The 72,089-nt window shown below is 42.2% G+C and overlaps 3 protein-coding genes and 3 long non-coding RNA genes across 6 annotated transcripts; 3 read left to right on the top strand and 3 right to left on the bottom strand.

Annotated features, from left to right (window-relative positions):
- Positions 1 to 17,807: 17,807 nt before the first annotated feature.
- LOC103720117 (L-type lectin-domain containing receptor kinase SIT2-like) lies at positions 17,808 to 21,369 on the bottom strand. The gene has a single exon (XM_008809683.4). It carries the CDS (start codon positions 20,836 to 20,838, stop codon positions 18,922 to 18,924), a length of 1,917 nt encoding a protein of 638 aa, XP_008807905.2. The 5' UTR covers positions 20,839 to 21,369; the 3' UTR covers positions 17,808 to 18,921.
- Positions 21,370 to 22,308: 939 nt separating this feature from the next.
- LOC103705678 (L-type lectin-domain containing receptor kinase SIT2-like) lies at positions 22,309 to 24,971 on the bottom strand. Its single transcript, XM_008789484.4, has one exon. The coding sequence runs from the start codon at positions 24,623 to 24,625 to the stop codon at positions 22,616 to 22,618; it is 2,010 nt and encodes a 669-aa protein (XP_008787706.2). The 5' UTR covers positions 24,626 to 24,971; the 3' UTR covers positions 22,309 to 22,615.
- A 3,313-nt stretch (positions 24,972 to 28,284) lies between these two features.
- LOC120109967 lies at positions 28,285 to 28,942 on the top strand. Its single transcript, XR_005510785.1, has 2 exons — positions 28,285 to 28,334; positions 28,422 to 28,942. It is a non-coding gene; the product is annotated as an uncharacterized LOC120109967 (long non-coding RNA).
- An 8,179-nt stretch (positions 28,943 to 37,121) lies between these two features.
- Positions 37,122 to 57,765, bottom strand: LOC103697364 (L-type lectin-domain containing receptor kinase IV.2-like). The gene is made up of 2 exons (XM_039123885.1): positions 57,710 to 57,765; positions 37,122 to 40,635 (listed from the first exon to the last, which is right to left on the bottom strand). The coding sequence occupies exon 2, from the start codon at positions 39,247 to 39,249 to the stop codon at positions 37,321 to 37,323; it is 1,929 nt and encodes a 642-aa protein (XP_038979813.1). The 5' UTR covers positions 39,250 to 40,635; positions 57,710 to 57,765; the 3' UTR covers positions 37,122 to 37,320.
- On the top strand, positions 42,665 to 52,248 carry LOC120109965. The gene is made up of 3 exons (XR_005510783.1): positions 42,665 to 42,745; positions 43,320 to 43,422; positions 52,209 to 52,248. It is a non-coding gene; the product is annotated as an uncharacterized LOC120109965 (long non-coding RNA).
- Positions 57,452 to 59,483, top strand: LOC120109966. Its single transcript, XR_005510784.1, has 3 exons — positions 57,452 to 57,774; positions 58,342 to 58,444; positions 59,425 to 59,483. It is a non-coding gene; the product is annotated as an uncharacterized LOC120109966 (long non-coding RNA).
- Positions 59,484 to 72,089: the final 12,606 nt, after the last annotated feature.

Here is a 72,089-nt window from a genome sequence, read left to right as displayed (position 1 = left end):
TACTTGCAGTAAGATACAGTAAAGAACCTATCATACCTCTATAAAGTTTTTGATTTACAGATTTACCTGATTCATCTTGGTCTAACTTACATGATGAGCTCATGGGGGTGCTGATTGACTTGTTTTCCTCCATATCAAACTTCTTGAGCATCTCCTTGATATATTTTGCTTGATTGATGAAGATGCCTCCTTCAGATTGTTTGATTTGAAGCCCGAGGAAGTAGTTCAGCTCTCCCATCATGCTCATCTCAAACTCACTCTGCATCAAATCAGCAAATTCCTCGCAGAGGCGATTGTTAGTAGCACCGAAAATGATATCATCAACATAAATCTGTACTAATAACATATCCTTATTTTTCTTTTTCAGAAATAATGTTGTATCTACATTTCTCCTAGAGAATTCATGTTCTAATAGGAATTTACTAAGTCTCTCATACCATGCTCTAGGTGCTTGTTTTAGTCCATAAAGTGCTTTGTTCAGTTTATACACATGATTAGGGTATTGATGATTTTCAAAACCAGGAGGTTGTTCTACATACACCTCCTCATTAATAAACCCATTTAGAAAGGCACTCTTTACATCCATTTGATATAGTTTGAAGTCCTTAGAGCATGCATATGCTAATAGAAGTCTAATTGCCTCAAGTCTAGCTACGGGAGCAAAGGTTTCATCAAAATCTATGCCTTCTTCTTGATTATAACCCTTTGCTACTAGTCTAGCACTCTGCGCCCATCCCATCCAAAACTATGCATCCTGCAACTCTGATAAAGAAAAAGAAGAAAAAGGGGGTGAGCTTTACAGCCCAGTAAGAATCCCTACACATCCATACCAACACAATAATAATATGAATTTGAAAGCCACGACAAATCGATGCACATTTCATGAAATCATAAACCGGCTATCAAAAGACTCAAATAATCAATATAAGTATGTACGTCAAATATCAATGAAAGTCCAACCACGCAAGAATGATATAGCATACGATAGCTCATAAATCTTCATTAATATTTTCAATGCTTTTTCTTTCCATTCTATATTAACTTGATCCGGATCAATTATCTTTCCGACTTTGGGCTACATCCCGGTCACGTTTCCGGCCCGTGACGGGGCAATCGATAGTATCACATTTCCAGCCTGTGATGGGGCAATCGATAGTATCACATTTCCAGCCTGTGACGGGGCAATCGATAGTATCACATTTCCAGCCTGTGACGGGGCAATCGATAGTATCACATTTCCAGCCTGTGACGGGGCAACCGATGGTATCACATTTCCAGCCTGTGACGGGGCAATCGATAATATCACATTTCCAGCCTATGATGGGGCAATCAATAATAACGAGATAAGCCCAAAGTCCCTGTTCATTTAATCAATTCACAAACACACATCCATTCCCTTTTCCACTTTATTTCCGGCCTAGACTAACCATGGTCACGTTTCCGGCCCGTGACAGGGCAATCGCTATAACATGGTTAGTCCATACCACCACATCCATAAATTCAATTATGCAGGTATAAGTTATACACATACAAGCATCCATCACACTACCAACCACAAGCCAACACGATCAAAATATAATTAAATATAAAACTATTTTGCTTTGTCTGGATTATAGCATATCAAACATATATAGTGCAAAAATATGTATATCATGTAGGATTGGCGTACAAGGATTCTTACCCTTTGTTGAAAGCTCAGACAACCAGTCACCCGCCCTCATGGCGATCTATAAACCGGAATGCGCAGGACTCTGCTCAGCGTCCTCTCATCCAAAAGATTGTTCCCCTACAGAATCAAGTCATCATTAAAATTTATCAAAGATATATGATGATCTAGGACCCCCTGTTTGATTCCTCTAAAGGGTCCTCTAAGATCTAATATCCCAGGACTTCCTAGAATCCACAAAGCAATGCTCTCCCTAGATCCATGTGTAGAGAGAGAACCCAATAACAAATATTATAATAAGAGGAAAGTAAAATGAGAGAAAGGGAGTGGAAGGACCCTCTCTCTTTCTCTCTTCTTCCTTCTTCCCGACGGAAAGGGGAGAAGGGGGTTCGGCAGCAGGTGGCCCACGGCCGGCGACGCCCCCTGGTCGTCGGCCTGTGGCGGTGCCACGCCTGGCGACGTCCGGCCGGAACAGAAGAGGAGAAGGCCGAACAGAGGCTCGGCTTTTTCCATCAGTCTGGCGGCTTGCCGGCCGGATTCCTAGGCGACGGTGGCCCAAAGACAAAGGAGAAGGAGGAGACGGTGCTTACCTTGACTCCGGCGAGTTCCTCCGGCGAGATCGGCAGCGAATAACCCAATCTCACGGATCCCCTTTTTTTTTTCTTTCCTTTTTCTTTTGAACGGCACTCGGTTGATGCCCTAGGATGAGGAGAAAGGGATCTTTTATAGATGGAGTTTGGTTCAATTTAGGTAAGATTTAATCCCCCTTTTCCCTCTGTTTTTTTTTTTTTTTTTTTTTTTTTTCTCTGGTGGATTCGGGAGGAGGAAGATGGGTTTGAAACAGGGAGGGAGAAGACCCGATCGAGAGTCTCCCTCCACCTTCTCATGGGTCGGATTGTATCCCAAGCCCAATAAAATGTGGGCTTTTACATTCTCCCCCCCTAAAAAAAATTTCGTCCTCGAAATTAGCATACTTGAGGTTTCAAATAGTTGCGGATGCTTGACCTTCATCTCCTCTTCTAGCTCCCAAGTAGCCTCTCTTTCCAAATGATTGTTCCATTGTACCTTCATAAAAGGAATGGTTCGATGCCGTAGTACCTGATCTTTTCAGTCCAGGATTTCGTGTTGGGAACTCTTCATAGGTCAAATCCTCATGAAGATGTAATGGCTCATATGCTACCACATGACTCGGATCTGGAACATATTTCTTCAACATTGACACATGAAAAACATTGTACACACTGGATAAAGTCGGTGGTAAAGCCAGACCATATGCCACCTCCCCAACCTTGTCCAAAATCTCAAACGGACCAACATACTTAGAGCTCAATTTACCATGAACCCTAAATCTCATCACTCCTTTAGTGGGTGACACTCTCAAGAAAACATGATTCCCCAATTTAAAATTTCAATTCTCTCCTTTTATTATCAACATAACTCTTTTGACGACTCTGAGCTGTATGAAGTCGTTCTCTGATCACTTGCACCTTATCTATGGTCTGTTGCACTATCTCTGGGCCTAATAATTTTCTCTTACCCACATCATCCCAACAAATAGGAGATTCGTGTTAAAATATTCCAAGTCTAAGACCAACCACGGAATCATCAACCGTTAACGCTAAATTTAAGATGCCCAAGTTTCTTCCAAAAGTTGTCAACAAAAGAAGAACCCACTGGTGAAAATTACATAGCTACCTCTAGATCATCCATAGAATCAACATAGCTACCTCTAAATCATTCATAGAATTAATAACATTCTCCTCTATTAGAAACTAACTCAAGTGTTCCATCATAATACCTTTTAGATCAAATATTAATGTCCTTAACCAGTTTCAAAATAACTCAAACCACCACACTTCCGTTGCGCACTCTGATTTAATCCATTAAATACTCTAAAGCCTCTAAATGATTTATGACCGAAATATCACTTGCACTAGGAGTAAGAAAATCCAAATTTCGAAACTTTAATTGAGTAGAACCTCCAGATCTCTCTATCCTCAATTTATGTAGAGTATACTTACCATAACTAACTCTTAAGCCATTAGTCATGTTTAAGGTCACTACATGATCTCCATAACTTAGAATCCAAAATATCTAGGCTTAATTTAAAATAAGTTAACCTTGGTTTTCCTCAGTAATTCGATTAGACAATCTACATTGATCTTCTTTCCAAAAAGATTTACTTCAAATTTAATGGGTTAGAAGTCATTGAGCCAATACACTATGATTATAAATTAACTCTATCGATCTCCAGATCTTTCTTCACCAAGATTCTTAACATCCATCAGCAATGCTATATATTATAATTCATATAAGCATCTCATGACCAAAGTCTCTACTCAATATGACATTTATTAGTAGCTTTATCAACAATGACAAAAGATCCTGCTCAAATCTTAAACCTAGGCTTGAGTTTTAAATTTAACACATCAAATAGTCTTCTACAATTATAAGTAAAATCCAGTAGCCCAATCCGAACATGAGGATTCAAATAATTAGAATTCCCCCGTCAATATGCATACTTTATGGCCTCAACATAATCAAATACATCAATAGGAAATAGACCTATTTGCAATATCCAACATGCCAATACCAGATATAATCTACATACATATTCAACTTCGAAGAACATTCCTTTCAATATTATGAAATCTTCTTAGCTCACTCCAATACTATGGAAGATCTACGTACAAACCCTACTCAAATAATTAGCAGCAAAACCAAAAGTACGATCACATCATAACCCATATCAAGTTTGAACTTCCAGGTCATTTAAATAATATCTGAATATGGTATAACCGATATGCCATTGTTGACCTTTCTACACTTATCTTAGGTCAAACCTCTCTTATCATGATCAAAAACAATTTATACTTTCCTTCTACACTCATCGAAAACCAAATCCGATGCATACATTTTATCACAATGCCTAGTGATCTTACACCTTAAGCACTGAATTTAATTGTCATATCCCAAGTGATCATAACCTGAAGCTATGATATATTTCTGTCACAATCCCTAGTGATCTTAAACATATGCTCAAATTCCAACTGGTCACATTTTCCAATAATCTTAAACTTCAAACTTTAATGCTACTAAGGCCACAGTCCCTAGTGGTCTTAAACCCTAGATTATAATATCATTCTTGTTACAATCTCAAGTGATTATAAACCAAATCTCTGATAGTTTTTCTATCATAATTCTCCACTGATACTCACCTGAACATAAACCCTAGGATACCTTAACCTTAAGCTCTGATACCACTCTGTCACGCCCCGAACCCAGCACCCGGGTCCGGTACGCGACCGGCCGCATGAGCCCTAGAGCAGTGCCCTAAAGATCATGCAAGGCCTATGATTAACAAGAATTCTAATAAATCCACAACTAATTTAGAAATTAAAATAGACAAATCCGACATGTCCAAATAAACAAATTAGTTCAATTACGAGCTCTTCAAATGTTCATCGACATCAAAGAAGGATAAACAACTAACTAACTAATGACTCTGGTGCTCGCACTCTGCGCCCATCCCATCCAAAACTATGCAACCTGCAACTCTGGTAAAGAAAAAGAAGAAAAGGGGTGAGCTTTACAGCCCAGTAAGAATCCCTACACATCCATACCAACACAATAATAATATGAATTTGAAAGCCACGACAAATCGATGCACATTTCATGAAATCATAAACCGGCTATCAAAAGACTCAAATAATCAATATAAGTATGTATGTCAAATATCAATGAAAGTCCAACCACGCAAGAATGATATAGCATACGATAGCTCATAAATCTTCATTAATGTTTTCAATGCTTTTTCTTTCCATTCTATATTAACTTGATCCGGATCAATTATCTTTCCGACTTTGGGCTACATCCCGGTCACGTTTCCGGCCCGTGACGGGGCAATCGATAGTATCACATTTCCAGCCTGTGATGGGGCAATCGATAGTATCACATTTCCAGCCTGTGACGGGGCAATCGATAGTATCACATTTCCAGCCTGTGACGGGGCAATCGATAGTATCACATTTCCAGCCTGTGACGGGGCAATCGATAGTATCACATTTCCAGCCTGTGACGGGGCAATCGATGGTATCACATTTCCAGCCTGTGACGGGGCAATCGATAATATCACATTTCCAGCCTGTGATGGGGCAATCAATAATAACGAGATAAGCCCAAAGTCCCTGTTCATTTAATCAATTCACAAACACACATCCATTCCCTTTTCCACTTTATTTCTGGCCTAGACTAACCATGGTCACGTTTCCGGCCCGTGACAGGGCAATCGCTATAACATGGTTAGTCCATACCACCACATCCATAAATTCAATTATGCAGGTATAAGTTATACACATACAAGCATCCATCACACTACCAACCACAAGCCAACACGATCAAAATATAATTAAATATAAAACTATTTTGCTTTGTCTGGATCATAGCATATCAAACATATATAGTGCAAAAATATGTATATCATGTAGGATTGGCGTACAAGGATTCTTACCCTTTGTTGAAAGCTCAGACAACCAGTCACCCGCCCTCATGGCGATCTATAAACCGGAATGCGCAGGACTCTGCTCAGCGTCCTCTCGTCCAAAAGATTGTTCCCCTACAGAATCAAGTCATCATTAAAATTTATCAAAGATATATGATGATCTAGGACCCCCTGTTTGATTCCTCTAAAGGGTCCTCTAAGATCTAATATCCCAGGACTTCCTAGAATCCACAAAGCAATGCTCTCCCTAGATCCATGTGTAGAGAGAGAACCCAATAACAAATATTATAATAAGAGGAAAGTAAAATGAGAGAAAGGGAGTGGAAGGACCCTCTCTCTTTCTCTCTTCTTCCTTCTTCCCGACGGAAAGGGGAGAAGGGGGTTCGGCAGCAGGTGGCCCACGGCCGGCGACGCCCCCTGGTCGTCGGCCTGTGGCGGTGCCACGCCTGGCGACGTCCGGCCGGAACAGAAGAGGAGAAGGCCGAACAGAGGCTCGGCTTTTCCCATCAGTCTGGCGGCTTGCCGGCCGGATTCCTAGGCGACGGTGGCCCAAAGACAAAGGAGAAGGAGGAGACGGTGCTTACCTTGACTCCGGCGAGTTCCTCCGGCGAGATCGGCAGCGAATAACCCAATCTCACGGATCCCCTTTTTTTTTTTCTTTCCTTTTTCTTTTGAACGGCACTCGGTTGATGCCCTAGGATGAGGAGAAAGGGATCTTTTATAGATGGAGTTTGGTTCAATTTAGGTAAGATTTAATCCCCCTTTTCCCTCTGTTTTTTTTTTTTTTTTTTCTCTGGTGGATTCGGGAGGAGGAAGATGGGTTTGAAACAGGGAGGGAGAAGACCCGATCGAGAGTCTCCCTCCACCTTCTCATGGGTCGGATTGTATCCCAAGCCCAATAAAATGTGGGCCTTTACAAGGAGGCCATTGGGAGTGATCTCTGCGATGCCATCTAACCGCAGTTTGGCAGAACCGAATCCATTGTAAGTAAAATCGTCATCTTCTGCTGATGCTGTAGCGAGTGTAAGGATGAGAAAGAAGAACATGTTCTTTGGAAACATGGCTCGGGTCTAACTTTACTCGCCTTCGACAATATGAGAGATTTCTCTTCTGCTTATGATATTAATAACATAGAAGTGCCATTGGTTTCCCTTGCCTACCATTTTATGGATCATAAATGCTTGGAAAGCGAGGAGAGAAACAGGAAGTAGAGCAAAGGGCACATTCACCATTAAGTTCCTCGTCCGACATGGTTCCTCGTAACTTGCACCAATTCCCTCCTGCCATGTTGGATGCAAAATGGAGCAATGGTGCAGCATAGCATTGCCCCCGATTTAGTCATCCTTAATGATGTCCGACCCCCCGTTCATGCATATCAACAAGTGGGTCATTGATTTAAAGATTACGTAACTTCCCTTTTGGTGAGGGAACAAGCAGAGAGCCTAGGCATGCTTTGAATTCTCTCCTCTCGTTCTTCCTTGCAGCTGTCACCTCTACTATGTGTCACGGATATTTCTAGGATGTGTGTCCATGAACATTTGCTTCTCTTGTACGCAGCAGGCAAACAAAGCAAAAACAAAAATCACAAGAAAAAAAAGGAAAAAGTATTTATTCTTTCAATGAGGTAATAATAAGAAGCCAATTAACTTTTTAAGTGCTTGGGTTTTGCCTGCAGAATTATAACCGTCACTGTCACGCCCCGAACCCAGCACCCAGGTTCGGTACGCGGCCGGCCGCATGAGCTCTAGAGCAGTGCCCTAAAGATCATGCAAGGCCTATGATTAACAAAAATTCCAATAAATCCACAAGAAATTGATAATTCAAATAGACAAATCCGACATGTCCAAATAAATAAATTAGTTCAATTACAAGATCTTCAAATGTTCATCAACATCAAAGAAGGATAAACAAACTAACTAACTAATGACTCTGGTACTTGCACTCTGCGCCCATCCCATCCAAATCTATGCATCCTGCAACTCTGGTAAGGAAAAAGAAGAAGAAGGAGGTGAGCTTTACAGCCCAGTAAGAATCCCTACACATCCATACCAACACAATAATAATATGAGTTTGAAACCACGACAAATCGATGCACATTTTATGAAATCATAAACAGTTTCCAAAAGACTCAAATAATCAATATAATTATGTACATCAAGCATCAATGAAAGTCCAGCCACATAAGAATGATATAGTAGATAATAGCTTATAAATCACTATAACTATTTTTCAATGCTTTTTCTTTCCATTCCATGTTAACTTGATCCGGATCAATTATCTTTCCGACTTTGGGCTACATCCCGGTCACGTTTCCGGCCCGTGACGGGGCAATCGATAGTATCACATTTCCGGCCTGTGATGGGGCAATTGATAGTGTCACATTTCCAGCCTGTGACGGGGCAATCGATAGTATCACATTTCCAGCCTGTGATGGGGCAATCGATAATATCACATTTTCAGCCTGTGATGGGGCAATCAATAATAACGAGATAAGCCCAAAGTCCCTGTTCATTCAATCAATTCACAAACACACATCCATTCCCTTTCTACTTTATTTCCAACCTAGACTAACCATGGTCACGTTTCCAGCCCGTGACAGGGCAATCAATATAACATGGTTAGTCCATACCACCACATCCATAAATTCAATTATGCAGATATAGGTTATACACATACATGCATCCATCATAATACCAGTCACAAGCCAACACGATCAAAATATAATTAAATATAAAACTATTTTGCTTTGTTTGGATCATAGCATATCAAACTATATAGTGCAGAAATATGTATATCATGTAGGATTGGCGTACAAGGATTCTTACCTTTGTTAACTCAGACAGACTAATCACCCGTCCTCACGGCGATCTATAAATCCAGATATGCAGAACCCTGCTCAGCGTCCTTCCGTCCAACAGATTGTTCTCCTACAGAACCAAGACAATATTAAAAAATTATCCGGAGTATCTGACAACCCAAAACCCTCCATTGACCTACGACTATCCAGCAATCCTTACAAACAATGGTCTCCTCGTATCAAACTAGAGAGAGAAAACTCCAATCTAGAGAGAGAAAATGGTGAGAGAAATAATCCAAGTAGAGAGAACCTAGGAGAGAGAAGAGAGGAGAGAGAAAACTCTTCCTCCTCAAAATGAGGGAAGCCGATCCATCTCCCTCTCTTCTCGAATTAGGATGGCACAGCCACCAGGGTGCCCATCCTTGGCGACGACGGCTGGCCTGTGACGGCCTCAACTGTGGCACCACTGGAGACGGTGGTCGGCCGGCGGCCAACCAACGAGGGAAAGGAAAGGAGATGGGATCACGAGGAAGGTGATCTCGGTCCACCTCTTCCCATCCCCTCTAAAACCCTAGAAATCCCTCTCGACCAACCCATAGTCCCGATACAACCCTCATATGCCATGGATCTCAGCCAATCCCGGCGGCCGACGGTGGCAGGTTCCGGAGGAGAGGAGCCGAAACAGGGGTACCCTGTTTCGGACTCTTCCCCGACGATCCGTCGGCCAAAATCCCCATCCAACACCGCCCTACCCCTAGCAGAGGAAGTACAAGGGACGAGCTATGCTTACCTCAGCCCGACGGGCTCCGGCGACCTTTCCGGCGAGATGGGTGGAAGAACCCGTGAGCAACTCCCTCGGATCCAAGCTTCTTCACCCGTCGGAATCTTCGACAAAGGGAAGTGGTCTTCCTCCACGGCCGGCCGGATCCCGGTGTTGCCCAGATAGACAACCCAAGAGGGGGGGGGGGGTGAATTGGGTTTTAAAATAATTTGGATATTTAAAACGTTGTGGATGACTAATTAAAACTATTGCAAGTTGTTTAATTAAATGCTATGTGCTGTGAGTGATAAGAGAGGAAGAAGAAGAGAGACAATCAAACACAAACACCAAGTTTTATAGTGGTTCGGAGCTAACCCTTGCTCCTACGTCCACTCCCCAAGTCTCACTTGGGAATTCACTATAACCCCCTTGGATTACAGCCGGTTGTTTTCCAAGCTCACAACCAAACTTGTTGTTTTACGAGCTCACAACGAACTCGGTCGGTTTTCCCAGGCTCACCGACTAGAACCACCCCGATTGTTTTCCCGGGATCACAATCAAACCCTTACACACGTTGGTTTTAATAACTAGGCTCACCAACTAACCTCTATACCCTTGATTCAATCCCCCGATTGAATCAAGCAAATACAAGTTGTAAATAGAATAGACAAATAGAAAAACAAGCTTCTCAAAAGCAGATGAAAGACAATATAATCTAAAAGGAGTTTAGAAGCCCTCAAACGCTTTTAAGTTGGAGAAAAGGAATGGCTTCTTAAACTTCGGTCTCCTCTTGAATGTGTAGTCGACTTGAATGCAGGAGGAGCTTCTTTAATTGCTGGGAAGATGTAGGTGGATGCAGTAAATGCAGATCTTTCCTTTTTCTCGTTGAAGAACAAGTTGCAGAGTTGAATGCTTGAATACTTGGAGTGGAATGGTTGTTCTCTGCCTTGCTACAGTCCTCTGTGGCTATTTAAACCAACCCCCACGGAAACTAGCCGTTAGAGAGCTTTTTCTGCCCGTTCTGCACACTCTGTACAGTCTGACAATGTGTCCGTTGGTGGGTTGGAGTCGACTCGCGCGATCAGGAGTCGACTCGTCTGTAGCGGGAGTCGACTCATACTTTTCCGGAGTCGACTCTGCAACTGTTCCAGATTTGAATTAAAGTTGCCTTCGCAACTGGGAGTCGACTCGTCTTGACCCAGAGTCGACTCGCCAACTTCTGGAGCTGACTTGGCTTTCTCGGAGTCGGCTCATCCCATGAAGTCCGTGGACGTATTTTTGAATTTGGTCCACTCGAGTCGACTCGACTGTCCTGGGAGTCGACTCGGCGCTCAGAGCCCGAACTCCCTATCTTCTGTCTTTTGGCTCGTCCAGTCTTGGAGTCGACTCGAGCTTCCTCGGAGTCGACTCGGCTCTCAGTTTCCGAAACTTGGTCTTCTGCCCTTTTGATGTGAAGCTGCCTTGGAGTCGACTCTAGCTGTCTGGGAGTCGACTCGAATCTCAGAGGCAGTAACTTGGTCTTCTGTCTTCTTTGTGGTCGCGGAGTCTCGGAGTCGACTCGCGTAATGCGGGATTCGACTCGAATCTCAGAGTCCAGAATCTGCCCTCTGACTTTTTCTTTGTGTACTGCTGAGAGTCGGCTCTTGCTGTCTTTGGAGTCGACCTGCCAACCATCGGAGTCGACTCGCGTTCCACTGGAGTCGACTCGAATCTCAGACCCGAAAACTGCTCTCTGACTTTTTCTTTGTATTCCTCTTGGAGTCGACTCTTACTACCCTGGAGTCGACTCGGTGAACATCGGAGTCGACTCGCACACTTCGGGAGTCGACTCGTTGACAGGTTCTGAGTTGAAGCTTTCTGTTCGTCTGTCTGTTCTCAGTCGGAGTCGACTCGTACTGATCCGGAGTCGACTCGAGTTCGTGCCAGTGAACTTGATACGCTTGGAGTCGACTCGTGATACTCTGGAGTCGACTCGAGTCTCAGACCTTGGTTCAAGCTGACTTCTTAACTTATCCAAAAACTATGAACCAAGTCTTGAGACACTTAGACAAGATTTTCACTGAAACACTTAATTGAATTCATTAGTAAACAAGAAATATACTCAAATGCTTTGAGCTCATCAAAATCAAATAGGGTTTTAATCAATCACTCCACACCCGGCGTCGGCGCTGGGTCTCCTTCGGCGATCGACCTCACGCCGCCGCCGCCCCCTCTCCCCTTTTTTTTTGTGTGTTTCTTCTCCCACGATCGTGCCTAGGGCACGATCGTATATGGTGGATGGGCCCGGTCTTTTCGGGCCGGCCCGTCCACCCCTCTATTTTTTTTTCCTTTTCTGGGGTATTACATAATCTCCCCCTTAAAAGAATTTCGTCCTCGAAATTAACATACCTGAGGTTTCAAAAAGCTGTGGGTATTTGACTTTCATCTCTTCTTCGAGCTCCCAAGTAGCCTCTCTTTCCGTATGATTATTCCATTGTACCTTTACAAAAAAAATGGTTCGGTATCGTAATACCTGATCTTTTCTGTCCACAATTCGTATCGAGAACTCCTCATAGGTCAAATCCTCCTAAAGATGTAATGGCTCATATGCTACCATATGACTCAGATCTGGGACAATATTTCTTCAACATGGACACATCAAAAACATTGTGCACACTGGATAAAGTCGGTGGTAGAGCCAATGCCACCTCTCCAACCTTGTCCGAAATCTCAAATGGATCAACATACTTAGAGCTCAATTTACCATGAACCCCAAATCTCATCACTCCTCTAGTGGATGACACTCTCAAGAAAACATGATCCCCAATTTAAAATTTCAGTTTTCTCCTCCTATTATCAGCATAACTCTTTTGACGACTCTAAGCTGTACGAAGTCGTTTTCTGATCACTTGCAACTTATCTATGGTCTTTTGCACTATCTCTGGGCCTAATAATTTCTCTCGCCCACATCATCCCAACAAAATAGGAGATCCATGTTAAAATATTCCAAATCTAAGACCAATCAAGGAATCACCAACCGTTAACGCTAAATTTAAGATGCCCAAGGTTCTCCCAAAAATTGTCAACAATAGAAGAACCCACTGGTGAAAATTACATAGCTACCTCTAGATCATCCATAGAATCAATAACATTCTCCTCTGCTAGAAACTAACTCAAATGTTCCATCGTAATACCTTTTAGATCAAATATTAATGTCCTTAACCAGTTTCAAAATAACTCAAACCACCACACTTCCGTTGCGCACTCTGATTTAATTCATTAAATACTCTAAAGCCTCTAAATAATTTATGATCGAAATATCAGTTTGCATTAGAAGTAAGAAAATCCAAATTTTAGAATTTTAATTGAGCGAAACCTCTAGATCTCTCTGTCCTCAATTTATGTAGAGTATACTAACCATAACTAACACTCAAGCCATTAATCAAGTTTAAGGTCAGTACATGATCTTCACAACCATTTTAGAATCCAAAATATCTAGGTTTAATTTAAAATAAATTAACCTTGGATTTCCTCCGCAATTCGATTAGACAATCTACGTTGATCTTCTTCCCAAAAAGATTTACTTCAAATTCAATGGGTTAAAAGCCATTGAGCCAATACATTATGATTAGAAATTAACTCTATCGATCTCTAGATCTTTCTCCACCAAAATTCTTAACATTCATCAGCAATGCTATATATGATAATTCATGTAAGCATCTCATGATCGAAGTCTTTACTCAATATGACATTTATTAGTGGCTTTATCAACAATGACAAAAGATCCCTGCTCAAATCTTAAACCTAGGCTTGAGTTTTACATTAACACATCAAATAGTCTTCTACAATTACAAGTAAAATCCAGTAGCCCAATCCAAATGTGAGAATTCAAATAATTAGAATTCCCCATCAATATGCATATTCTATGGCCTCAAAATAATCAAATACATTAATAGGAAATAGACCTATTTGTAATATTCAATATGCCAATACCAGATATAATCCACATACATATTCAACTTCGAAGAACATTCCTTTCAATATTACGAAATCTTCTTAGCTCACTCCAATACTATGGAAGATCTATGTACAAACCCCACTCTAATAATTAGCAGCAAAATCAAAAGTACGATCACATCAAAACCCATATCAAGTCTGAACTTCTAGGTCATTTAAATAATATCTGAACATGGTATAACCGATATACCAATGTTGACCTTCCTACACTAATCTTAGGTCAAACCTCTCTTATCATGATCAAAGACAATTTATACTTTCTTTCTACACTCATCGAAAATCAAACCCGATGCATACATTTTATCACAATACCCAGTAATCTTACACCTTAAGCACTGAATTTAATTGTCATGTCCCAAGTGATCATAACCTTAAGCTATGATATATTTCTATCACAATCCCTAGTGATCTTAAACATATGCTCGGATTCCAATTTTGTCACTATCCCCAATGATCTTAAACCTCAAACTCTAATGCCACTTAAGCCACAGTCCCTCGTGGTCTTAAGCTCTAATATCATTCCTGCCACAATCCTAAGTGATCTTAAATCAAGGCTTTGATAGTTTTTCTATCATAATTCTCCACTCACACTCATCCGAACTTGAACCCTAGGATACCTAAACCTTAAGCTCTGATACCACTCTGTCATGCCCGAACCCAGCACCCGGGTTCGGTACGCGACCGGCCGCATGAGCCCTAGAGCAGTGCCCTAAAGATCATGCAAGGCCTATGATTAACAAAAATTCCAATAAATCCACAAGAAATTGATAATTCAAATAGACAAATCCGACATGTCCAAATAAACAAATTAGTTCAATTACAAGATCTTCAAATGTTCATCAACATCAAAGAAGGATAAACAAACTAACTAACTAATGACTCTGGTACTTGCACTCTGCACCCATCCCATCCAAATCTATGCATCCTGCAACTCTGGTAAGGAAAAAGAAGAAGAAGGGGATGAGCTTTACAGCCCAGTAAGAATCCCTACACATCCATACCAACACAATAATAATATGAGTTTGAAACCACGACAAATCGATGCACATTTTATGAAATCATAAACAGTTTCCAAAAGACTCAAATAATCAATATAATTATGTACATCAAGCATCAATGAAAGTCCATAATTATACATCAAACGTCAATGAAAGTCCAGCCACATAAGAATGATATAGTAGATAATAGCTTATAAATCACTATAACTATTTTTCAATGCTTTTTCTTTCCATTCCATGTTAACTTGATCCGGATCAATTATCTTTCCGACTTTGGGCTACATCCCGGTCACGTTTCCGGCCCGTGACGGAGCAATCGATAGTATCACATTTTCGGCCTGTGATGGGGCAATCGATAGTGTCACATTTCCAGCCTGTGACGGGGCAATCGATAGTATCACATTTCCAGCCTATGACGGGGCAATCGATAATATCACATTTCCAGCCTGTGATGGGGCAATCAATAATAACGAGATAAGCCCAAAGTCCCTGTTCATTCAATCAATTCACAAACACACATCCATTCCCTATCTAATTTATTTCCAACCTAGACTAACCATGGTCACATTTCCAGCCCGTGACAGGGCAATCAATATAACATGGTTAGTCCATACCACCACATCCATAAATTCAATTATGCAGATATAGGTTATACACATACATGCATCCATCATAATACCAATCACAAGCCAACACGATCAAAATATAATTAAATATAAAACTATTTTGTTTTGTCTGGATCATAGCATATCAAACATATATAGTGCAGAAATATGTATATCATGTAGGATTGGCGTACAAGAATTCTTACCTTTGTTAACTCAGACATACTAATCACCCGTCCTCACGGCGATCTATAAATCCAGATATGCAGAACCCTGCTCAACGTCCTTCCGTCCAACAGATTGTTCTCCTACAGAACCAAGACAATATTAAAAAATTATCCGGAGTATCTGACAACCCAAAACCCTCCATTGACCTACGACTATCCAGCAATCCTTACAAACAATGGTCTCCTCGTATCAAACTAGAGAGAGAAAACTCCAATCTAGAGAGAGAAAATGGTGAGAGAAATAATCCAAGTAGAGAGAACCTAGGAGAGAGAAGAGAGGAGAGAGAAAACTCTTCCTCCTCAAAATGAGGGAAGCCGATCCATCTCCCTCTCTTCTCGAATTAGGATGGCACAGCCACCAGGGTGCCCATCCTTGGCGACGACGAACGGCCTGTGACGGCCCTCAACTGTGGCACCATCGGAGACGGTGGTCGGCCGGCGGCCAACCAACGAGGGAAAGGAAAGGAGATGGGATCACGAGGAAGGTGATCTCGGTCCACCTCTTCCCATCCCTTCTAAAACCCTAGAAATCCCTCTCGACCAACCCACAGTCCCGATACAACCCTCATATGCCATGGATCTCAGCCAATCCCGGCGGCCGGCGGTGGCAGGATCCGGAGGAGAGGAGCCGAAACAGGGGTACCCTGTTTCGGACTCTTCCCCGACGATCCGTCGGCCAAAATCCCCATCCAACACCGCCCTACCCCTAGCAGAGGAAGTACAAGGGACGAGCTATGCTTACCTCAGCCCGACGGGCTCCGGCGACCTTTCCGGCGAGATGGGTGGAAGAACCCGTGAGCAACTCCCTCGGATGCAAGCTTCTTCACCCGTCGGAATCTTCGACAAAGGGAAGTGGTCTTCCTCCGCGGCCGGCCGGATCCCGGCGTCGGCGCTGGGTCTCCTTCGGCGATCGACCTCACGCCGCCGCCGCCCCCTCTCCCCTTTATTGTGTGTTTCTTCTCCCACAATCGTGCCTAGGGCACGATCGTATATGGTGGATGGGCCCGGTCTTTTCGGGCCGGCCCGTCCACCCCTCTATTTTTTTTTTCCTTTTCTGGGGTATTACAGTCACACTCCACCAATGTGCTGGGCTTGAGGATCTTTTTTTTTTTTGGTGCACCGACATCTTACTATACTTGAATGTGAGTACGCCACGAACAATCAGAATGCAAAACATGAGCTATGCCCTACGGAATGAGATCAGTGCCGTCCCATAAGAAGGCCCAGAGTGATGTGCTGCGAAGGAGGCAATCCAGTTTGAAGCTGTAAACTATTAGTTTAGTTAGAAAAATCTGATCCTTCAAAGCCTTCACAAACATTATAGTGTCATCTGCATATTGTCTGCATATTGCAGGATAATCTTACTCGTGTCATCTCCACAATTACCGAGTCCCTCCAATACACCTTCACTCTGACCTTTATGAAATATTCTGGCTAGGCAATATGTTGCAACGATGAAAAGGAAAGGAGAGAGGAGGCCACCCAAATGCGGCAGAGAATCTAGCTTACTGCCTGTCCATTTACCAGAAAACTAAGATTGCAAGAAGAATATCACATTCTTGATTCATCGAACCATAAGAGAGGAAACCCTCTATCGATCAGCACTTAGAAAGCACAGTCCCATTCCATCTGTCAGAGGCTTTTTCAAATTCAATCTTTAATAGAATTCCTTGCTGTCTGAGTAAACTGTTTTGATGGATGATCTCATGCTTTTGAGGATGCAGTCTTGGATTTGCCTTCTTTTTTTGAATCCTGACTGTGACTTAGGAAACCAAGAAGAAAAGGAGCCAATCTTTTTGCCAAAATCTTTGATACTCTCTTTATAACACTGTGATCAAACTGATCGATCTGAAGTCATTAGAATGATTGTTTCCTCTTCCTTCAGTATCAGCGTAAGATACATGTGGTTTAGTCGAAAAGTCTAAATTATCTTCATATAGCTTTTGTTTCAAAAGATTCCATGTATTATCCTTAATTAACTGCTGAAATGCCATTTGAGCAGATGCTCTATTTTAGAATGTAATGAGACCCTATAGCTGCCCAGTTGGTGTGGAGAATCAATGCTATTAAAATAATTGATGACAGATTAACATTTGAAGGCACATTTAGGTGCGGCATGCTGGTAGAGCTATAACAAAATCAAGGTGCACACTTGTTCCGACGTATGTACGAAAACCTAATTGAGTCTCCACTAATCAACTTTTGGCTCTTAAAATTGCACCAATTGTACTATCAAAATAAGCAACTGAGGATTTGTTAACAGATCCTGAATAGTTTCCACTTCCAGTCCACACTCGGCAAAAAGAAATGAAAAAACAAAAACAGAAAGAAAAACACAAACAAAAAGAAACAAGAAGAAGTGCTCAAGCTGTTAGTTTCAATCTCGATATGGTTATCATTGATGTCTTTGAACTCTGTGGTGTTTGACCATGTCAAGCTCAGTGTCTACAATACGATCTGTAGATTTCCATTGTCTGTCATGTTTGAAAGGACTAGATGCTAGCCTGGTATGGCTCTAGGGAAATTCTTGGGGGGAGGAGGACTGCATGAGTGCAATGACAGAAGTAGTTGATGAGGTGGATTTACCATTTGAAGAATTTTCAAAGTGCGATGGAATAGAAGGTGAAACCCTTTGCTTCCTTGCTGTTCATAGCATGGGTGCAGTCCTCTGCTTCCCTGGTGTCCTTGGTGACATTGATATGCCACTGGAGGTGACCTCCATTTAGACCCATGTTTGCTCCACTGAATCCACTGAGAATGAAAATATTATCAGAGAAGCTGACTAGCTTCATGAGAAGATTATTTCTGAATAATAGCATCCACGTTCGCAACCTGCAAACATTCAGTTATTTGTGTATAGGTTTGAGTGTAACATTGAGTATCATGACCTGAATTTTATAGCCTTTTGTTTGCAGAGAATGATGGATGTTGGTTTAATTCGGAATCAGAGAGCTCATTCTTACATGATGGAATACAGCAGTACCATGGAAACATTTTTCTTCAGTAACATTAACTGGTATTTTTCAACGAAGTATGGACTGGAACAAGAACATAATGTCACAGTGTTTCACCTAAGCCAAAGAAGCTGAATGACTTGCTCAGAATTACATGGTGTTCATATATAGCAGTTTGTGTTCATTTTGAAATGAGCATAAAGGATGAATATGACCACTTAATTGGATGTTATGTTAGGTCTCCGAGTGAAGTGAAAAGAGAGGAAATGACAAAATGTAAGACTTACATTCAAATTCCACTAGTTACCTAAATTCCAGAAAATCAACAACCTTCAAAGAGGATTGGCTCTTTGCCAGTGGATGGAACACTTTGCAAGTAACAACTGACACTTATGATATTATGATTCTTCTAATTCTTCAGCATGCTCTGGTGATGAAATAGTGATGCCCCGCCCATCCTTGGGGTATCTGCGGTAGCGAAAGATCACCATCCAAGAACTGCATCACTTGGCGCATGGTTGGTCTTGCTGCAGGTATAGGATGTGAACAAAGCAATCCCATCTTTAAAATCATTTCCACTTCCCCCAGATGATAATCACCTCCCAGTCTTGCATCTGTAACCTCTAGAATTACTCCATTCCTCCAACTCCTCCACACCCAGTCCACCAAATGAAGGTCCAGTGATTCTTGTTGCATTATTGGCCTCCTTCCACAGACAACCTCAAGTACGAAAACTCCGAAGGCGAAGACATCAGTGCTCGTAGTTGCCCTGCCTGTTTTAGTGAGCTCTGGAGCTATATAACCGAAAGTTCCTACCACATGAGTGATTTGGGGATCGCTATCATGATCATACAATCTTGATAGTCCAAAGTCTCCCAACTTTCCATTCATTTCACTGTCCAGCAAGACATTGCTTGCTTTTATATCTCTGTGTACGACAATCTGCTCCCACTCTTCATGCAGGTAGAGCAAACCTGAAGCCACCCCTCTGATAATTTTTAGTCTCTGACTCCAGCTAAGTGTCGTTGGCTTGTTTGCATCATAGAGGAACTTGTCAAGACTTCCATTGGGCAGGAACTCATAGACCAAAAAGACTTCCCCTTTCCTACGGCTATAGCCAAGAAGTTGGACCAAATTGCGGTGACGGAGCTGACTGTTACTCGCAATCTCCCCAACAAACTCCCTCATTCCTTGCTTAGAATCATGAGAAATGCTCTTTACTGCGATTTCAGTTTTAGAGGTGGGCAGCTTGCCTTTGTAAACTCTTCCAAAACCGCCAACTCCCAGAAGATTTTTCTCGGGAAAGCCTTTGGTAGCCTTGAATAGTTCTTTATATGAGAATCTATGAGTTCTGTTTTCAAGCTCCCACTCTTCAAGAACTTCAGCATATCTTGCCTTTCTTCTTATTATGTAAGCAATACCGCAGGCGGTTATAGTTATGAACACCACTACTCCTAAGGACAGCCATATTATCAGGGATGTTAGGTTTCTTCTATGCTTTTTATAAGGAAGTGAAGGAAGGCTGGACAGGTTGAGGGCATCCGCTTGCCCATTCATCTTAAAGCTCCAACCCAGAACATAATGGGATGTTAGAATGGAGCCTGTAGAACCAGAGAAGCCAATATACATGGTATCTAATATTACCGAGGATAGATTAATGGAAGATGACAACAATGGATGACTTGGTTTGGGCACACTGATGGGAGATATTGTTACATTTAGCTTCTTCTCTGGATTGCTATAATCTACCCATACCTGCATTGGTTTCCCGCTTGTAAGGCTGAGATTCTTAGACTTGCCAATTTTCTCAATGAAATATGATGCTGGTGCGGCGTTCATGGACCTTAATCCGTTGACATCAATTCCGAGATGGTTGTTGTCAATATCACCAAACTCCATATTGAAGATGGCGTCTAGCTCAATAGCAAGGACATGATTTGATGAATTGCCATTATTGGTAGAGTTGAAGAGACCAAGGTATTGGTTGGACAGAGCCCCAGGGAGCCCCCTGGTTGGAGAGAGCACAAGTGCAAGTCCGTTGCCACCCACATCTGGATATTCGGGGAGTATCGCGAAAACAAAGCAGGTAGAGAAAGAGTAAACATTACCGTCCGAAGTGTTCCTCAAATGCAGTGGTACTTTGTGGAATGCATGTCCTTGCTGTCTCCTTGTAGTGTTGGTTAATCTCAGAAGGCCATTGGGTGTGATCTCTGCTACGCCATCGAGGTATAACTCACTCCTTTTGAATCCGTTGTATGTGAATTCATCATATTTGGTTGCTGTGATTCCTGTAAGCACACATATCACCAAAAGTAAGGATAATTTTCGGTCCATTTGGAGAAGAATGACGGACTTTGTTTTGGAGCAATTCAGTGGTTATTTGCCTCACATCATGATGTGCAACCATTGAACCATTCAAACTTGGCGTCCGGCAAACAACAGAAAGTCAGCTAATTAATTTTGGGAGGTAGACATCTCATTGAAGAGTAGTAGTCCTTGGGTAGTTCATCCATCCACATCCCATTTCACGTTGAAAGATTGTCCAGATTACTGCGTCAGTAGACAAGTCTTGTTTTTGAGCAATTCAGTGGTTATTTGCCACACATTATGATGTGCAACGATGGACCTATTCGACCTTTGCGTTCAACAAAGGAAAGAACCAACTAATTAATTATGAGAGGTAGACATCACATTGAGGAGAAGTCCTTGTGCAGTTCATCCATCCACATCCTATTTAATGTTGAAAGATTGTCGAGATTACTGCATCTGCAGATATGACTTGCTTGCACAAGGACTACGCAAGTCCTTGCAGATGACAATGCTAAAACTATTTCTGGGTCTTTTTGTGTTGTTTCTGAAAGCTAGGATGCCATTTTTTGGGGGAAGAGTTATGCTCAAGGAGTCTCAAAAGAAAAAAAAAAATCATATTAACTTAGGTTGATTGCAGCTAAACAATTTTAAATCCAAGTCTGATGTTGTATCACTTGCTAACTTCTCTGCCCTATAAGAACTCTACTTTTAATTATTCTTTTCTGAACTAAGATGGACAGAAGCCTGGGTCAATATTGGAGTGATGTTGGCATCAAACCTAGGTCTCTTGTATCAATGTGACGAGTCTTTTCAAGTTCTGCCAGTTAGCACCTCCAACCTATAAGAAGTTTTTAACTTATATCAGGTCTTTAATCGGAATATCTTTCAAAGATTTCTGTTCATTTTTGTGTCCATGGAATTGTCTCTATATCATAAGGATTGTTACCTAAGATATCATATGCCCGGTAATAATTAAAAATGCAAGTTTTGACATATCAATCTCTTTAACCCACCGCAGTAATCACTTTAAAACACTTTGACAGAATGGGCAATTGTACATTCATTTACTCCATATATCATGGAAATGAGGGCGCTAAGACCTTCATTCAATCCTTATATTTTGTTTACATGGATGTTCCCATAAGTTATATTTAGCATACCACTGTGTTTAAGGCAATTGAGCTTATTGGAGATCTTGTGGTAAGAGTTGGACCGTCCAATACCCTCAGTGATAGAGTCTGTTGCCTGTGAGAAATAAATTAGGCGGACTTCGAGCCCTCCTCTTCCTCAACAACACCGGAAACAAAAAGTAACAAAAAGAGAGAAGGAGAAGCTCATATCTTTCACCAGAAATAATGGGTCTGAGACAGTGAGACTAATCCTGTTAAACTAGGAGTTCGAGATGCTCGTTTTCCAATTTGCACATTTCTGTCCCAAGTGTCCACTTCATGCTCTTTTAAATAAAGATTAGGGGAATGCATTGGAGCAAGTTAGTGGAATGTAAATAAGTATCTATATTTGAATCATCTCATATATCTAGCTACAGTTGCAGAGAACCTCAAGTTGACCTCTGCAAGGCATGCTTCTTTACACCACACTAGAGAAAATTCTTTTCTAACATACACGTTCCATTTTTTGTTTATCTACTGGATTTCTTTTTTTCAGCAAACTGCATCACATTTAGTTGCTGCTATTTTAATCTTGAATTGCGGCAACAACTACACTGCAATAAAATGTTGTACCATTCAGAGCATGAAGCAAGATATAATTTAAGCATTACTTTTACAAACATTTACCACTATCAACGGCCTGTCAAGAGTGTAGATTCCATTGCTGATGCTGAGCAGGCAGACATGGTTAACAGTGAACTATCTGACATGCCAATATCAACAAAGCCTTCCCTCCCCAAACCTGAAATCTCGGCATTCCAACCATCTTCAGACATCTCAGGAAGGGGAGCCTCACGTTCCAGTATTCGGATCACCAGCCGCATAGGAGGCCTAGAACTGAAGTTAGGGTGTGAGCAAAGGAGGCCAAGCTTTAGCACCATCTCCATCTCTTCAGCAATATATTCATTCTCCAAGTTAAGATCCCTTGCCTCCAAAATAGTCCCTGCCTTCCAGCACTCCAGAACTTTATCTACCAACACTATCTCTTGTTCTGATGCTCTTGTCTCTATTGGCCTTCTTCCACAAGCCATCTCAAGCAAAAATCCACCAAAGGCAAACACATCTGTGCTTGTAGTTGCCTTGCCAGTCTTGGCGAGCTCCGGCGCAAGGTAACCCAAAGTTCCAACTACATGTGTAGTCTGGGGATCGTTTCCGTGATCATAGAGTCTTGCCAGGCCAAAATCACCTAGTCTTCCATTCATCTGATCATCTAGCAGGATGTTGCTGGCCTTGATATCTCTGTGAACAACCACCTTCTCCCATCCTTCGTGCAAATAATAAAGCGCGGAAGCTACACCTTTGATTATTTGGAATCTTTGTCCCCAGCTAAGCATCGACTTAGGTTGGTTAAATAGGTACTTGTCCAGACTAGAATTGGGCATGAATTCATAGACCAACAAGAGCTCCCTTTTTCTCCTGCAATAACCAAGGAGCTGTACCAAGTTCCGGTGACGCAAGCGGCCGATGCTAACAATCTCTGCGATGAACTCTCTCATACCTTGTCTCGATTCATGCGAGACCTGCTTGACTGCAACTTGGATGCCAGTGTTCGGCAGCACACCTCTGTAGACCTTACCAAAACCTCCAGCTCCCAAGAGATGTTGGTCTCTGAAGCCATTGGTGGCCAAGAATAGGTCCTTGAAGCAGAACCTCTGGGGTCCATATTCTACCTCCCAATCTTCAAACACCTCTCTGAATTTAATCCTACTATTCACAAGAAGGATTGTGCCAATTACGATTATTAACAACAAGAGTATTGCCAAGATTATCGGCAACCCAATCTTCCAAGACTCTAAGCTCGATTTAGACCCTGTGCGGGGGAGGGGTGGAAGACGTGAGAGATCGAGTGCTTGAGCCCTTCCATTCAACTTAAAGCTCCAGCCCAGAATGTAATGAGATGTTATAAATGGTCCTACCGAAGAAGAAAATCCGACATACATATAGTCTGAGATCAAGGAAGAGAGAGTTACATTTGAAGACAAGCATGGAACACCTGGTTTGGCTACATCAATAGGTGCTAACGTTACATTAAGCAGTCCTTCCAAGTGATTGTATTCTATCCAGGCCTGTATTGGTTTGCCACTCACAAGGCTCAGGTTCTTGAACCCACCTCCGTCATCATTTGTGTAATAAGCTGCATGCGAGGAGCTAATAGACTTTGGACTGTTAACATCAATTCCGACATGATTATTGTCAATATCGTCAAATTCAGGGTTCATGTTTGAATCGAACTCGATGGCCACAATTTGGTTTGAAGAATATGAATTGCTTGAATTGAAAAGTCCCAGGAATTGATTAGGTAAGGCATAAGACAGATCTACCGATTGTGCAAGAACGAAGGCTATTCCATGGCCAAACAGGTCTTGGTACTTAGGGATCATTGCAAAGATGAAAGAAGTTGAGAAGGAGAGAGCTTTACCAGTTGTCGAGTTCTTAAAACGGATGGGAGTTGGGAGAAAGGCGTGGCCCTTGGCTGGCTGTCTAGTGTCAGTGAGCATTAGGAGGCCATTGGGAGTGATCTCTGCGATGCCATCTAGCCGCAGTTTGGCAGGACCGAATCCATTGTATGTAAAATCGTCATCTTCTGCTGATGCTGTAGCGAGTGTGAGGATGAGAAAGAAGAACATGTTCTTTGGAAACATGGCTCGGGTCTAACTTTACTCGCCTTCTGCAATATGAGAGATTTCTCTTCTGCTTATGATATTAATAACATCGAAGTGCCTTTGGTTTCCCTTGCCTACCATTTTATGGATCATAAATGCTTGGAAAGCGAGGAGAGAAACAGGAAGTAGAGCAAAGGGCACATTCACCATTAATTCCTCGTCCGACATGGTGCTGATATAATAGCCACGCATCGTAACTTGCACCAATTCCCTCCTGCCATGTTGGATGCAAAATGGAGCAATGGTGCAGCATAGCATTGCCCCTGATTTAGTCATCCTTAATGATGTCCGACCCCCCGTTCATGCATTTTAACAAGTTGGTCATTGATTTAAAGATTACGTAACTTCCCTTTTGGTGAGGGAACAAGGCATGCTTTGAATTCTCTCCTCTCGTTCTTCCTTGCAGCTGTCACCTCTACTATGTGTCACGGATATTTCTAGGATGTGTCCATGAACATTTGCTTCTCTTGTACGCAGCAGGCAAAAAAAAAAAAAAAAAAAAAAAAAAAATCAAAAGAAAAAAGGAAAAGGTATTTATTCTTTCAATGAGGTAATAATAAGAAGCCAATTAACTTTTTAAGTGCTTGGGTTTTGCCTGCAGAATTATAACCGTTACACTCCACCAAAGCCATACATTGAGAGCCGATAACATTCTATCCTCCCCTAGGAAAATTTTCTCTCAGGATATAGCTCTGAGCTGCGACAGAAAATGACATTGATGCATCTCCTATTATCGAGGGTGCATGTATGGAATCTTGAGACTATAGTGTTCTTTTTCATGGGACTCGGAGAGGTTAATCTGGACGTTTTCTATCCTATACCCATCCCACCTTTTGGGGCTGATTGCAGCAAAAATTGAACCTTCCACCTTATCTTGTCATAGAACTAAGAGGTGATATCAATCAAGAAATATAGGATTATAGCGTCTTAAGCCTATCAAACTAGATATTTTTGACTGCATCGGCAACCTTCATTAACAGACTCATTTTCAGTGGTTTCTCTGATTAAACTAGAGGTTACAAAGGAAGCATGCATAGCACTGAATAGGGAGCCATCGAAATCACCAACTACATCCAACATGTGAAATAGATGCATCAGGATACTGTATTCTATTTGGAATACAATCATAAAATTGAAAGTACAAGATATTCCTCAAGGCGTTCTATTAGAAAAATTTCCTTAACCAATAGGGTAGATTAAGAATATGGCAATAACTGTTGCAACACAAGCTGAATTGTCACGCCCCGAATTCGGTTCATGACACAGCCGTGCTATTGCGAACCCTTGTCCGCAATAACACGCAGCCACTTTAAAACTTTAAATCAATTATGAACAATTTCTTTCTTGAATGTTATCAAATGTTTCATCAATAAAAGATTGATTACAAAGCATCTAAAAATAGCAACATTTAATGTGTCATTTTCTTTTCCCCATAACCCTGAAGCATGTCACGCTCCTCGTTCCTAGCATCTCCTATTCATCTGTAAGAACATAAATAAATGGGTATGAGCTATAAAGCTCAGTAAGTAACCATGCATAATCTTATCTGATCAATCATAATATTTTCTCATACTAGTGCATTAATTTAAGAAACTAACAGTTGTAACAAAGTAAGCATTTCATATAACAAACCAGTCATATAAACTATGCATGTCCATTTATGCAACTTCATAAACATGGCTATGCATCATAAAACTTTTGTCATTATCCCATGAGTTGAAATCCGTGCTCATCATTATTCATGCTTTGAAATCCGTGCTCATCATTATTCATGCTCTGAAATCCGTGCTCATCATTATTCATGCTCTGAAATCCGTACTCATCATTATTCATGCTTTGAAATCCGTACTTATCATTATTCATACTTTGAAATTCGTGCTCTCAGATTGATAGTGCAGCTATGGTCACTATTATTACCCGTGACAGGGCCATAATCTTTACCAACTATTATTCCCCGTTGGCAGGGTCTAAGCCAAGCTACTATAACCCGCTGGCGAGGGCCGTATGCCGAGCTACTGTAACCCGCTGGCGAGGGCCATAATCTTTGCCAACTATTGTTCCCCGTTGGCAGGGTCTAAACCAAGCTACTATAACCCGCTGGCGAGGGCCGTATGCCGAGCTACTGTAACCCGCTGGCGAGGGCCATAATCTTTGCCAACTATTGTTCCCCGTTGGCAGGGTCTAAACCAAGCTACTATAACCCGCTGGCGAGGGCCGTACATAGCGATCTGAGAGTTCTTAAAAACATATCATGCTTTTCATAAATCTTTTCTCATCGGTACATTGGAAAGTGAGTAATGGCATCATGCTGAATAAAATTCATGATCATGCTGAAAACTTTATTTTTCTTTCCATGCATCTTTCTACCTCATCATAACAATGTGTAAATAATATAATAATCATTATGGATGCTATTTATCCAAAATCATGCAATCATTTGCTAACACATGTTGGATCCTAATTTTGTGAAAATATAAATAATCATATACAATTTCATAATCAAATAGTCACAAGTATTTGATAAAACATAAGATTATATCCGGGTTACTTATATTTTCCACAATTCATATACACAATTCCAATTCTATAAATAATACTTTTTCACCATATAAAACGTGATACATGATCCATAATAAGATTAAGACATGTTACTTACACATTTAATCTTTATTCATTTATAATCTTAAAGTCATTTACAACCCATCCATAGGGCTCAATTTCATTTTCGGGTCCATAGCCTAATTCAATTTCTGATTCAGGCCCATGACTCAATTTAATTTCTGGTTCTGGTCTGGGTCAGCTTCTGGTTCAGACTTGATTCAACCTCTGATTCAGGTCTGATTCAGCTTCTGGCTCAGTTAATTCTGTGTTTAAGAATATTGGGCTCAGACGAGGGCCTAGTCTGGCCTCAGGCCTTTAAAGCCTTGTTCATTTGAAGCCCACCGCCGAAATCAAGCCCAATTCGGCCCATAGCACTTTTTTTTTATTTTTTATTTATTATATATATATATATATTTCCCTTCTTTTCTTCTTTTTCTTTTCTTTTCCTTTTTTTTTCTTTTTCTTTTCTTCTTTCTCCTCCCTTCCCGAACATTCTTCTCCTTCTTTCCTCTTCTCGTCCCGATCTCCTCCCCTCCTCTTCTCCTCTCCTGCCATGAGGCAAGGAGGTTCGCAGGAGTGCTCGGGAGAAGGCCGGCCCGAAGCAGGCGGTGCTGCGGCCAACCAGCGGCGCCTGTGGCGGCCGTGGTCTGGCCGGCAGCAGCCGCAGCCCGGCTGGCCGCTCCTTTCCTCCATCTCCGGTCGGGGAAGATGGAAGCTCGAGCACCGTCGAGAGCAAGGAGGGCCTCGGATCACCCCGATCTATCCTCTCCAAGGTCTTCGGCTACCTAATCTAGGGCCACCATCATCGGACTCTCTCTCTTCTTCTCATCCTTGACCTCTCCTCTTCCCCTCCTTCCTCGGCGGAAGAAATGAAGCTTGAGGTTACCTACCGAGATGAAAGGGAAGAGCAAGGGCCTCCACAGTGGTTTAAGGATGTATTACGGCCGGATCCATGGAATGCTAGATTACGGTCGAACTAAAAATGTGAAGGAGATGATCGGGAGGAGGAAGGTCTTCGACTGTCAACAGCCGTGGCCACAACCGTGGCCGATCGTGCCAACGCCGACTCAGCGGCCGAACACCACAAGTTGAGTCTTCCCCCTCCCTTCTCTTCTTCCATTTCTCTATTGTTTTATTTCCTTCTACCTCTGTTTTTATCTCATGGCTAGATTAGATCTAAGCTAAACAGGATACAAATCATGAGGGGGAGAAGGGTTTAAGGGTTTACCTTGCTTCGAGGAGGAGCCGAGCAGCTCTTTCGGTAGCTTGATCGCTTCCCCCGGTGCCTCAGCCTCCTACTCCGACGGCGTCGCTCCCGATCCGATTCCTTGCACAGAAGGAGAAGGGAATGAGAAGGAGTGAGAGAAGAATTCTTGGGTTCTTATAGGCTCGGCGGGGAGGGAGAAGTGGTGGTGATCGTGGCTGTCAGGCGGTTATAACCGCCTCAACAGTTGCCGATCTCCACCGCTATTCCTCCCAAGTCTCCAGATGGGCCGGGATTTACATTCTTCCCCCCTTAAAAGAAATTTCGTCCTCGAAATTTTACATACCTTAATTCTTAAACAATTGAAGATATTTAGTCTTTTATCTAATATTCTACTAGACTTCTGCTGCGCAACTCTGATTGAGCCCAACATGTCTAAGGCTCAGTCTCAATTTGTATTGACTCTAACTTTCTCATTTAAGTGAAAAGATTCTTAAACATAACATCCATGAGAATAGCTTTCTTAATGGAGACGACATCACATAAAGACTGGTTCAAGCATTATAGAGAGTTAGAAACCCAAAAGATACAAAGGGGTCGGATGATTTACAATCAATTGACACATAGCCTTCATGGAATTATCTAGAATGATACTTGTCACTATTTGGTCACAAGCATTCTACTAAATCAATGCAAAAGCTGAGCTCCCAATTCAGTAGGTTCCGAGTCGTTCTTCTTTTTATTTGGACAGTCCCGTGCCAAATGTCCTTGTTGACCACAAATGAAGCAGACTCCCATCTTCTTAAAACAAGGCCCCCCATGAGTCTTGCCACAGTAGGTACAGACCTCAAACCTCTTCTTCTTATTTGTACTACTTTCAAGGTTCTGTGGCCTGTCACTCAGACTTTCTGTCATCTTGGGTCTCTTCTGGTCACTTCTTTCTTTTTCTGATCTCTTCAATTCGGCTTCTAATTTTAGAGCCCTTTCCAATACATCCTGGTAACTAGTGAAAAGCAGAACAGCCAACCTAGACCTGATCCCATATCTCAGGCCTTGTTCAAACCTATTAGCTTTACTTATCTCTTCCTCCATGAACTGAGGACAAAACCTGCCCAATTCATTAAACTTGCTGGCATATTCCAATACTGTCATATTCTCGGTCTGTTTCAGGGCCAAGAATTCGTTCTGCTTCACCAATCTCACTGACTGAGGAAAGTATTGGTTGTAAAATTCATCTTTAAATTCCTCCCATGTCAGTTGTTCACCATTTCCTTGAACAGCAGCCTTCATAGCTATCCACCGGAACTTAGCGTTTCCTTTGAGCATAGGAACCGCCAATTTGACCTTGACCTCCTTGGGAAATTGTAGGGCATCATACATCTCCTCTATCTCCCGAATCCAAGCCTCCGTAGCCAAGTAATCAGCACCTCCCTCAAACATTGGAGGGTGCAGCCTCCGAAATTTCTCATAATAGGTATCGGTAGACGACACAGGTCGGAAGGAGAGCTGCGTCTGCTGCTGCTGCTGAAGAAGCTGTGCCACCACTTGGCATACCCCAGCCAGATCTGCCTGAGTAGCTACAACATTTGAGGCTGGCCTAGCGGCATGTTGGTAGCTTCTTGGGTTGATGCTTTCATTCCTTTTCTTTTATAGTTAGCCAGAACTTCATTCTCGCTATCACTCATCGTCACCTATCAAAATATAGTATTAATCATTATCCATTTCATCACATTATATATATATGTATTTAAATATATATATAGAAATTTTCTCTTATTATTATTATTGCTATTATTTTTATTTATTTAATATTTAAAATGTCATTATTGTTCTTACTGTGACTCCAATCATGTGAAAGCTAACTTAGCTATCCATTCCCATGATTAATTTTAAAAGTTTTTAAAATCATGGTTAAACTTATTGCTCTGATACCACTTAATGTCACGCCCCGAATTCGGTTCATGACACGGCCGTGTTATTGCCAAGTTAAGCATACAATAACACGCAGCCACTTTAAAACTTCAAATTGTAAACAACTATATTCATGAAAGTCATTAAATGTTCATGTATTAAAATCCATACAAAGCTTCTAAAAATAATATCAACATTTAACATTCGTCTTTCCCATAACCCTGAAGCATGTCACGCTCCTCGTTCCTAGCATCTCCTATTCATCTGTAAGAACATAAATAAATGGGTATGAGCTATAAAGCTCAGTAAGTAACCATGCATAATCTTATCTGATCAATCATAATATTTCTCATACTAGTGCATTAATTTAAGAAACTAACAGTTGTAACAAAGTAAGTATTTCATATAACAAACCAGTCATATAAACTATGCATGTCCATTTATGCAACTTTATAAACATGGCTATGCATCATAAAACTTTTGTCATTATCCCATGAGTTGAAATCCGTGCTCATCATTATTCATGCTTTGAAATCCGTGCTCATCATTATTCATGCTTTGAAATCCGTGCTCATCATTATTCATGCTCTTGAAATCCGTGCTCATCATTATTCATGCTCTGAAATCCGTACTCATCATTATTCATGCTTTGAAATCCGTACTTATCATTATTCATACTTTGAAATTCGTGCTCTCAGATGATAGTGCAGCTATGGTCACTATTATTACCCGTGACAGGGCCATAATCTTTACAAACTATTATTTTCCGTTGGCAGGGTCTAAGCCAAGCTACTATAACCCGCTGGCGAGGGCCGTATGCCGAGCTACTGTAACCCGCTGGCGAGGGCCATAATCTTTGCCAACTATTGTTCTCCGTTGGCAGGGTCTAAACCAAGCTACTATAACCCGCTGGCGAGGGCCGTATGCCGAGCTACTGTAACCCGCTGGCGAGGGCCGTATACCGAGCTACTGTAACCCGCTGGCGAGGGCCATAATCTTTGCCAACTATTGTTCCCCGTTGGCAGGGTCTAAACCAAGCTACTATAACCCGCTGGCGAGGGCCGTACATAGCGATCTGAGAGTTCTTAAAAACATATCATGCTTTTCATAAATTTTTTCTCATCGGTACATTGGAAAGTGAGTAATGGCATCATGCTGAATAAAATTCATGATCATGCTGGAAACTTTATTTTTCTTTCCATGCATCTTTCTACCTCATCATAATAATGTGTAAATAATATAATAATCATTATGGATGCTATTTATCCAAAATCATGCAATCATTTGCTAACACATGTTGGATCCTAATTTTGTGAAAATATAAATAATCATATACAATTTCATAATCAAATAGTCACAAGTATTTGATAAAACATAAGATTATATCCGGGTTACTTATATTTTCCACAATTCATATACACAATTCCAATTCTATAAATAATACTTTTTCACCATATAAAACGTGATACATGATCCATAATAAGATTAAGACATGTTACTTACACATTTAATCTTTATTCATTTATAATCTTAAAGTCATTTACAACCCATCCATAGGGCTCAATTTCATTTTCGGGTCCATAGCCTAATTCAATTTCTGATTCAGGCCCATGACTCAATTTAATTTCTGGTTCTGGTCTGGGTCAGCTTCTGGTTCAGACTTGATTCAACCTCTGATTCAGGTCTGATTCAGCTTCTGGCTCAGTTAATTCTGGTTTAAGAATATTGGGCTCAGACGAGAGCCTAGTCTGGCCTCAGGCCTTTAAAGCCTTGTTCATTTGAAGCCCACCGCCGAAATCAAGCCCAATTCGGCCCATAGCACTTTTTTTTTATTTTTTTTATTATATATATATATATATTTCCCTTCTTTCTTCTTTTTCTTTTCTTTTCCTTTTTTTTTTCTTTTTCTTTTCTTCTTTCTCCTCCCTTCCCGAACATTCTTCTCCTTCTTTCCTCTTCTCGTCCCGATCTCCTCCCCTCCTCTTCTCCTCTCCTCCCATGAGGCAAGGAGGTTCGCAGGAGTGCTCGGGAGAAGGCCGGCCCGAAGCCGACGGCGCTGCGGCCAACCAGCGGCGCTGCGGCCAACCAGCGGCGCCTGCGGCGGCCGTGGTCTGGCCGGCAGCAGCTGCAGCCCGGCTGGCCGCTCCTTTCCTCCATCTCCGGTGGGGGAAGATGGAAGCTCGAGCACCGTCGAGAGCAAGGAGGGCCTCGGATCACCCCGATCTATCCTCTCCAAGGTCTTCGGCTACCTAATCTAGGGCCGCCATCATCGGACTCTCTCTCTTCTTCTCATCCTTGACCTCTCCTCTTCCCCTCCTTCCTCGGCGGAAGAAATGAAGCTTGAGGTTACCTACCGAGATGAAAGGGAAGAGCAAGGGCCTCCACAGTGGTTTAAGGATGTATTACGGCCGGATCCATGGAATGCTAGATTACGGTCGAACTAAAAATGTGAAGGAGATGATCGGGAGGAGGAGGGTCTTCGGCTGTCAACAGCCGTGGTCACAACCGTGGCCGATCGTGCCAACGCCGACTCAGCGGCCGAACACCACAAGTTGAGTCTTCCCCCTCCCTTCTCTTCTTCCATTTCTCTTTTGTTTTATTTCCTTCTACCTTTGTTTTTATCTCATGGCTAGATTAGATCTAAGCTAAACAGGATACAAATCATGAGGGGGAGAAGGGTTTAAGGGTTTACCTTGCTTCGAGGAGGAGCCGAGCAGCTCTTCCGGTAGCTTGATCGCTTCCCCCGGTGCCTCAGCCTCCTACTCCGACGGGGTCGCTCCCGATCCGATTCCTTGCACAGAAGGAGAAGGGAATGAGAAGGAGTGAGAGAAGAATCCTTGGGTTCTTATAGGCTCGGCGGGGAGGGAGAAGTGGTGGTGATCGTGGCTGTCAGGCGGTTATAACCGCCTCAACAGTTGCCGATCTCCACCGCTATTCCTCCCAAGTCTCCAGATGGGCCGGGATTTACATGAATATGCAACAGCAATCCACGGATGAATACCTAGGCAGTAACAACTCAGGATCTCACCCAAAATGGATAGCCGGAAGGTATTATTTGGGTTTCTTGATCATGTATAAGTACCCAAGATCTACCCAGCGAATAATCGATGTGGGACTAAATACACGCCTGCACGGGTCTTCACATACTCCTTCCATTCAAGCTTTGACGTCCTCATCAAGCTAAAGGTTCAAATCCATTCAAATCTAATCACAAACACTACGATTGGCCCGTGGTCAGCCTTAATGGATCTGTGCTGCAGTATCCCCTAGTCAACATAGGTTATAGGCTGGGTCCGCTCTAAGACCATTTGTAACAACTCAGGACCTCACCTAAAATGGCTAGTTGGAAAGTATTATTTAGGTTTCTTGATCTTGTATAAGTGTGAGGACCCGTGCGGGCGTAGTCCCACATCGGTTATTCGCTGGGTAGATCTTTGGTATTTATACAGAATCAAGGAACCCAAATAGTATCTTTCGGCTAGCCATTTTGGGTGAGATCCTGGGTTGTTACAAATGGTATCAGAGCAGACCCGGCCCATAACTTATGTGAACTAGGGGACACTGCAGCACGGATCCATTGGGGTTGACCACGGACTGATCGTGGTGTTTGTGATTAGATTTGAATGGATTTGAACCCTTAACATGACGAGGACGTCAGGGCTTGAACGGGGGGCGTATGTAAGGATCCGTGCGGGCGTGTGTTTAGTCCCACATCGGTTATTTGCTGGATAGATCTTGGGTACTCATACAGGATCAAGGAACTCAAATAATACCTTCCGGCTAGCCATTTTGGGTGAGGTCCTGGGTTGTTACAAATGGTATCAGAGCGGATCTGGCCCATAATCTATGTGGACTAGGGGACACTGCAGCACGGATCTATTGGGGCTAACCATGAGCCGATCGTGGTGTTTGTGATTAGATTTGAATGAATTTGAACCCTTAGCCTGACGAGGACGTCAGGGCTTGAACGGGGGGAGTATGTGAGGACCCGTGCGGGCGTGTGTTTAGTCCCACATCGGTTATTCGCTGGGTAGATCTTTGGTATTTATACAGAATCAAAAAACCCAAATAGTACATTTCGGCTAGCCATTTTGGGTGAGATCCTGGGTTGTTACAATAAATACCCAAAATCTATCGAGCAAATAACCGATGTGGGACTAAACACATGCCCGCACGGGTCCTCACAATTGCAATAGATCAACTGCCGCCACTAGCCGCTCTCTGTTGCCTGTCACCGCCACCTACTGCCACCTCGACGGACCACCACGACCACAGCCATGGTCCATCCTCTTTCTTCCCCTATTTGGCCATGGAAGAAGAAAAAAAGAGAGAAGAAATAGAAGACCCATCTCTCTTCTTGTCTCTCTTTTTCTCTCTCTTCTCCCTCTTTATCTCTTTAGAAGACCTCGGTGAAGGTCCCATCTTTCTATCCAATAGACTAGGGTTGACCATGCAAAGCGGCTCTGAACTGACTTGGTGCGGTCTAGCCTACTGGATCGATCACACTTGCCTTGTCCCTGAAACCTACCATTGATGAACTTTGTCAAATGATTTTAACTTTGATCGAGTTCGTGTTTCATGATTCATTGATGGAGTTACTTAGACCTGACCCACCCGGAGCTGCTAAGTGCTACCATCCAGCCAATTGTTCGTATTTTTTATGTTTTAATTGTATTCAAACCATTGAATAGAAATTAATTTTATTTTTAAATTTGTAAATAGGTTTAGCAAGTTCGTATAATGAAGTTTGAAGGTCTAAGGCGGAAGATGTAAGTAAGCTTGACACTCCTTATTAGTTATCAAATTTTCACATATTTTCTATCTTTGTGATTTATATGAAGATACAAAAATAATTTTAAATATTGATGATATCATATTTTCTTAAAATTTAAAATCGGGCATACGATGTTATAAAACTCCTGATTTATTATGAAATAGTAATTCCATAACTGTTATTTTTACTGCTAATGATTTATGGAATATGAACTCAAGAATATAATTTAATTCTTTTTAACCTATTTATTTATATATGATTTAAGAGCACATGTTTTCAGAAATTACGATTGAAGAAAATATGATTCAATGAAATATGATCTTAGACAATATGATTTAAGAAATATGACAAATGGCTCTCAGATAGCTATGTATGGCTCCTAAAAATGGGATAGATCGACACTAGTTTTATATGACCCTACCAGTGAGTAATAGCAATTGGCATATGATCCCATCAGCGGATAATAGTAGTTGGTTATGACCCTGCCAACGGATAATAGCAGTTGGCATATAATCTTGCCAACAGGTAATAGTCGTTAGTATTTTGTCGATTATGATTTTGTCACATGTATAATCGTGACCTTAGCATTTAGTCTGAGAGAATTATTAAGAATTATGATGTGGCAAAATGAAACATGATTTATGACTTTATTAAGTTAGCATGGTCTATTATTTTATTAATGCACTAGGAACCACATCTATATAAATTGCATAATTTATGAATTTGCAAGAGCATAGTTGATTTATGATTATACTGTTAGTACAAAATATTCTATTTTCTAATGGTAGTTATCTTCTCTAAATGATTTATTGATGCATATAAAAGTTTATGTTTGATCCGATAAGTTAGTGTATGGTTTACTTACTGAGCTGTATAGCTCACGTCTCTTTATTTTCTTTTTCTCTTTCTAGACGAATAGGATTACTAGGAATGAAGGATGATCCAGGTTTGGCAATTTTATAGCAGAAATTTAATTCTTTAATTAACTACGAATTTGTAGTTGATGATTTTTTGAATTTTGAGGTTATGAGTTTTTGGTATTTATATTTGGATGTAATCGCTCTTAACCAGCACTCACATTTTTATTTAATGGACAACGGATTTGGTTCTTTTTGTTATATTTTATTTGAAGTGGATTTGTATCTAGATTATGATTGTTGGCTTCGTGTTATCGCGGGCGGTCTCTCTCAATAGCATGGCCATATTATGTACTAGATTTAGGGCATGACATGTTTTGTTAAGAGGCCTAGATGCTAGCTTGGTGCTGATCCAGGGAAATTCTTGGAGGGGCAAAAGCATTTGCTTGGTAGCTCATGCCAGAAAGTCAGCATAAGTGCAAAGACATAAGTAGTTGATGAGGTGGATCTACCATTTGAAGAGTTTTCGAAGTGGAATGGAGTAGAAGGTGAAGCCCTAAGCTTCCTTGCTGTTCATTACATAGGTGCAGTCCTCTACGTACTTCCCTGGTGTCATTGGTGGCACTAATATTGCCACTGGAGGTGACCTCCATTTGGAGCCGTGTTTGCCCCACTGAATCCACTGAGAATGAAAATATTATCAGAGAAGCTGACTAGCTAAATGAGAAGACCCAAAACCAGATTCTTGCGCAGCAGGATGAAACGTGGAAGAATTCTTGTTTCCAAATAATAGCATCCACATTAGCAACGTGCGAATCTTCAATTATTTACAAATAGGTTTGAGTTTAGCAACGAGTATCATGACCTGGAATTATAGCCCTTTATTTGCAGAGAATAATAGATGTTGGTTTAATCTGGAATCTGAGAGCTCATTCTTATATGAAGGACATGGCAACTTTTTTCTTCATTAACATTAACTGTTATTTAATCACGAAATATGGACCGGTGCAAGCATTTTCTTATAAACATAATGTCACAGACAGTGTTTAACCTAAGCTAAAGAAGCTGAATGATTTGCTCAGAATTACTTGGTGCTCATAGCAGTTTGTGTTCATCTTTAAATGAGAATAAAGGATGGATATGACCACTTAATTGGATGTTATTTTTGGTCTCTCAGTGAAGTTGGAAGAGAGGAAATGACGAAATATAGCACTCACATTCAAATTCCACTAGTTACCTGAATTCAAGAAAATCAACAACCTTCAAAGAGGATGGGCTCTTTCTCAGTGGATGGAACAGTTTACAAGTGAAACTTATGAAATTATGCTTATTCTAATTCTTCAGCATGCTCTGGTGATGAAATAGTGATGCCCTTCCCATCCTTGGGTATTTGCGGCAGTGAAAGATCACCATCCAAGAACTGCATCACTTGGCGCATGGTTGGTCTTGCTGCAGGCACAGGATGTGAACAAAGCAATCCCATCTTTAAGATCATTTCCAATTCCCCCAGATGGTAATCACCTCCCAGTCTTGCATCTGGAACCTCTAGAATTACTCCATTCCTCCAACTCCTCCACACCCAGTCCACCAAATGAAGGTCCAGTGATTCTTGTTGCATTATTGGCCTCCTTCCACAGATAACCTCAAGTACGAAAACCCCGAAGGCGAAGACATCAGTGCTTGTAGTTGCCCTGCCTGTTTTAGTGAGCTCTGGAGCTATATAACCGAAAGTTCCTACCACACGAGTGATTTGGGGATCGCTATCATGATCATACAATCTTGATAGTCCAAAGTCTCCCAATTTTCCATTCATTTCACTGTCCAGCAAGACATTGCTTGCTTTTATATCTCTGTGTAGAACAATCTGCTCCCACTCTTCATGCAGGTAGAGCAAACCTGAAGCCACACCTCTGATAATTTTTAGTCTCTGACTCCAGCTAAGGGTCGTTGGCTTGTTTGCGTCATAGAGGAACTTGTCAAGACTTCCATTAGGCATGAACTCGTAGACCAAAAGGACTTCCCCTTTCCTACGGCTATAACCAAGAAGTCGGACCAAATTGCGGTGACGGAGCTGACTGTTACTCGCAATCTCCCCAACAAACTCCCTCATTCCTTGCTTAGAATCATGAGATATCCTCTTCACTGCAATTTCGGTTTTAGAGGTGGGCAGCTTGCCTTTGTAAACTCTTCCAAAACCGCCGACTCCCAGAAGATTTTTCTCAGGAAAGCCTTTGGTAGCCTTGAATAGTTCTTTATATGAGAATCTATGAGTTCTGTTCTCTTGCTCCCACTCTTCAAGAACTTCAGCATATCTTGCCTTTCTTCTTATTATGTAAGCAATACTGCAGGCGGTTATAGTCATGAACACCACTACTCCTAAGGACAGCCAAATTATCAGAGACGTTAGCTTTCTTCTATGCTTTTTCAAAGGAAGTGAAGGAAGGCTGGACAGGTCGAGGGCAGCCGCCTGCCCATTCATCTTAAAGCTCCAACCCAGAACATAAGCGGATGTTAGAATGGAGCCTGTAGAAGAAGAGAAGCCAATATACATGGTATCTAATATTACCGAGGAGAGATTAATGGAAGAAGACAACAACGGACGGCTTGGTTTGGGCACACTGATGGGGGATATTGTGACATTTAGCTTCTTCTCTGGATTGCTATAATCTACCCATACCTGCATTAGTTCCCCGCTTGTAAGGCTGAGGTTGTTAAACTTGTCAATTTTCTCAACAAAATATGATGCCGGCGCGGCGTCTGTCGACCTCAATCCATTGACATCAATTCCGACATGGTTGCTATCAATATCTCCAAACTCCAGATTGGAGATGGTGTCTAGCTCAATAGCAAGGACATGATTTGATGAATTGCCTTCATTGGTAGAGTTGAAAAGACCAAAGTATTGTTTGGGCATAGCCCCAGGGAGCCCCCTGGTTGGAGAGAGCACAAGTGCAAATCCACCACCACCCACATCTGGATATTCGGTGAGTATTGCAAAAACAAAGCAAGTAGAGAAAGAGTAAACATTACCATCTATGGTGTTCTTCAAATGCAGTGGCACTTTGTGGAATGCATGTCCTTGCTGGTTGTTTGTAGTGTTGGTTAATCTCAGAAGGCCTTTGGGTATGATCTCTGCTATGCCATCAAGGTACAACTCACTCCTTTGGAATCCATTGTATGTGAATTCATCATATTTGGTTGCTGCGATTCCTGTAAGCAGACGTATCACCAAAAGTAAGGATAGTTTTCGCTCCATTTGGAGAAGAATTGGGATGAAAATGCTAGAACTATTCCAGTGGAGGATAAAAAGTAGAAACCCTTGGGTAGTTCATCCATCCACATCCAATTTAATGTTGAGATTGCTGCATCAGTGGACAAGACTTGCTTGCTCACGGGCTGCGCAAGTCCTTGTGGATGAAAATGCTAGAATTATTCAAGGGTCTTTCTATGTTGTTGCTTCTGAGAGCTAGGATGCGTTCAAGTGGAGGTTAGTGGTTAGCCAGTAATTTAAAATTTAAGAAATATAAGAGAAGATACTAGAATTAAAAACATGACATGATATTCATTTTCCTCGAAGAAAAGGCCTTTTCTTTTGGGAAAGTCAGGCTCAAGGAGTCTCAAAATAAAACAAAAAAAATCATATAAACTTAGGTTGATTGTAGCTACATAATTTTCTCATATCAAGGAAATAAGGGGGATAAGACCTTTATTCAATCCTTATATTTTTTTTACATGGATGTTGCCATAAGTTATATTTAGCATGCCACTGTTTTTATGGCAATTCAGCTTATTGGAGATCTTGTGCTATGAGTTGGACTATCCAAGACCCTCAACGGTAGAGTCTGTTACCTGTTCTATAGGTAAGTGTGTATAGTTAATAATTAGAAGTAGATGGCCCTTATATTTTCATGAAGAGTGGAAAAGTTTTGTGGAAACTGTAAACCTATTTCAGCTGGGAGATATCCATGACAGGCCAAGTTGGAAGACGGAGAGCTCAACAATTTTCTTCATTAACTCCTGTAAATTTCTAAAGCCAAGGGGACTATATTTGTCCGTTCTACCATGCCTTGTGGAAGTATGCAACTCCACAAAGCATGAGGATCTTTATGTGGCTTCATCTTAGAACAAAATTCAAATGAAAGGGAAATGACGGCATTAGAAGGTTAGGTGGTTTCTAGAGGGTTGTCCCTCTGCATTTACCCCAAGGAAATGGTGATGAATCATCTTTTCCTTAGCCACCCCTTCTTATGATCTATTTGGAGGGCTAATAAATGTAAAATTGGGATCAAAGGGTGAATGTCCTCGATGCTCTCTCTTTGGATGAACCGGAGGCAGAAGAGAATATTCCTAATAAACTTAGCTAGTTTGGAATGAGATATTAATGCAATTTGTAGGTGCACTTGGAAGGAGAGGAACTGGCATATCTTCCTCAAGATTTCATACACGGAGGCGTCTTTCAGGAGATGGCCAGACTGATGGGGAAAAAGATAGAATATAGGAAAAGGAGAGGAATAGAATTGTCACCGGCATTTCGAGACGCTGCAGCAGCTTGGTTAGGGTCCAGTCCACTTGAGTGGCCCGACTTGAATACTAGCCCAACTGTTTGTGTCACGCCCCAAATTCGAAACATAACACAGCCATGCTACCAATGGATACAATTCACGATAACACGAAGCCAAACATTTTATTTAACTTCCAAATTTATCTCAAACAAAATATAAAAATAAAAGTTTAATTATATTATCTATTAAATGAAATCAATACTAGGTCAGAGCATCTAAATTCAAACATAAATACCAAACTCATAATCCTCAATATACTAAGCTACATATTCATAACCACTAAAAAATTAAAGTTCTGCTATACAGATCATCAAGCTTGCTAGTACGAACTCTAAGCCTAAAATATCCTTCATCCCTATTGTCTGCATTCACCTGGAGAGAGAAATATAAAAATAGAAATATACCTTATCAGATCAAACATAAGTTTTTTTATGTCAATGCATCATTTAAAAAAATAATAGATATTGCAAAATAAAACATTTCATAGCATAATATATTAAAACAAGTCATAAAGTCAATCATACATACAAAAATCATCCATATTTCATAAACATGGTTATAAGATCAAACACATTCTTAAAGCATTCTTTTGTCATATAGTCTTATCATAGTTCAAAATATTGCTTACATATATTCGTACTACGGTTACTTTATACCCATGACAAAGCTTGTATTCGTAATCGACATAAATTCATGTTTCGTATGTCAACTTTATACATGCTAGCTGGACTTATGTTCGTATGGATGCTAGCTTTGGGTGCCAATCTTTTCAATTTTACAGATCATACATAGCTATTTGAGAGCCTTTAAAAAAATTATATCTTTTTCTTACAACATACACATAAATAGATGAAAAAAATACTACATAGCATGATTAGAATCATATTTAATAATAAAGCTATTTTCATCAAAATATGTATAAAATTATTTTTCATAATAAAGCATGATTTTATAATATATATGTTGATCCATAATTTTAAGAAAATATGACATTTTTATTGGCAATATCATATGTATAGAATATATGATAATTTGAAAAATAATAAGGAGTGCGAGATTTACTTACAAGTTCGAAAACTAGCAAGGAGTATAAAGTTTACTTACCTCTTTTGTCTTAGACTGTCAGACTTCATTAATAAGCGACTCTGTTAGACTTATTTGAAATATTAATAGAGAAATAAATTAGGTGGACTTCTAGACCTCCTCTTCCCTCAACAATACCAGAAACAAAAAGAAGCAAAAGAAAAAAAAAAGGAGAAGCTCATATCTTTCTGTAAAGGCTGCATGTGATTGGGCCGGCCTCCAAACAAGGCGGCCCAACACATGAGAAAAAGGGGGTCAATTGGGCCGGCCTCCAAACAAGGCGGCCCAACACATGAGAAAAAGGGGGAGGGAGACCCCGATTGGCTCCCTCCCCTGTTTCCAAAACCCCTCTCCCCTCCTTCCGAATCTGTGAGGCCCAATAGTCCCACATCGGAAAGACTCGTTCCAGAGCCTGGGCATATGAGGCGGGTGTCTCCAAATCCTGCAGACGCGTTTTGGATGGAAAACAAAACCGGGGAGGGGTGAAGGACGCTTGCGTGAAGCCCCAGAACCGGACAATATCTGGCAGGGGAGCCCCGTGTTTCCCCCTCATGTGGCCCCCACGTGGGCAGTAAGTGCCTCACGTGCCTCGCAGAGGCGGGGGCGTGACATTTGGTATCAGAGCCGAGGACGGCTCTTGTCCGATGGTGGGAAGGGTGTGAGGCCCAATAGTCCCACATCGGAAAGACTCGTTCCAGAGCCTGGGCATATGAGGCGGGTGTCTCCAAATCCTGCAGACGCGTTTTGGATGGAAAACAAAACCGGGGAGGGGTGAAGGACGCTTGCGTGAAGCCCCAGAACCGGACAATATCTGGCAGGGGAGCCCCGTGTTCCCCCCTCATGTGGCCCCCACGTGGGCAGTAAGTGCCTCACGTGCCTCGCAGAGGCGGGGGCGTGACAGAATCCATCAGAGGGGAGGTTAGAGGGCGATTTAAACCTCCCATATCGGGCGAGGAACGTCCCTCTTTCTCTCCCTAGGGCATCAACCGAGAGCCCTCTCACACACACACACACAAAAAAAAAAAAAGGGTTTGGGTTTTACCTTGCCTTGGAAGGAATCGGAGTGTTCGCCATCGATCCGGTCGGGAGGACCTCGCCGGAGGCAAGGTGAGCATCTTCTCCTCCTCTTCCATCATCTTTGGCCGTTATTTCCTTGGGGATGTGGTCGGGAAGCCGCCGGACTGATGGGGAAAGCCGAGCCTCTGTCGGCCTTCTTCCCTTCCGTTCCGGCCGGCTGTCGCCGGGCGTGTTCTTCCCTTCTGTCCCGGCCGGCCGTCGCCGGGCATGGCACCACCATGGGGCGTCACCGGCCATAGGCCACCGGCTGCCAAGCATTCTCCTCCTTTCCGTCGGGAAGGAGGAAGGAAGAGGGAGAGAGGGAGAGAACCAACTCTCTCTCTCTCTTCTTTGTTGTTTTATTTACGGGAAGAAGAAGGAAGAGAGGGAGAGAGAGAGAGAGAGAGAGAGAGAGCCGACTCTCTCTCTTCTTTGTTATTTTATCTTCTCCCCTCTAGATGCTGTCTCTTATTAGTCTGTTTTCTCTCTAGTTTAATTCAGGGAGATCATGGATTGTTGGATAGTCTTGGAATACTAGATTTTAGAGGACCCTTTAGAGGATTAAACAGGAGTCCTGGATTATCATATATCTTGAGTAAATTTTAATGATGATTTGGTTCTGTAGGGGAACAATCTGTTGGACGAGAGGACGTTGAGCGGGATTCTGTGCATTCCGGTTCTTTATCGCCGTGAGGGCGGGTGATTGGTTGTCTAAATTTTCAACAAAGGTAAGGATCCTTGTACGCCAATCCTGCATGATATAATATTTTTATACTTAGATATGTATGATATGCTATAATCTAGATAAATCAAAATTAGTTTTATATTAAATTATATTTTGATCGTGTCGGCTTGTGGTTGATATTATGATCGTATTCGCTTGTGGTTGGTATTATGATGGATGCATGCATGCGCATAACTTACACCTACATAATTGGACTGATGGATGTGGTGCTCTAAACTAACCATGTGATATTGGTTGCCCCGTCACGGGCTGGAAACGTGACCGTGGTTAGTTTAAAGCCGGAAATAAATATAAAGAAATTGATGTGTGGATGTAAACTGGATTGTATGTAAAGGGACTTTGGGTTTATCTTGTTATTATGGCAGGCCCCGTCACAGGCTGAAAAATGTGGTACTTTGGTAGGCCCCCTCACAGGCTAGAAATGTGGAACTATAATATGCAGGCCCCGCCATAGGCTGAAAATGTGATACTTTGGCAGGCCCCCTCACAGGCTAGAAATGTGGAACTATAATGTGCAGGCCCCGCCACAGGCTCAAAATGTGATACTTTGGTAGGCCCCATCACAGGCTAGAAATGTGGAACTATATTGTGCAGGCCCTGCCACAGGCTGAAAATGTGATAATTTGGTTGCCCCACCACAGGCTGAGAAATGTAACCGAGATTTGACCCAAGGTCGGAAATGTGAGACACGGGCTGAAGTCGGCAGCCCCTGCCGACTTCAGTCCCGTTCTCTTTTTGGAAGGCCGGAACAGAGGATCGGGATTTGCGATCCTCTCCGGCTCTTCCGGGGATGATCGGGGCGGGGATGTCGCTTGTCCCGCGGCACCCCCCCTCCAGCTCATCCGCGGCCGAACCGCGGCCGCGGATCTCGCTCGGCCGCCGCGATCTTCGCGGCGAAGAGCCATCACGAGGGGGGTGATAAAAACCCCCCAAATCCTCCTCCCTAGGGCAAACCGAGCCCTCTTCCTCCTTCTCTTTCCTCCTTCCCTCCTCCTCCTCTCCGATCGGTGTGTCTTTCCGACCGAGCGCCGCCCGGATCCCCTCCGCGAGCTTCCCGTGCTCCGAGATCCAACCCCTCGGCTTCAAACATCGCCGCCGTCGCTTGACGCCGGACCGAGCCTCCCTCGGCCGGGATTTGCCACCTCCGTCGACCGCCGGTAAGCCCTCCTCCGTCGAGATTCTCCTCTCCTCTGTTTCAGCCCAAGCAGCCGAGATCATCATCTCGGTTGCTTCTCCTCCCCGTCGGTCCCTGCAACGCTGCCGGCCGCCATGGCGGCTGGCTGGCAGTCGATCGAGGGGTGGCCCCCGGCCACCCAAGCCGGCCACCCCCGCCGGCCACCTCCCTCTCTCCTCCGTCTCTTCTTCTCCCCCTGTTCGTGGGGGGGAGTTTGGGGAAGGAGGAGGCCCATCACGGGCCAAATTGGGCCGTTGGGCCCAGTCCATTGCAGGCCCAACTTGGGCCCAGTCCAGTCCGGTTGGGCCCAGTTGGGCAATACCCCCATGGGCCCAACTTGGATCCAGATCAAACCCGAGAATCCGAACCCGAACCCGAATCCGAACCCAAACCTGAACCTGAACCTGAACTGGAACCCGAACCCGAAATCCGGGATCCGAAACCCAAACCCATTTGACCAATAAACAGATTTTTTTGCAGTTAAGCCCTTGGCAGTATGCTATTTCAGAAATAGGGACTCCTGTAATTTGTATTTGATCCCTATAGGAAAGATTTATTACATAAAGGCCCCCAACTATATTTATTTAGTCCCCTCACTCAAGTTTTATTATAGAACAGTACCCTGTAATTAAGTATTAGTCCCTGCAATAAATTTTATTGCATAAATAAACCAGTTAGAAGCCAACCTTGGGGGCCCTATTTAGCTGGGTCTATGTGGGCCCATTGGACCGTGCCCAATATGGGCCCTATCTGGCCATGCCCATTATGGGCCAACTCTGGACCCTGTTGGGCCGTGACCAATAGTATTATTTTTGGATTTTGCTTAGCTCTGAAATTAATAAGGAATTAATTAAATTTAAACAGGTGAACCTGATCCGTCTATCTGAAGTAGGAATCAAGCGAGAAGAAGTAAGTAACTTAATACTTCTGAAATAGATTATTTGATAAATAGATTAAATTCTGAAATATGTTTTGTATTTAGTAAAATGGGTCTGGCATGTTAAATTTCTGAAAATTATGCTTTGAAATCCGTAAACTATGATTGGAAAATTTATGAAATCTGTTTTTATATATATGTATTCTCAGCATGGCTATGATCTGTTCTGTTCTGTTCTGGCCCCGCCAATGGGGATTATACGTTGGCCCTGTCGACTTGTAATCTGTGAGGAACCGGTTTCGACACCGTACCACCGGTGATTAGAATAGTGGTATTTGGACACCGTACCACCGGTGATTAGAATAGTGGTATTTGGACACCGTACCACCGGTGCATAATAATAGTGGTGTTTGGCACCTTGTGCAACCCATGCCACTGGGTTACGTGGCCGTAGCCTATTATGTTGAGATTCTGGTATAAGAGTTTTTGGAAAAATGATAATAAGTTTTGAAAACAACAAATGATGTTATTTATGATTTATTCCAGACATTATCCTGTATTTTGATCTGATATGCTCTGACCCCACTCTGGGGTATTTTGTTGCTTACTGGGCTAGTGTAGCTCATTATTCTGTTTTCTTCATTTTTCAGATCCAGAGGCTTGATCACACGGGATTGGGGAGTGCATTAGATTTTCCGACGATTCCTTCAGTTATTGACATTTTAGTTAGTTTAGTTTGGACATTTGAATTATGTTGGCATATGCTATTTTGAAATTTTGTAAGTCTGCTTTTGAACAATTTAAATAATTATGTCATCTTTGAATAGCTGTATCTGCTTTGATATGATCTGCTGCCTTGCACGCCTGTGCGGTCCGCCGTGTGGGCGTGCGGCGTCTGCCGCGCCTTGGGCTCGGGGCGTGACAGATTTGGTGGTATCAGAGCTTAGGTTTCAGATTCCTAGGGATTGTATTTGAAATAGTCAGATTGAGCTTAAGTTTTAGGATCTTTAGGATTCGTCAGAAAGTTTGAGAGATGGGTAGACATTAGGCCATTAGATGAAGGCATTTATTTGCTTTTGTTATTGATAAATTTGAGTTATTTTATCATAATTTTGAAATGCTAAAATTAGACTGCAACCTAATTATGGTCGTAACCAAAGTGTGAATGAGCTACTCTAAGAGTTTTCTTGGTAGAGCAACTTGTATTTCAAGTTATGATTAATTAGATTTTGACTAAATTAAGTGAAGGAATATTAATCATGAGTTATTATCGTGCAATGTAATTATTTGGGAAGTTTAACTTGATATCAGGCACTGTGAATATTGCTTCTAGTTGAAGTTAATTATTTTGGTAGCAATTTAAGATTCATCTATAAAAAGATGTTTAAAGCTTGGACTAGAAAATATTCATTGAAATCTGTATGTGGATCATGCATGGAGCTCGTATATAGAAGGAAAATATACTTTGGGATGAGACTTAATAATTCTTATTTGGCTCTACTTGAGACTTAAAACAATTAAGATTGATATTTTGATGGAAAGTCAATTAGTAATCTTGAGAATATTGGTGGATTTAAATATTTTTTTTTGGGTTGGTCGAAAATAGGACTTGCTTGATTTAGAAAAGTTCTTGATGCTTGAAAGAAAATAAAAAAATAAAAATAAAAATAAAAATCATTGCAAAGTATAGTATTTTTGATTTTGATCGATATGGATATCATTGTGTTATTAGTAAATTCTCTAAAGTCCAGTAGATTTACAAGATCCTGAAATGTTTGCAGTATTACAAATAAAAATATTTTACTTATTTGAGGAGTTGATCTCAATGTAAAATCATAGAGTTTATATCTTTGTGGAATTTCTTGTAAATCTTTGAACCAGATTATTAGATTCTTGTTAGTTAAATATTTATAAATCAAGGCTATGAGTTGATTATGGATTTTGTATCACCGTATGAGAAATGCAAGGGGGATTTCATGAGAGGCAAAAATAAGTTTAGCCTAAAAGAAAAGATTCGGGATGATTAAATAAGCTCCTGAGTAAGTTAATCGATCGAGAATCTTTTAATTATCGAAGCTTCGAATAAATATCAACTTGTATAATAGAATTGTTAAGGAAAACTAGAATTGGCTTAGTTCAAATTTGGATCTAGAATATGATTGCTTGATTATATGATGGTACAAATACGATAACTATCTCAAGGGTTAATCATGATCTAGTGTACTTGGGAAGCAAGGATAAAATTTTGTTTGGATATTAAAAAAAAAAAAAATTTGCTGATGATGTGGGATCAATAAGAAAGTTTGGAAAATATTGATCTGAGTTGTGCAGCAGAAATTTGATTAACTGAGTAAATTTAAACTGGTCAAAAATATTGACTGTGTTTTGGTAACATGTTATGATGAAAGACTATGTTATTCAATAATGAAAGATTTTGTTAATAAGGGAAGGTGAACACTATTGATTCTCAGGTCAATCCTGATATGATTATGTTATTTCTTGGATAGACTTTGCTATTTTTGGGTATGCTAAGAAAATAATAATAATAATGATAATTTGAACGTATCATGACTCGGGTTAGTTGATTGATGACCAAATATGGTCTAATTTGTTAAATATCTGAATAAACCATGCATTATTTGCTCTCATCTTATGATTTATAAGTTTAAGTTAAAGGCTTTGTGGCATATTGAATCATGGTATCAATACTTTGCCTTCTTAGACCTACTTTTGCGATTTGATACAAATCATTTTTGAGATAAATCGTTGCTATCTAATGATTATCAGTACATGTTCATTTTGTGAATCATATTCTTAGCAACATAATAATTTGACTCTAAGGTTAGTTATTATCCTTTGAGGGATCAGCACACTACCGGTTGCTTCTGTTTATGCTTATATACTATTTGATACTGGTGCTGCACATTCATTATGTCATCGATATTTGTGCGAAAACATGATCTACCTTGCATGCTGTTAGAGTATGATTTGCATGTTAACACCCCTGCTGGAAGTGGGATGATGGGTAATCAGGTCTGCAAGACTTGTCCGGTTCAGATAGTAGGTAAAGACTTGCCTGCTGATTTGATAGTTATAGATACGCATGACTTTGGCATAATTCTCGGTATGGGCTACTTAGCATCACACTTTGCTACCATTAACTGTCATGAAAAGCGGATAAAATTTTAGATCCCTCGAGATACTGAATTCAGCTTCATCGGCAGTGGTGCATATACCTCCCCTCGAATTATTTCTGCTATGCAAATTAAGCGACTACTTAGAAAGGGGAGTATGGCATATATTGCCACAGTGGTTGACACTAGACAGTCAGATCAAAGATTTGAAGATATCCCAGTAGTAAATGAATACCTCGATGTCTTTCCGGAAGACCTCCCTAGCTTGCCACCAGATAGAGAAATTGATTTTGCAATTGATTTGATTCCTGGTACCACACCAATCTCTAAGACCCCCTATAGAATGGCTCCAGTTGAAATGAAAGAATTAAAGGAGCAGTTGCAGGATCTTCTTGATAAGGGTTTCATCAGACCTAGTGTTTCACCTTGGGGAGCCCCAGTCTTATTTGTAAAGAAGAAGGATGGTAGTATGAGATTATGTATTGATTATCGAGAGATAAATAAAGTAACAATAAAGAACAAGTATCCTCTACCAAGAATTGATGACTTATTTGATCAGTTAAAGGGGTGATGCGATTTGGAATACGTGGAAAACTCAGTCCACGCTATGTGGGCCCCTTTTGAGATTCTGGAAAGAGTAGGAGCTGTGGCATACAAATTGACACTCCCACCTTCACTGTCTGGAGTCCACAACGTTTTTCATGTTTCTATGTTAAGAAAGTATATTCCAGATATGAGCCATGTGGTAGAAGTGGCTCCTTTGCAGCTTAGAGAAGATTTGACATATCCTGAGCAGCCTGTACGTGTGGTTGATAGAAAAGAGCAAGTATTGAGGAGGCACACGATTCCTTATGTTAAGATCCAGTGGAGCAATCACTCAGAACGTGAAGCCACGTGGGAGCTGGAGGACAAGATGAAGGAAAAATATCTGGACCTTTTTGCAAGCTAAGGTATGTTAAATTTCGAGGACGAAATTTTTCTAAGGGGGAGAGAATGTGAGACACGGGCTGAAGTCGGTAGCCCCTGCCGACTTCAGTCCCGTTCTCTTTTTGGAAGGCCGGAACAGAGGATCGCGATTTGCGATCCTCTCCGGCTCTTCCGGGGATGATCGGGGCGGGGATGTCGCTAGTCCCGCGGCACCCCCCCTCCAGCTCATCCGCGGCCGAACCGCGGCCGCGGATCTCGCTCGGCCGCCGCGATCTTCGCGGCGGAGAGCCATCACGAGGGGGGTGATAAAAACCCCCCAAATCCTCCTCCCTAGGGCAAACCGAGCCCTCTTCCTCCTTCTCTTTCCTCCTTCCCTCCTCCTCCTCTCCGATCGGTGTGTCTTCCCGACCGAGCGCCGCCCGGATCCCCTCCGCGAGCTTCCCCTGCTCCGAGATCCAACCCCTCGGCTTCAAACATCGCCGCCGTCGCTTGACGCCGGACCGAGCCTCCCTCGGCCGGGATTTGCCACCTCCGTCGACCGCCGGTAAGCCCTCCTCCGTCGAGATCCTCCTCTCCTCTGTTTCAGCCCAAGCAGCCGAGATCATCATCTCGGTTGCTTCTCCTCCCCGTCGGTCCCTGCAACGCCGCCGGCCGCCATGGCGGCTGGCTGGCAGTCGATCGAGGGGTGGCCCCCGGCCACCCAAGCCGGCCACCCCCGCCGGCCACCTCCCTCTCTCCTCCGTCTCTTCTTCTCCCCCTGTTCGTGGGGGGGAGTTTGGGGAAGGAGGAGGCCCATCACGGGCCAAATTGGGCCGTTGGGCCCAGTCCATTGCAGGCCCAACTTGGGCCCAGTCCAGTCCGGTTGGGCCCAGTTGGGCAATACCCCCATGGGCCCAACTTGGATCCAGATCAAACCCGAGAATCCGAACCCGAACCCGAACCCGAACCCAAACCTTAACCTGAACCTGAACTGAAACCCGAACCCGAAACCCGGGATCCGAAACCCAAACCCATTTGACCAATAAACAGATTTTTTTGCAGTTAAGCCCTTGGCAGTATGCTATTTCAGAAATAGGGACTCCTGTAATTTGTATTTGATCCCTATAGGAAAGATTTATTACATAAAGGCCCCCAACTATATTTATTTAGTCCCCTCACTCAAGTTTTATTATAGAACAGTACCCTATAATTAAGTATTAGTCCCTGCAATAAATTTTATTGCATAAATAAACCAGTTAGAAGCCAACCTTGGGGGTCCTATTTAGCTGGGTCTTTGTGGGCCCATTGGACCGTGCCCAATATGGGCCCTATCTGGCCATGCCCATTATGGGCCAACTCTGGACCCTGTTGGGCCGTGACCAATAGTATTATTTTTGGATTTTGCTTAGCTCTAAAATTAATAAGGAATTAATTAAATTTAAACAGGTGAACCTGATCCGTCTATCTGAAGTAGGAATCAAGCGAGAAGAAGTAAGTAACTTAATACTTCGAGTGTGATTTTTAAATTATTTGATAAATAGATTAAATTCTGAAATATGTTTTGTATTTAGTAAAATGGGTCTGGCATGTTAAATTTCTGAAAATTATGCTTTGAAATCCGTAAACTATGATTGGAAAATTTATGAAATCTGTTTTTATATATATGTATTCTCAGCATGGCTATGATCTGTTCTGTTCTGTTCTGGCCCCGCCAATGGGGATTATACGTTGGCCCTGTCGACTTGTAATCTGTGAGGAACCGGTTTCGACACCGTACCACCGGTGATTAGAATAGTGGTATTTGGACACCGTCCCACCGGTGATTAGAATAGTGGTATTTGGACACCGTACCACCGGTGCATAATAATAGTGGTGTTTGGCACCTTGTGCAACCCATGCCACTGGGTTACGTGGCCGTAGCCTATTATGTTGAGATTCTGGTATAAGAGTTTTTGGAAAAATGATAATAAGTTTTGAAAACAACAAATGATGTTATTTATGATTTATTCCAGACATTATCCTGTATTTTGATCTGATATGCTCTGACCCCACTCTGGGGTATTTTGTTGCTTACTGGGCTAGTGTAGCTCATTATTCTGTTTTCTTCATTTTTCAGATCCAGAGGCTTGATCACACGGGATTGGGGAGTGCGTTAGATTTTCCGACGATTCCTTCAGTTATTGACATTTTAGTTAGTTTAGTTTGGACATTTGAATTATGTTGGCATATGCTATTTTGAAATTTTATAAGTCTGCTTTTGAACAATTTAAATAATTATGTCATCTTTGAATAGCTGTATCTGCTTTGATATGATCTGCTGCCTTGCACGCCTGTGCGGTCCGCCGTGTGGGCGTGCGGCGTCTGCCGCGCCTCGGGCTCGGGGCGTGACAGGAAAGATAATTAATCCGGATCAAGTTGAAGAAAAGGCATTGAAACTATAATACAGGTTTATAAGCTATCCTATGCTATATCATTATTGTGTGGCTGGACTTTTATTGATGTTTTATGTACATATTTATATTGATTATTTGAGGTTTGATAGCCAGTTTATGACTTCATGATATGTGCATCGACTTGTCGTGATTTTCAGATTTATATTATTATTGTGTTGGTGTGGATGTATAGAGATTCTTACTGGGCTGTAAAGCTCATCCCTTTTTCTTCTTTCTTTTTATCAGAGTTGCAGGATGCTTAGATTTGGATGGGATGGGCGCAGAGTGCAAGTATCAGAGTCATTAGCTAGTTAGTTTGTTTGTACTTCTTTGATGTCGATGAACATTTGAAGATCTTGTAATTGAACTAATTTGTTTATTTGGACATGTTGGACTGCTCTATTTGAATTACTAGATTAATTGTGGATTTATTGGAATTTTGTTAATCATAGGCCTTGCATGATCTTTAGGGCACTGCTCTAGGGCTCATGCGGCCGGTCGCGTACCGAACCCGGGTGCTGGGTCCGGGGCGTGACAGAGTGGTATCAGAGCTTAAGGTTTAGGTATCCTAAGGTTTAGGTTCAGACGAGTGTGAGTGGGGGAAAAATATCTAATGACTTATTAAAGTACCCTCTAGATACATTTTCTTTGCAATCTTGAAATGTTAAAAGTAACTTGTGTAGGTTGATATGGCACGAGGGAGTGGACGTGGGCGTAATAGGAGGCCGACTCACTTTGTCGTTGGCTCCGCTGCTTGGACGCCCTCCGAACAACAAGAAGGTGCTCCACCCTCGCCGGCCAGGAGTATGCACCCGCAGGAACAGCACGTCAACCCTATTGGTAGTGCTTTGGAGATGGGAACCCCGGAAACTCCAAGGACAGGAACCTCGGGTGAGCCTGGAATTCAGCTTAATGAACCACTGAGTGCTTTTCAGATGATGCAAACAATGATGCAACAACAAGCTACTTCCCGTTCAGACATGATGAGAATGATGGAGATGCAACAACGCTTCATGGAACAGCAGCAACAGTTTATGCAGCAACAGTTACAACATCAGCAGCAGCAGATGACTCCCCAGTATTTACAGGGGGCTACAAGTCGGCAGGAGCATCATGTCAGTTTGGCAGAATTCAAAAAGTTTGCACCATCAGCTTTTAAAGGCACTTCTGACCCTTTAGAGGCCGAGACTTGGCTAAATGAAATGGAATAAGTTTTCAATGCTCTGAGATGCCCTGATGAGGATAGGGTCACTTTTGCTACATTTATGCTGCTGGGAGTAGCGGATATTTGGTGGAATGTGGAAAGAGGAAAGATGGGACAGAATGCTACATCTTTGACTTGGGAAGGATTTAAGGAGCTTTTCCGTGATAAGTATATTCCCCAAAGTGTGAGACGACAGAAATTTCGAGAGTTTACCCGGTTAGAGCAGGAGAATTGACGGTCGCAGAGTATGCTGCAAAGTTTGAGGAACTGGCCAGGTATGCCCCAGGACAGGTGGAGAATGAGAGAGAACGAGCTGAAAAGTTTGAAAGTGGACTTAGAGCCCGAATCAGACAACAGGTGTCTACCTTCGAGCTTTCTTCTTACAAGGATGTGGTTAACAAGGCTTTAGTAGTTGAAAGGGGCTTGAATGACACTCAAGAAGAGAGGGAAAGAATTTTGAAAAAGAGAAACAGACAAGCTGAGTTACAAAATAAGGATGGCAAAAATACTGAATTCAGGCCCAAGAAACAAACTGCTGTGAATAATAAGGCTCAGCGCAAGGATACTGTGAAATGCTATAGATGTGGCGGACCCCACTATCAGAGCGAGTGCAACTGGTTCAATGGGAATTGCTTTTCGTGTGGCCAGCAGGGCCACAAGGCAAATACCTGTCCTAATCGCAGTGAGCAACAGGCTCGACAAACGTCTCAGCCTATTTCGGGAGCTCCAGCAAATCAAGTATCTCAGAATGAACAACAACGAGGAGGACAGCAGAGGCCTAGAACTCTGGGGCGAGTCTATGCTCTTACACAACACGATGCCGACGCCTCTAACACCGTGGTGACAGGTACAATTGAAATCTCATCCATGAATGCCTATATTTTGATTGATCCTGGAGCTACTCATTCTTTTGTATCTGCTAATTTTGTTGGAAGAAATAGTACATTGATTTCTTTGCCACTAGAGACTGAACTGTGTGTCTCCATCCCTAATGGAGATGTAATCTTAGTTAACTTTGTCTGCAAAGATTGTTTCTTGAATATTGAAGGCAGGGAAATGAAAGTAGATTTACTAGTCCTAGGGATGAAGGATTTCGACATGATCCTTGGGATGGACTGGTTGGCAGCATATCATGCCACTGTTGACTGCTTCGAGAAAACAGTAAAATTTCAAATTTCTGGTCAGCCAGAGTTTACTTTTAATGGCAACAGAATGTTACCTCCGCCAAAAGCAATTTCAGCCATACAGGCCAAGGGACTCCTTCGAAAAGGTGATGAAGGATTCTTAGCCATGGTAATGGGCACCCAGCTGGAAGAACTCAAACTAGAGGACATTCCTATTGTGAGAGAATTTTCTGATGTCTTTCCAGAGGATTTGCCAGGATTACCCCCTGATAGAGAGGTTGAATTCTCCATTGATTTGATTCCTGGCACTGGACTGATTTCTAAGGTCCCATACCGGATGGCTCCAGCTGAATTAAAAGTGCTAAAGGAAGAACTACAGGAGCTGTTGGATCAGGGTTTCATCAGGCCTAGTATTTCTCCTTGGGGTGCCCCTGTATTATTCGTGAAAAAGAAAGATGGCGGTTTTCGGCTTTGCATTGATTATCGAGAAATAAATAGAGTAACAGTGCGGAACAAATACCCTTTACCGAGAATTGATGATTTGTTCGATCAGCTGCAAGGGGCACAAATCTTCTCAAAACTTGATCTACGCTCCGGATATCACCAGTTGAGAATAAAAGCTGAAGACATACCAAAGACAGCATTCAGAACTAGATATGGACACTATGAGTTTTTGGTTATGCCCTTCGGGTTAACAAATGCACCAGCAGCCTTTATGGATCTTATGAATCGGGTGTTCAAACCCTACCTGGATCAATTTGTGGTAGTATTTATTGATGACATTCTAGTCTATTCAAAAAGTCCACAAGAGCATGAGGAGCATTTGAGGATAGTATTACAAACTCTTAGAGAAAACAAGCTTTATGGCAAGTTGCAGAAATGTGAGTTCTGGTTAAACAGTATCACCTTTCTCGGGCACGTGATCTCCAAGGATGGCATCTCTGTCGACCCAAAGAAAGTAGAGGCAGTAGTTGATTGGAGTAGACCTACTAATGTGTCCGAGGTGCGCAGCTTTTTGGGAATGGCGGGATATTATCGGAGATTCGTTGAGGGATTCTCTCGTATTGCCATGCCTCTATCTCGTCTAACCCAAAAGCAAGTAAAATTTGAATGGAAGGAGGATTGTGAGCAGAGTTTTCAGGAGTTGAAAAGACGATTGGTGACAGCTCCGATATTGGCCCTTCCATCTGGAACAGGAGGCTTCAGCATCTATAGTGATGCATCACGCAAGGGCCTCGGTTGTGTTCTTATGCAGAATGAGAAGGTGATAGCCTATGCTTCTAGACAGTTGAAACCATATAAGCTGAATTACCCTACACATGATTTGGAGTTAGCAGCTGTGATCTTTGCTTTAAAAATATGGAGGCACTATTTATATGGTGAACATTGTGAAATTTTTACGGACCATAAAAGTTTGAAGTATATTTATACTCAAAAGGAGCTAAATTTGAGGCAAAGGAGATGGTTAGAGCTATTAAAAGATTATGATCTAACTATCAATTACCATCCGGGAAAAGCAAATGTTGTGGCCGATGCTCTAAGCAGGAAATCTCCAAGTAAATTAGCGGCTCTGATCACTACACAAAGAAACATTTTGTTGGACTTGGAGAGATATGAAATTGAAGTACGACTGCATGATCCTCAAGTACGACTTGCTAATCTTATGGTGCAGCCTACCTTGATTGAAAGGATTAAGTCATCTCAAAAAGAGGATTCAGAATTACAGAGGGTAAGGGGAACAGTAGAGTCTGGTGTTCAAAGCGAATTCCATGTGCATGAGGATGGTTCCTTAAGATTCGGTAGCAGATTGTGCGTCCCTAAAGTTCCAGAATTAAGGAATAAAATTTTAGAGGACGCTCATAGCTCGGCTTATACAATGCATCCAGGAGGCACCAAGATGTATCAGAATTTAAAGAAACATTTTTGGTGGAGTGGTATGAAAAAGGATATTGCTCAATTTGTAGCCCAGTGTCTAGTATGTCAGCTGGTAAAAGCAGAACATCAGAGACCTGCGGAACCATTACAGTCTCTACTTATTCCTCAATGGAAGTGGGAGCATATCACCATGGACTTTGTGACTAGCTTGCCAAAAACCCTACGAGGTAATGATGCTGTATGGGTAATTGTTGACCGGCTAACCAAATCAGCACACTTTTTGCCTTTCAGAGTTGGTTTCTCCTTAGAGAGATTGGCAGGTTTATATATAGAGCATATTGTGAAGTTGCATGGGGTTCCAGTTACCATTGTGTCAGATAGGGACAGTAGATTTGTATCACAGTTTTGGAAGAGTCTTCATAAGGCTCTTGGAACCAAATTGAGCTTTAGCACAGCTTTTCACCCCCAAACCGATGAACAGTCAGAAAGAACCATCCAGATTTTGGAAGACATGTTGAGAGCTTGTGTCATGGATCTAGGAGGAGCATGGGATGGCCACTTATCATTAATAGAGTTTGCTTACAATAATAGCTATCAAGCAAGTATACAAATGGCTCCTTTTGAAGCGTTGTATGGCCGGAAATGCCGATCTCCTATTTGTTGGGATGACGTGGGCGAGAGAAAATTGTTAGGCCCAGAGTTAGTACAACAGACTGTTGATAAGGTGCAAGTGATCAGAGAACGACTTCGTACAGCTCAGAGTCGCCAGAAGAGTTATGCTGATAATAGAAGGAGAGAACTTGAATTTCAAATTGGAGATCATGTTTTCTTGAGAGTGTCACCTACAAAAAGTGTGATGAGATTTGGGGTTCGTGGCAAATTAAGCCCTAGGTATGTTGGTCCGTTTGAGATTTTGGACAAAGTTGGGGAGGTGGCGTATCGATTGGCTTTACCACCGGCTTTGTCTAGTGTGCACAATGTTTTTCATGTGTCAATGTTGAAGAAATATGTCCCAGATCCGAGTCATGTGGTAGCATATGAACCATTACATCTTCAGGAGGATTTAACCTATGAGGAGTTTCCGGTACAAATTATGGACAGGAAGGATCAAGTACTACGACATCGAACCATTCCTTTTGTAAAGGTACAATGAAATAATCATACAGAAAGAGAGGCTACTTGGGAGCTCGAAGAAGAGATGAAAGTCAAATATCCGCAGCTTTTTGAAACTTCAGGTATGTCAATTTTGAGGGCGAAATTTTTTTTTTAGTGGGGGAGAATGTAAAGGCTGCATGTGATTGGGCCGGCCTCCAAACAAGGCGGCCCAACACATGAGAAAAAGGGGGAGGGAGACCCCGATTGGCTCCCTCCCCTGTTTCCAAAACCCCTCTCCCCTCCTTCCGAATCCATCGGAGGGGAGGTTAGAGGGCGATTTAAACCTCCCATATCGGGCGAGGAACGTCCCTCTTTCTCTCCCTAGGGCATCAACCGAGAGCCCTCTCACACACACACACACAAAAAAAAAAAAAGGGTTTGGGTTTTACCTTGCCTCGGAAGGAATCGGAGTGTTCGCCATCGATCCGGTCGGGAGGACCTCGCCGGAGGCAAGGTGAGCATCTTCTCCTCCTCTTCCATCATCTTTGGCCGTTATTTCCTTAGGGATGTGGTCGGAAAGCCGCCGGACTGATGGGGAAAGCCGAGCCTCTGTCGGCCTTCTTCCCTTCCGTTCCGGCCGGCTGTCGCCGGGCGTGTTCTTCCCTTCCGTCCCGGCCGGCCGTCGCCGGGCATGGCACCACCATGGGGCGTCACCGGCCATAGGCCGCCGGCTGCCAAGCATTCTCCTCCTTTCCATCGGGAAGGAGGAAGGAAGAGGGAGAGAGGGAGAGAACCAACTCTCTCTCTCTCTTCTTTGTTGTTTTATTTACGGGAAGAAGAAGGAAGAGAGGGAGAGAGAGAGAGAGAGAGAGCCGACTCTCTCTCTTCTTTGTTATTTTATCTTCTCCCTCTAGATGCTGTCTCTTATTAGTCTGTTTTCTCTCTAGTTTAATTCAGGGAGATCATGGATTGTTGGATAGTCTTGGAATACTAGATTTTAGAGGACCCTTTAGAGGATTAAACAGGGGTCCTGGATTATCATATATCTTGAGTAAATTTTAATGATGATTTGGTTCTGTAGGGAAACAATCTGTTGGACGAGAGGACGTTGAGCGGGATTCTGTGCATTCCGGTTCTTTATCGCCGTGAGGGCGGGTGATTGGTTGTCTAAATTTTCAACAAAGGTAAGGATCCTTGTACGCCAATCCTGCATGATATAATATTTTTATACTTAGATATGTATGATATGCTATAATCCAGATAAATCAAAATTAGTTTTATATTAAATTATATTTTGATCGTGTCGGCTTGTGGTTGATATTATGATCATATTCGCTTGTGGTTGGTATTATGATGGATGCATGCATGCGCATAACTTACACCTACATAATTAGACTGATGGATGTGGTGCTCTAAACTAACCATGTGATATTGGTTGCCCCGTCACGGGCTGGAAACGTGACCGTGGTTAGTTTAAAGCCGGAAATAAATATAAAGAAATTGATGTGTGGATGTAAACTGGATTGTATGTAAAGGGACTTTGGGTTTATCTTGTTATTATGGCAGGCCCCGTCACAAGCTGAAAAATGTGGTACTTTGGTAGGCCCCCTCACAGGCTAGAAATGTGGAACTATAATATGCAGGCCCCGCCACAGGCTGAAAATGTGATACTTTGGCAGGCCCCCTCACAGGCTAGAAATGTGGAACTATAATGTGCAGGCCCCGCCACAGGCTCAAAATGTGATACTTTGGTAGGCCCCATCACAGGCTAGAAATGTGGAACTATATTGTGCAGGCCCTGCCACAGGCTGAAAATGTGATAATTTGGTTGCCCCACCACAGGCTGAGAAATGTGACCGAGATTTGACCCAAAGTCGGAAAGATAATTAATCCGGATCAAGTTGAAGAAAAGGCATTGAAACTATAATACAGGTTTATAAGCTATCCTATGCTATATCATTATTGTGTGGCTAGACTTTTATTGATGTTTTATGTACATATTTATATTGATTATTTGAGGTTTGATAGCCAGTTTATGACTTCATGATATGTGCATCGACTTGTCGTGATTTTCAGATTTATATTATTATTGTGTTGGTGTGGATGTATAGAGATTCTTACTGGGCTGTAAAGCTCATTCCTTTTTCTTCTTTCTTTTTATCAGAGTTGCAGGATGCTTAGATTTGGATGGGATGGGCGCAGAGTGCAAGTATCAGAGTCATTAGCTAGTTAGTTTGTTTGTACTTCTTTGATGTCGATGAACATTTGAAGATCTTGTAATTGAACTAATTTGTTTATTTGGACATGTTGGACTGCTCTATTTGAATTACTAGATTAATTGTGGATTTATTGGAATTTTGTTAATCATAGGCCTTGCATGATCTTTAGGGCACTGCTCTAGGGCTCATGCGGCCGGTCGCGTACTGAACCCGGGCGCTGGGTTCGGAGCGTGACACTTTCACCAGAAATAAAAGGGTCTGAGACAGTGAGACTAATCCTGTTAAACTACGAGTTCGAGCTGCTCGTTTCCAATTTACTCAATTTTGTCCCAAGTTTCCAGTTCATGTTCTTTTAAATGAAGATTAAGGGCATGCATTGGAGCAAGTTAGTGGAATCTAAATAAGTGTCTATATTTGAATCATCTCATATATCTAGCTACAGTTGCAGAGAACCTCAACTTGACCTCTCCAAGGCATGCTTATTTACACCACACTAGAGCAAATTCTTTTCTAACTTAAACGTTCCATTTTTTGTTTATCTACTAGATTTCTTTTCTCAGCAAACTGCATCACATTTAGTTGCTGCTGCCTCAATCTTGAATTGCGGCACCAACCACACTGCAATAAAAAGCATTTGCACCATTCATAGCATGAAGCTAGGTAGTAGAATAGCCAAGCATCCTAACTTGCACCAATGAAGTTAATAATCTCTCTCTCTTATGTACCTACAGAGAGAGACATTCTTCGTCTGACATGGAGCTGATATAATAGCCAAGCATCGTAACTTGCACCAATTCCCTCCTGCCATGTTGGATGCAAAACGGAGCAATGGTTGCAGCATAGCATTGTCCCTGATTTAGTCATCCGTAATGATGCCGGACCCACCGTTCTTGCATCTCAAGATGTGGGTCATTGATTTTAAGATTAGGTAACTTCCCTTTTGGCGAGGGAACAAGTAGACAGCCTAGGCACGCTTTGAATTCCCTCCTCTCGTTCTTCCTTGCAGCTGTCACCTCTACTATGTGTCACAGATATTTCTAGGATGTGTGTCCATAAACATTTGCTTCTCTTGTACGCAGCGGGCAAAACAAAACATAAACAAAAATCAAAAAAAAAAAATCTGTTTTTTATCTGAGGTAACAATAAGAAGCCAATTAACTTTCTAGGTGCTTGGGTTTTGTCTGCAGAATTCTAACCGTTACACTCCACCAAGGCAACATATTGAGAGCCGATAACGTTCCGTCCTCTATTAGAAAAGTTTTCGCTTAGGATGTAGCGTACGTTAAGCTGTGACAGAAAATGACAATGATGCATCTCATCTCCTAGTATCGAGAGCGCACGTATGGAACCTTGAGACTATAGCGTTCTTTTTCATGGGGCTCGGAGAGGTTAATCTGGACCTTTTCTACCTTATAACCATCCCACCTTTTGGGGCTGATTTCAACAAAAATTGAACCTTGGACCTCATCTTGCCCTAGAAATAAGAGGTGATATCAATCAAGAAATATCGGATTATAGCATCTTGAGCCTATCAAACTAGATATTTTTGACTGCATCGAAAGCCTTTATTAGTAGACTCATTTCCAGTGGTTTCTCTGGTCAAACTCGAGGTTACAAAGGAACCATGCATAGCACTAAATAGGGAGCTATCGAAACAACAACTGCATGCAACATGTGAAATTGATGCACAACGATCTTGTGTTCTATTTGGAAAACAATCATAAAGTTGTAAGTGCCAGGTATTTCTAAAGGTGCCAGATATTTATAAATAATTGTAATGGCCTTCCTGCGCTTGAGCTCCAGGAACTTGGGCTTGCCGGTTGAATTTCATGCAGAAAAAATGATATCTGTCAAGAAACTAGACCAGCTGCACCTGAAAGACTAAGATTCTCAGGTACATGATCACCCAAAACTTGGAAATCCCCTAATTTTCATCATGATGCAACTCACCACAAAGTTAGCTTCCTAATAGTCGTCGAAGCCATTCATTAACTTGACATAATCAGCAAATATTATCCAGGATAGGAAGGAGTTCTGCGACAGGGGATAGCAAGAAAGGATTTTTCTTTTTCTTTTTTTTATCATGTTGGAGTGTAGCTAGTATTGAAATTCCTAACTTGACAGGGCCTCTAGTTTCATGAAGGCTCAATCTGGTCATTTTTCCCATTTGTCTTCTTGGTGATCTTTTATTCATCCAAGTATAGCTCGCATGGAGGATTATGCTCATTGTTTGATCTATGCCTTCTAATTCTTTTGCACATCTACATTGCTGTAAAAAAAAAGGTGAGATCTCCTCTTTATTTGTCCTGCAACTCCCCCCCGAGGGGGACGAGGCTCTCGAACATGGACTAAATATCGATCTGCACCTAGATACCTTGCCACTGAATCCGCTGCTGGAACTTAGTCAGCTACATCTTGAACTGCTGCTACCTTCCTTTCCGCTGTTGGTGGTTCCGGATCAACCTCTCGGGCAAAAAGAAGAAGAACACATCCCCATCCTAGTGATCAGGCACCTTTGTTAAGAAAACAGAGATTGTAAGTTGAGGTGTTGGATAATTCTGATGCTTATCAATGAGACACTAGCCGGCAAAAACGGTTCTTGATGGGGATAGTTAGGGATAGTTCTTGAAACATAGCTCCTGATACGCTGCTGATACGCCTCTGTTACAGCTGCTGAACTCAACCTGGGCTCCACCAAAGCTTCACTGATATGCTGCCTGATACGCCACTGATACGCTGACTCACATGCTGATGAGGATTGGTGTGAAGAGATGAAGCTGAGCTGGAGCTGAGGAGGAAGCTTAACCACTAACCAAATTCAGTTGATCAGTTCAACTGATAACTGAATTCAGTTGATTCCAGTTGTACTAGTTAAGTTAGTTTCAGACTTACTTATAAATAGATGTGTTCATGATGTAATCAAATAATTTTCTGTGAAGAAATAAAGGAAGTCTTCCTCCATCTATTCTTCTTCCCTCACTGTTCAAAGTTTCAGTTTTTGTCATGGTATCAGAGCAAGTCTCCATGGCAGCGTCTCATTCACAGCATTCTTCTTCCTTTTCTTCTTCTGCTGATGATCAATCAAGCCCATATTTCCTGCATCATGGAGACAATCCAGGTACTACTCTAGTTTCACAAATACTTAGTGGGGAAAACTATCCAAGTTGGTGTAGATCAATGGAAATGGCACTAAGTGCAAAGAACAAGATAGCTTTTGTTGATGGATCACTTCCCAAACCAGAACCATCCAACCCATTGCTTTCAGTATGGATTAGATGTAATGATATGGTGACTTCTTGGATTCTAAATTCACTGTCAAAAGAGCTAGCTGAGAGTGTTCTTTATATCAACTCAGCTAGAGATGTTTGGAATGATCTACGAGAAAGATTTTCACAAGGTAATGGACCTAGAATATTTCAAATTCAAAAGTCCATTGCTTCTTTGTCACAGAATCAATCCAGTGTTAGTTCCTACTTCACTAAACTCAAGGGTCTATGGGAGGAATTATGGAATTATAGGCCAAATCCTATCTGTTCTTGTGGTGCAATGAAACAGTTAATAGAATATCAAAATCAGGAGTGTACCATGCAATTTTTGATGGGGTTAAATGACACTTACTCACACATACGAGGTCAGATCCTCTTGATCGATCCTCTTCCCTCAATAAATAAAGTTTTTTCATTAGTATTACAAGAAGAGAAACAGAGGGAGGTCACTTCTGATGCTAATCCGAATGTGAATAATATAGCATTCTTGAGCAGATCTGCTACTAAATCAGGAGTTAGCCATTTTCAAAAAAAGGATCGCCCCATGTGCAGTCACTGTGGTATGATGGGGCATACAAAGGACAAATGCTATAAGTTGCATGGATATCCTCAAGGATACAAGCCCAAAACTAGAGGACCCCAAAATACTGAATCTCAAGTTTCTGTGAATCAAGCAACTTCCCAGAAGTTACCATTTACAGCAGAACAATGTCAACAATTACTTGCATTGATCAATCCTACTGCAAATGGTGATTCTAAAGTCACTCAATCCTCTGTCTTCTTGACTCCTGGGGCATCTTCATCAGGTTCTAAAAGTGAGAATCTAGCAGTAAACATGGCAGGTATACCCCCTTCACATTTCTTGGCCTCTGCTTTTTCTTCATCCCCAAGACACTGGATACTTGACACGGGTGCAACTGACCATATGGTGCACTCTCTTTCCATGCTGACAACCATTACTTCTGAGATTTTTACATCAGTCAAACTCCCAAATGGAATTTCTGTGCCGGTTACACATATTGGCACTGTCAAGATTTCAAAACATATCACCCTCACAAACGTTTTGGTGGTCCCTTCATTCTCTTTCAATTTGATTTCTGTCAGCTCTCTATTAAAGCAAATGTCACGCTGCCTAATCCTCTTGTCTAACTGCCTATTCATCCAGGACCTGTGCACTTGGACAACGATTGGTTTGGCTAAAGAACAAGGTGGCTTATACTATATGATCCAAGATCATATTGCTGAGGTTGACAATGTTTGTAAACCATCTGCTAATACTGTCACTGCAGACTTGTGGCATTTTAGATTAGGTCACCCCTCTTCATCTAGAATGCATTCTCTACACAATTGTATTCCTAATATTGCAAACACAAAGCTACAACACTGCACCATTTGTCCTTTAGCAAAACAGCACAAACTACCTTTCCCTGTTTCATTGAATAAAACCCAATTCCCTTTTGAGCTTGTTCATTGTGATGTATGGGGACCTTTTAGTGTTCAGGCATATGATGGTTCTCGTTATTTTTTAACCATAGTTGATGATTACAGTCGTTGCACTTGGGTTTTCTTAATGAACTCAAAGTCACAGACACAATCCCTCATACAGTCATTTTTTGAGTTGGTGGAGACTCAATTTCGTGCCAAGATCAAATCAGTACGTACTGATAACGGCTCTGAATTCAGTCTTCATGAGTTTTTCAGTTCGAAAGGAGTCATTCATCAACATTCATGTGTTGAAACTCCTCAACAAAACGGTATCGTAGAGAGGAAGCATCAGCATCTTCTAAACATAGCCAGAGCACTTAGATTTCAATCTAATATCCCTCTCAAATTTTGGAATGACTGTATATTGACAGCGGCATACCTTATTAACAGAACACCATCCCATTTGCTTGCCAATAGGTCTCCCTATGAAATGTTATTCTCTTCAAAGCCAACTTATGATCATCTTAGAACATTTGGCTGTTTGTGTTATATGTCAACACTCACTCGGAACAGAACCAAATTTGATTCTCGGGCTGAGCCTTCAGTTTTCCTTGGCTATCCATATGGAATAAAAGGCTATAAGGTTTACAATTTACAAACCAAGTCTTTTTCCATCACTCGGAATGTAGTTTTTCATGAACACGTCTTCCCATTTAAACAATTTCCTTCTTTACTTTCAGAGTATGCTGATTCACACTGTATTATACCAAATTCCATACCCGACAACCCTCTATTGCATAATCTTCCTTCACCTGTTCCTTCAGAGCCTTACCTTCGACATACTTCATTCGAACCTTCCTTGAATCAAACTGAACCAGTCTCACAACCACAGTCCAACGCTGAACTAAGAGTTCAACCTGTGAGGAGATCTACTCGAAATAGAAGACCACCTTCCTATCTGCAGCAGTATCATTGTCAATCAGCCACTTGTTCTTCTGCTTTTCCGTCTAAATCCATGATGGCAGGTTCTACTACTTCTTCAGGTAAACAGTATGACATATTCTCCTTCCTTGGCTATAATAAACTCTCTCCCACCTATAAGTCATTTGTTCTTACCATTAGCAAAGAGATTGAACCCACCTCATACAAGCAAGCTATTCAATGTCCTGAATGGAGGGAAGCCATGGCCAAAGAAATTGATGCTCTAGAACAAAACAATACTTGGACCATCACAGATCTGCCACAGGGTAAAGAAGCGATTGACTGCAAATGGTGTTACAAAACTAAGTTCAAATCAGATGGAACTGTGGAGCGCAAAAAGGCTCGATTAGTGGCCAAAGGATTCACTCAACGAGAGGGATTTGATTATTTTGAAACCTTCTCCCCAGTGGCAAAGCTAACTACCATCCGAATTCTTTTAGCTGTTGCAGCTGTGAACAATTGGTATCTTCATCAGCTTGATATCAATAATGCTTTCCTACATGGTGATCTGCATGAAGAAATCTATATGAAAATACCTCCTGGTTTTACTAGAGAGGGGGAGCATAAAGTTTGCAAACTAAATAAATCCCTTTATGGTTTGAAACAAGCTTCTAGGCAATGGTTCTTCAAACTTTCTGAATTTCTCTTAGCTACTGGTTTTAAGCAATCCAAGGCTGATTACACTCTGTTCACAAAACAGCATGGGTCAACATTCATGGCACTTCTGGTGTATGTCGATGATATCATTTTGGCAAGTAATGATCTTGCTGCCATTACTGATCTTAAGGTTGCAATTGATCAGAAATTCAAAATCAAAGATTTGGGTGAGCTCAAATATTTTTTGGGACTTGAAGTTGCAAGGTCTACAGATGGAATTTCAGTCTGTCAGCGCAAATTCACCCTTGATCTACTTTCAGACACGGGTTTTCTTGGTGCTAAACCATCTAAAACCCCCATTGAGCAGAATTTAAAGCTAACTAAGGATGAAGGCTTGCCTCTTGCTAATCCTACTGAATATAGGCGACTCATTGGGAAACTTCTATATCTCACCATCACTAGACCTGATCTATCCTACTGTTTGCAAGTTCTAAGCCAATTCATGGACAAGCCTCATCATTCTCATCTCACTGCAGCCCATCGTGTGCTGCGATATCTTAAGGCTACTCCTGGACAGGGTCTATTCTTCCCATCTTCCTCTGAATTAAGTATCAAGGCTTACTCTGATTCAGATTGGGCTGGTTGCCCAGAAACACGGAGGTCTCTTACAGGTTACTGTGTATTCCTCGGTGACTCCTTGATTTCATGGAAATAAAAAAAAAACAGTTGACTGTGTCACGATCCTCGGCTGAGGCAGAATATCGAGCAATGGCTGATACCGCTTGTGAGATAACGTGGATTAAGTACATTCTGACTGATCTTATGGTTCCACACTCCAAGCCTGCTTTACTATTTTGTGACAATAAAGCAGCCTTATCCTTAGCCACTAATCCGGTTTATCATGGAAGAACTAAGCATATTGAATTGGATTGTCATTTGATTCGAGAGAAAGTTCAGTTGGGGATCATTCACATATTGCATGTCCGCTCTCAATATCAATTAGCAGACATTCTCACTAAAGCACTCAACTCTTCTCAGTTTATTCTCCTTTTGTCCAAGATGAGTATTCACAATATTTACTGCTCATCTTGAGGGGGAGTCTTGAAACATAGCTCCTGATACGCTGCTGATACGCCTCTGTTACAGCTGCTGAACTCAACCTGGGCTCCACCAAAGCTTCACTGATATGCTGCCTGATACGCCACTGATACGCTGACTCACATGCTGATGAGGATTGGTGTGAAGAGATGGAGCTGAGCTGGAGCTGAGGAGGAAGCTTAACCACTAACCAAATTCAGTTCATCAGTTCAACTGATAACTGAATTCAGTTGATTCCAGTTGTATTAGTTAAGTTAGTTTCAGACTTACTTATAAATAGATGTGTTCATGATGTAATCAAATAATTTTCTGTGAAGAAATAAAGGAAGTCTTCCTCCATCTATTCTTCTTCCCTCACTGTTCAAAGTTTCAGTTTTTGTCAATAGTAAAAATCAATTGAATAGAGGCAGCAATGCCTAGGCTCTTGCAAGGTTTGGGCTGCGGTAAGGGTGAGAAAAGAGATAGCAACACCAGAGGAAAAATCCAGCGAAAGGAGAAGAGAAAATGGAGAGAGAGAACTCGTTATATGCTTCATGAGGAGGGAGAAGGGTTGTTTAAATAACGGTGGAGACTAGGTTTCCTAGCCTTCGATGGGACAAAGTAGGAGGAGTAGGTCTCCTTCTCTGACTCTAACTCGGCTCCCGCAGCCGCTTTGGGTTGCAGCCAGCTAATGTACCGGGCCTCACAATCTTGAAGCAGCAAATTATTAGTTTAGTTACAAGAATATAATCCTTCAAAGCCTTCACAAACAATATAGTATTATCTGCATATTGCAGGATAATCTTACACGTGTCATCTCCACATACACCAAGTCCCTCTGGTAGTCCTTCACTCTGACCTTTGTGAAATATTTTGGCCAAGTACTCTGTTCCAATGATGAGGAGGACAGGATAGAGGAGGCCACCCAGAGGCAGCACAAAATCTAGCTTTCTGCCTGTCCATGTACCAGAGCACTAAGTTTACCAGAAGAATATCATATTCTTGATTAATCGAACCCAGAGGAGAGGAAACCCTCTGTTGAATAGCATTTAGAAAATGGAGTCCCATTCCATCTATCAAAGGCTTTTTCAAATTCAATCATTAGTACAATTCTTTTCTCTCTGAGCAACCTATTTGATGGTTGATCTGGTGCTTCTGAGGATGTAGTCTTGGATTTGCCTTCCTTTTCTCAATCCTGACTACGCGTAGGAAAACAAGTAGAACAGGAGCCAATCTCGTAGCCAAAATCTTTGATACTCACTTTATAACACTGTGATCAAACTGATTGATCTGAAGTCATTAAGATGATTGTTGTCTCTTCCTTCAGTATCAGTGCAAGATATGTGTGGTGTAGTCGTGTAAAGTCTAAATTATCTGCTTACAACTATTTGAAAAGCTTCCATATGTTATCCTTAATCAACTGCTGAAATGCCATTTAAGCAAAAGCTCCCGCTTAGAACATATTGAGACTCTGTACCTGCCCAGTTGGTGCTCGGAATCAACGGAATTATAATAATTGATTACAGATTGATCTTTGAAGGAACAAGTAAAATTTTAGGCATGGCATGCTGGTAGAGCTATAACAAAATCAAGATGTATACACACTCCAACATATGTACAGATTCCTAATTGTGTAATAACCCAGGACCTCACCCAAAAAGGCTAGCCGGAAGGTATTATTTGGGTTCCTTGATCATGTATAAGTATCCAAGATCTACCCAGCGAATAACCGATGTGGGACTAAACACACGCCCGCACAGGTCCTCACGTACTCCCCTCGTTCAAGCCCTGACGTCCTCGTCAAGCTAAGGGTTTAAATTCATTTAAATCTAATCACAAACATCACGATCGGCTCATGGTTAGCCCCAATGGATCTGTGCTGCAGTGTCCCCTAGTCCACATAAGTTATGGCCAGGTCCACTCTGATATCATTTGTAACAACCCAGGACCTCACCCAAAATAGCTAGCCGGAAGGTATTATTTGGGTTCCTTGATCCTGTATAAGTATCCAAGATCTACCCAGCGAATAACCGATGTGGGACTAAACACACGCCCGTACGGGTCCTCACATACTTCCTCCGTTCAAGCCTTGACGTCCTCGTCAGGCTAAGGGTTCATATCTATTCAAATCAAATCACAAACACCACGATCGGTCCGTGGTCAGCCCCAATGAATCCGTGCTGCAGTGTCTCCTAGTCCACATAGGTTATGGGTCGGATCCGCTCTGATACCATTTGTAATAACCTAGGATCTTATCCAAAATGGCTAGCCGGAAGGTATTATTTGGATTCCTTGATCCTGTATAAGTACCCAAGATCTACCAAGCGAATAACCGATGTGGGACTAAACACACGTCCGCACGAGTCCTCACATTCTCCTCTCGTTTAAGCCCTGACGTCCTGTCAGGCTAAGGGTTTAAATCTATTCAAATCTAATTACAAATACCACGATCGGCCCGTGGTCAGCCCCAATGGATCCGTGCTGTAGTGTCCCCTAGTCCACGTAGGTTATGGGCGGGTCCGCTCTGATACCATTTGTAACAACCCAGGACCTCACCCAAAATGGCTAGCCGGAAGGTATCATTTGGGTTCCTTGATCCTGTATAAGTATCCAAGATCTACCCAGCGAATAACCAATGTAGGACTAAACACATGCCCGCACGGGTCCTCACATACTTCCTCCGTTCATGTCTTGACATCCTCGTCAGAGTAAGGGTTCAAATCCATTCGAATCTAATAACAAACACCATGATCAGCCCGTGGTCAGCTCCAATAGATCCGTGCTGCAGTGTCTCCTAGTCCACATAGGTTATGGGCCGGGTCCGCTCTGATACCATTTGTAATAACCCAGGACCTCACTCAAAATGGCTAGCCGGAAGGTATTATTTGGGTTTCTTGATCTGTATAAGTATCCAAGATCTACCCAGCGAATAACCGATGTAGGACTAAACACACGCCCGCACAGGTCCTCACGTACTTCTCTCGTTCAAGCTCTGACGTCCTCGTCAGGCTAAGGGTTTAAATCTATTCAAATTTAATTACAAACACCATGATTGGCTCATGGTTAGCCCCAAGGGATCCGTGCTGCAGTGTCCCCTAGTCCACATAGGTTATGGGCCAGGTCCGCTCTGATACCATTTATAACAACTCAGGACCTCACCTAAAATGGCTAGCCGGAAGGTATTATTTGGGTTCCTTGATCCTGTATAAGTATCCAAGATCTACCCAGCGAATAACCGATGTGGGACTAAACACACGCCCGCATGGGTCCTCACAAATTGGGTCTCCACTAATCAAGTTTTGGCTCTTACAATGACACCAGTTATATTATCAAAATAAGTTACCAAGGATTTGTTAACAGATCCCAAATAGTTTCTAGTCCATATTTGAGAGAAAACAGAAAATGAAAGAACAAAAACAGAAAGAAAAACATAGACAAAAAGAAACTAGAAGAAGAGCTCAAGCTATCAGTTTGAATCCCGACATGGTTGTCATTGATGTCTTTGAACTCTGTGATGTTTGACAATGTCGACCTCAGTGTCTACAATATGGTTTATAGATTTCCACTATCTGTTATGTGAAGGCTTGATCCATGGTTTGGACCTAGTCCACTTGACCGGCTCAACCCGAACATGGCTCGGTCAAAGCTCCCAAAAAAAGAAAAAAAAATAGAGAAAGACTCCTGATCAAAGTCTTCTTCTTTGTCTGACTCTCAAGCTCCCACGAGCAACTGGAGGCTTGCATCCGTCTTTAAAAGGCCCCCTCTGCTCCCTCCAAGACTTTCCACTAATGAGCATAGCCCTTCTTTCCCCCCTTTTTTATTTGATTCTTGCCGCATCCGGTTCTTGTCCTCGCCGCTGCCATTAAAAGGAGATAAGGTAAGATCAACCACCACCAATGGATTCTCCCTCTCCTCCACATATCCGTGTATAAGACCATGGTTGCTGGTTTGTTTTTGGCGAGAAAACACCAGATTTCCATCATGATTGCCAACCCTAATTTTTGCCCATATTTTTCTCTTTTCCTTTTCTTCCGGCTATGTGGAGTGATTGATTAAAACCCCGTTTGATTTTGATGAGCTCAAAGCATTTGAGTATATCGTGTGATTACTAATGAATTCAATTGAGTGTTTCAGTGAAAATCCTGCTCAAGTGTTTCTAGACATGGTTTACAGTATTTTGGATAAGTTAAGAAGTCTGCTGAACCAATGTCTGAGACTCGAGTCGACTCCCGAGTTTCACGAGTCGACTCCAAGCGTATCAAGGTCACTGGCACGAGCTCGAGTCGACTCCTAATCAGTATGAGTCGACTCCGACTGAAAACAGACAGAAGGATAGAAGAGCAGTCTTTCAGATCTGAGATTCAAGTCGACTCCAGTGGAACGCGAGTCGACTCCCAGCGGTGCACAAAGAAAAAGTCAGAGAGTGTTTTATGGACTCTGAGATTCGAGTCGACTCCAGTGGAACGCGAGTCGACTCCCAGCGGTACACAAAGAAAGAGTCAGAGAGTATTTTATGGACTCTGAGATTCGAGTCGACTCCAGTGGAACGCGAGTCGACTCCCACCGGTGCACAAAGAAAAAGTCAGAGAGTGTTTTATGGACTCTGAGATTCGAGTCGACTCCCGCATTACGCGAGTCGACTCCAAGATTGTGCGACCATCAACAGAGAAAACCATGTTACTGCCACTGAGATTCGAGTCGACTCCCAGACAGCTCGAGTCGACACCAAGACAAGCTTCACGTCAAAAGGCAGAAGACCAACTTTCGGAAACTGAGAGCCGAGTCGACTCCAAGGAAGTTCGAGTCGACTCCAAGACTGGATGAGCCAAAAGACAGAGAATCGGGAGTTCGGGCTCTGAGATTCGAGTCGACTCCCAGGACAGTCGAGTCGACTCGAGAGGGCAAAATTCAAATTTGTATCCACGGTCTACAGAGGAAAAGCCGACTCCAAAATTGCCAGGTCAGCGCCAGAAGTTGGCGAGTCGACTCCGGGCCAAGACGAGTCGACTCCCAGTCGTGACGGCAACTTTAATTCAAACTTGGAACAGTTGCCGAGTCGACTCCTGAAAAGCTTGAGTCGACTCCCGCTACAGCCGAGTCGACTCCTGATCGCGCGAGTCGACTCCAACCCACCAACGGTCACATTGTCAGGCTGCGCAGAGTGTGCAGAACGGCCAGAAAAAGTGGAGTAACGGCTAGTTTCCGTGGGGGTTGGCTTAAATAGCCACAGAAGACTGTAGCAAAATAGAGAACATACATTCCAC

Source organism: Phoenix dactylifera, chromosome 2 (genome assembly GCF_009389715.1).
Source record: "Phoenix dactylifera cultivar Barhee BC4 chromosome 2, palm_55x_up_171113_PBpolish2nd_filt_p, whole genome shotgun sequence".
NCBI lineage: Eukaryota > Viridiplantae > Streptophyta > Magnoliopsida > Arecales > Arecaceae > Phoenix > Phoenix dactylifera.
Note: the sequence above shows the minus strand (reverse complement) of the source record. Positions and strands in the feature narration are given on the sequence as shown.

Coding starts and splice junctions, on each gene's coding strand:
- LOC103697364 (XM_039123885.1), bottom strand. CDS start 39,249: ATGGAGCGAAAACTATCCTTACTTTTGGTGATACGTCTGCTTACAGGA.
- LOC103720117 (XM_008809683.4), bottom strand. CDS start 20,838: ATGGACCGAAAATTATCCTTACTTTTGGTGATATGTGTGCTTACAGGA.
- LOC103705678 (XM_008789484.4), bottom strand. CDS start 24,625: ATGTTTCCAAAGAACATGTTCTTCTTTCTCATCCTCACACTCGCTACA.